This window comes from Nelumbo lutea, chromosome 2 (assembly GCF_056320005.1).
Source record: "Nelumbo lutea isolate HS-2025 chromosome 2, American lotus-T2T, whole genome shotgun sequence".
NCBI classification, from domain to species: domain Eukaryota; kingdom Viridiplantae; phylum Streptophyta; class Magnoliopsida; order Proteales; family Nelumbonaceae; genus Nelumbo; species Nelumbo lutea.
Genome location: NC_142685.1, coordinates 67,156,059 through 67,228,147, shown reverse-complemented (window position 1 = coordinate 67,228,147; position 72,089 = coordinate 67,156,059). Strand labels below are relative to the sequence as shown.

The following is a 72,089-nucleotide window of genomic DNA, read 5'->3' as shown; positions in this document are numbered from 1 at the left end:
GTTTTATCATTTTATTGAACTTACTTTCACAATTCCCCTCTGCTAGTGATATATTAATATATTTCATTTTAAGAAATCAATATTTATGATTCATCACCGCAGATATTGTTAAATAAATATATAATTTACATATTTATAATATTGTAATCGAATCGGATATTTGTCGAATTGAATCATGTTATATCTGAATTTTATTCAATTAATTAATCGGTATGAAAAGCATAGTTGAATTCGATCGTTCATTCAATTCAAATTATCTGAATTTGATCCATTTAATTCGGATCTCGAATTTGAATTCAAATTTTCGAATACCATTTACAAGCTAAATGATTATTGATGGAGGGTGATTTGGCCCGACCTCGTAGCCCAGGTACACGTAGGTGTGACCTAGCTCAAACAGTGACTCAGCATGACAGCACAACAGACAAGAGCACGGCTCAGTGGGGAAGTCCCACCAAGTTCAGCACGGCAACTTGGCAGGTACATTACTCGTCGAAAGCCGCCTCGCCCGCACCTCCTCTTCGGGGTCAAGGGACTTCGGGGGATCCTGAGTTTGGGGCACCTTGACCCCTTTTGAGACCCGAGCTCCTCCCAATGGACCTCGAGCCACTCCCAAGCAAGAATGCACCGATTCTTCTTTGGACGCCCCGAGGCACAAAGACCTCGGGTTGGCTAGCTCGGCATAACCGGTTGCAGGCAGCCCGTCACTTAAGGGACAGCCCAGCTCAAGGCAATTCGCAGGAGAACAGCTCGGTATACCATAGGAGGGCTTCCTGCCCAATCACCATACCTAACAAACCTGCGAATTGCAGGCATGTCCCCTCGCCACGCCTGCCACCTTTAGGAGGCGTCCCACACCTGACAAACACGTACCCTGCACGACGGCCCCGCGCGTTCCACCTCAGTCCTGCCTATAGTGGCTATGGCAGACTAAAGTGGCGGTTATACCTACCCTGTCAAAAGTCAAAGGGCCGGGAGCAATGGAATTCGGCTATAAGGAACTTACCCTCAAGGAACAAGGTATTTGATATCATTAGCACAACCTACACTCTTAGCCTTCGTTCTCTCTTTGCTTCCTGTATGCAATAATAACTTAAGCATCGGAGTGTTCCCACCGGAAAACCCCCCGGGAGTTCTTCTTCCTTCCTCTCGTTTCAGGTACATCTCAGGAGCCACGCGAGCGCTAGCTAGGAGTGACCGGACTGTGCTACATCATTTGGCACCGTTTGTGGGAATCGCTTCAAAAAGCCTTTCTCTCTAAACTTTTTCAGTTCATTCTTCTTCCTTGAAACAATCCAATGCTCATGGCTTCCTCTAGCAACGTCGGACGAAGCACGAAGATAGATAACTCCAGGGAACGTGCCTCTCACAATGGCACCTGTCATCGCCCGACTCCCCGCTACAGTCAGAACGATGTTCATCGAGCCTTCTGTCGTGCCCCCAACGGCCAAACCAAACCAGCTAGAGGAACTGGTGCAGTGCATGAGGGCCATGCAGGATCAAATGCAACAGTTCCAATAGCTTCAACTCTACCAACAACATGTACTGCACTAGGTCTCCTAGTATTAGTATCAGCAGCAGTTCCCCCAACTGCCCCAACCTCAGCTTCAGCAGCCTCAGCTCTCGCCTCAGCGCCTAGCTTCGCAGCAAGCCAAATCTCATCGCTAGAGTGAGCACTCCGGCCGAGGAGAGGCCCCCCAAAATCTCCCAAAAAACCAGGCCTCCCCCCATGGTAGACGGAAGAGACCGGCTACCCCAATCTCACCGCGAGCGGATAGGTCGGGAGGACCCCGGCTCGGTAGGTCTACGTCGCCTCGACAGTTGAAGTTTGGAACCCCGATCCTTGAAAACTGGTTCGAGATCCTAGCAACAGATTCCAAGCAGGATCCTTTTGTTCGTAGCCATCACCAGCGAATCAGGCTACTCCCGGCGCAAACCATTCTGGATAGCGCAGAGGTGAGCAGCACGAGCGTCGAGCCCATCAAGAAGCAGAGACGCCGCCGCCGAGCTCACCGATCTGTCACTCGCGATTTGCCCGAGCTCATGGGCAAAGAAGAGGTAGGCTCGGCCGAAGCCAAAGCTCCCCTCCTCTCGGTTCCGTTCCCCTGTCTTCCGAACTCCTGGTAGTCCCGATGCCCAAGGATTTCAAGCTCCCCCCTCTTGATAAGTATGACGGGTCGGACCCGAATGATCATGTAGACACCTTTCAGTCACAGATACACCTGGCACGAGCCAGCGAGTCGTCACTAGCAAACGGTGCCCGCGAACTGAAGAAAGCATCTTCAACGTAGCACAAAGACAGGGAGAGTCCATCTGGAGCTATATCAAGCGGTTCAACGACACTTGTATGCAGATACCGCGCCTAGACCCCGCCATATGCCTTGCTGCAGTCAAGAAGGGCGTGATGCACAAAGAGTTCAAGTGGCACATGGTCGCCAACCAACCCGCGACCATAACCGAGTTTCTAAAGCTTGCAGATAAGTTCATAGCCACTGAAGAGGAGATCAACTAGAAGGGCGAGGGTGCACTCGAAAAAAGAAAGAGAGAATGAGAGCCTTCCAGTCAAGGGGACACCCGAAGAAAAAGGAAACAGATCAGGGTGCAAAGCCGGGTCAATTGTTCCGAGTTTCTGCACTGGACCGAGCTGATTACACCCCACTGAATGTGAAGCGGGCCGAAATCCTGATGGCGATCAAGGATGCCTCATACGTGAAGTGGCCACCCCGTCTGAGGGGGAATCCCAAAGAAAGAAATAAGAGTTTGTATTGCAATTTTCACAAAGACCACAGTAACAGTACCGAGAGTTGTAAAAACCTCCGCAACGAGATAGAAGAGCTCATCCGTCGCGGATATTTGAGAAACTTTGTACAAATTAATAATAATAGCAATAGCAATAGAACAGGTCGACAAGGAGAGCACGGTAAAGATGCTCCCGAGTCTAGCAGCAGGCCGGTCGAACAACCGCAGAGGCAGCCTCCAGAGGAGAGGCCAGTTCGGGGAACCATCCACATGATAGTGGAAGGTTCAATCATCGCGGGTTGTACCTCAACAGCAGCTCGGACGTCAGTTCATGAGGCCACTCGAGAAGAGCAGAACCCCCCAAAGTGGTCGAAGATGGGAGATCCAATTTTCTTCACAGAAGATGATGCGCGAGGGGTCCACAACCCCCATGATGATGCACTCGTAATAAAGCTAAGAATCGACGACTTCGAGGTCAGGCGCATACTCGTGGACTCAGGCAGCTCAGCCGACATCCTCTTCAAAGCTGCGTTTAACCAGCTTCAGTTGTAGAGAAGCGATCTGAGGCCTACGGACACCCCTTTAGTGGGCTTCAGCTGAGAGGAAGTCCGCCCCCTTGGGAAAATAACGGTACCTGTAGAGATCGACACATGGCCTTGTATGGTCAGATTCGAACACAACTTCCTGGTGGTAGCGACCCCCTCTCTCTACAATGCCATAATAGGTCGACCGATCACCCATGTCCTACGGGCGGTGGTCTCCACTTACCACTTGGCTATGAAGTTCCCAACAGATTTCGGTGTGGGAGTAGCGTGGGGCGACCAACTCGAATCCTGCAAATGCTATGTTGCCGCCCTAAAGGGGAAAACCAAGATGGCCGATGACCTTGAACTAGAACGACCCACGGAGCAAGGCGAAGAGTGAGCCACGCCCACGGAAGAAACAGTCGCGGTCCCGACCTCAACAGCAGACCCAGCTCGGACGCTTCAGATCGGCGCTTCCATCTAGGAGCCCCTACGATCCGAACTGGTGATTTTTTTTACTTCAAAATTTAGATATTTTTGCATGGTCCATGGCAGAAATGCCCGGTATAGACCCCAAACTCATAACTCACAAACTGAACATTGATCCTGTAGTTATGCCCGTTAGACAGAATAAATGCAACCTAGCCCCGGAATGGTGGAAAGCAGTCGATGAGGAAGTTGAGATGCTTCTCGCAGGGGACTTCATAGGAGAAGTCCACTACCCGAGCTGGGTAGCCAACCCCGTCCTGGTAAAGAAGGCCAACGGCAAGTGGCGCATGTGCGTCGATTACACCGACCTGAACCGGGCTTGCCTGAAAGACTTCCTACTCCCCATAATCAACCGTTTGGTGGACGCAACCTCAGGGCATGAGTTGCTAAGTTTCTTAGACGCCTATTCGGGCTATAACCAAATCAAGATGGACCCGACGGACGAAGAAAATACTACCTTCATCACGGAGTTCGGCCTATACTGTTACAAGGTTATGCCCTTTGGGTAAAAAAACGCAGGGGCAACCTTTCAAAGGCTTGTAAATAAATTATTTTCGTTGTTAATCGGAGAAAAGTAGATTGCTATGTAGATGACATGGTCATCAAAACTCAATTCTCACATGAATTAATACAAGACTTGCATTTTGTTTTTGAAATTTTGCGTAAGTTTAACATGAGATTAAATCCGAACAAGTGTGTGTTCGGTGTGACCTCAGGTAAATTCCTGGGATACATCGTTAACCGACGCAACATTGAGGCCAACCCAGATAAGGTTAAGGCCATCTTAGACATGAGATCACCCAGTAAGTTGAAGGAGGTTCAGAGGTTGAATGGCTGCATAGCTGCCCTGAGCCGCTTCTTGTCCAAATCGGCGGACCGTTGTCTGCCGTTCTTTAAGGCAATCAAGAGCAAAGGGTTTGAGTGGACCCGAGACTATTAGCTCACGTTTGACGAGCTAAAAAATTACCTTGCTAGTGTGTCGATCTTAACCCGGCCCGAGGAGGGTGACGTTTTAGAACTGTACCTCTCGGCGAGTGACGAAGTGGTCAGTTCGGTACTAATAAAGGAAGTAGATCGGGTCCAACGACCCCATCTATTATGTTAGTAAAGTATTGTAGGGAGAAGAAACGAGATACCCGAAGATGGAGAAGGTAGCATACGCATTGATAATTGCAGCTCGGAAGCTCTACCCGTACTTCCAAGCTCATACTGTTATCGTCCTTACCGACAAACCTCGGAAGCAAGTCTTGCTTAAGCCCGAGGTCTCTGGTCAGTTGACGAAGTGGGCAATTGAGCTCAGCGAGTACGACCTCCAGTACAAGCCGCGAATTGCCATTAAGGCCCAAGCCTTAGCAGATTTCATAGCCGAATGCACATTCAGCTCCGAAGTTCCCGGTCCGGTTGAGCACGAGGCTCCCACCTCGGGTGAGCCTAAAGCTCCCGGATTGCTTGAGTTCAAACCCCGTGAAGTAGTAGCCAATGTGGCACCTCTCCTAGCTCGGCCAACCGCGAGCTGGGATGAGGAGCCCTGGATCCTTCACGTAGATGGCTCCTCGAACCAATAGGGCAACGGTGCCGGAATAGTTCTGCACGGCCCAAGCGGCATAAAATTGGACTACGCGCAACGCTTCGAGTTCAAGGAATCCAATAATGAAGCAGAATACGAGGCATTGATAGCTGGAATAGCTCTAGCCAGAGAAGAAAAATCCAAGCAGATCGTTATCTGCAGCGACTCCCAGTTTGTGGTCAACTAGGTTACCGGCGAGTATGAAGCTCACGAGCAAACCATGATCGCCTACTTAGCCAAAGTCAGAGAGGCCCTGCTCAACTTCCAGTCACACTTTATCAGACAAATCCATAGGCCAGAGAACGCCGAGGCCAACGCCCTGTCCAAGTTAGCCAGCACTAGCGACATCACCATGAGAGCCATTTACATAGAGGACTTGCGTTGGCCTAGCATTCTCCGAGGGGCAAAGGAGGTCACTCCCATCGTTCAAGCAGAGTCGAGCTGAATTGACCCGCTCGCAAGCTTCTTACTACACGGGACCCTCCCTGCAGACAGCAATGTAGCTAGAAGGGTGCAGCGCCAGGCAGCCAAATATGTCATGATAGACGAACAATAATATCGGAGATCTTACACGCTCCCCTACTTGCGCTACTTGCGACCTACCGAAGCCAAGCTCGTACTCCGCGACATCCATGAGGGTCTGTGCGATGGACACTTGGGGGGTAAGACCCTCGCCCAAAAGACACTTCGACAAGGGTACTATTGGCCAACAATGAAGGCAGACGCTATTGAGCTCGTCAGAAAATGTGACAAATGCCAGAGACATGCCAATATTCACCACCAACCCATTGCCGACTTCAAGTATCTCACCAGCCCGTGGCCCTTTGCATAATGGGGCATCGATCTACTCGGGTCATTCCCGCCAGCAACGGGTGAAAGAAAGTTCTTAGTAGTGGTGGTAGATTATTTTACCAAGTGGGTAGAAGTCGATCCCCTCGTGATGATCACAGCACGAAATGTCCAAAACTTCTTTTGGAAGAACATCGTATGCCGCTTTGGACTACCTCGGGTATTGATTTCCGACAATGGCAAACAGTTCGAGGACATCAACTTTCAAGATTGGTGCCGAGACATGGGGATCCAACATAACTTTACCTCAGTCGTGCACCATCAAGCAAACGGTCAGGCAGAAGTCACGAACAGAGCCATCCTCCACGGACTAAAGGCACGGTTGGACCGAGCTAAAGGATTGTGGGCAAATGAACTACCCAGTGTCATGTGGGCCTACCGGACTACGGAGAAGACCATCATAGGAGAAACACCCTTCAATCTCACCTACGGCACCGAAGTAGTGATCCTGTAGAGATTGAAGTACTTACGCTACGACTAGAAGAATACAGTGATCAGACAAACGAAGAAGAGCTATATACCAACCTCGATCTACTCGATGAAGTAAGGGACCTCGCATACATTAGGACCGCAGCCTACCAGTAGAGAGTAGCTCGGTACTATAACAACAGGGTCAAGAAACAGAACCTCCGCATTGGCGACCTAGTCCTTCGTAAAGTTATGGTACCTGAGCCCGGCGCTGGCAAGCTCGGGTCCAACTGGGAAGGTCCTTACCGAGTGAAACGAGTGCTTGGGGAAGGAGCATACGAGCTTGAGACCCTCGAAGGGAAACAAATACCTCGAGCATGGAATATTGTCAACTTGAGACAATATTATTTATAAGAATCGAGTAGGCCATGAGCCACTCCCCAAGCCTAAGGGCCAAAATACCGAGCTAACATGACATCGACACATAAGATCCAGTCGCCACTTCGGCCTGGGTGAAATCCAAGAGCGAACTACGGATCCCTCCCTAAGCCTAAGGACCACAAGAAGACCCCAGTTGCCACTTTGGCTTGGGTGAAACCTAAGAACAGACTGCGGGTCCCTTCTTAAGCCTAAGGGCCACAATAAAACCCCAATTGCCACTTCGGCATAGCAAACTGACAAAAACCTAGTTATCTCTAACCCTTAAGGGAAAGACAGCTCGGGTATGAACCCTATGGTGTTTATACCCTTGCCACTCTTACTCAGCTCGGTAACTCGATAGTCCGGGGTAACCCGCGCAACCCGAAGTAACACAAATTCACTCAGTCACCCTTACCGCCAACTCGGTGGCTTGACAGCTCGGGTAACCTATACATTAAATTGACCAGCTTGGAGTCCGCTCACACTTAGAAGTATTTTTGCACTCAGAGATACTCGAAAGAAACTATATTTCATTAAAAAGAGAGTTCATGTACAAGAGTTTTTACCCGAGCTCGAAGGCTCAGGATGGTACATTCACAGTTTAGAAAGGGAAAAGATTAAGTTACAAATATAAAGAGCAAACTACTTTGGGGACTCGCCGCCTCTATCAGGGACCCCCTTAGGGACAATGTTTGGACCGGCATCCTCTACTCTATCTTTGGGACCTTCATCCTCCAAATCGGGGTTGTCTTTTGACTGACGCACGATGTCGTCAGTAATCCGCGAAGTAGTGATGGCGCTCATGTCTAGCTTAGGGTAGAGGTGCCTAATCAGCCACCGACTGAGCTTGAAGCCCTTACGGTAGGCCTCCTCATCACATCATCGAATCTCAAAGAGTTGACGTAGTCAATGACGGCTTGGGTCTTGGCCTCCTTAAGAGCACCTTCGAAGATTGCAGTCTTCTCCCTTATGTCCTTCTAGAGGTACCCCACTTCATGCTCCAGCTTCCTCTTTGCCTCCTTGAGGCCTTGCACCTCGAGCTTCAAGGCATCCCGCTCAGCCTTGAGGCTGCTCACCTCGAGCCCTAAGGCCTCCTACCGACCTTAAGGCCGCTCACCTCGGCCCTCAACTTGTCCTTGTCTCGGGGCAGCTCCCCCTGCTCTGCCATTAACATCTCGATGAAGCTCTTTTGAGCCAAGGCGTCACTCTCCAGGCGGTGAACCTGACAACGAGCTGCCCTCAACTCAGTATGGGCTACGTGAGATGACTTCTCAGCCTCCAGAGCCCGCCTCAGGTGCCAATCTGATTGGAGGGTCAAGGCACGAATGGCGGTGTTCACTTGCGAAAGGGAAACCAATCAACAAAAAAAAAGGAAGGAAAAGTAGAAAAAGAAGAGAAACTCACCACCATAGTATGAGTGGCAGCTTAGGCGTCGAGCTGACCAGGAGTGAGTTCGGCCCACTCGTTGACCTCCCCCAGGTATGCAACAAGCGTACTCTTCTTCAGGCTGCACTTGGGGTTCAGGACGGATTAGCTCCCCTGACCCTCTGAGCTGGAAGCCGTCATCTCCATATCGTGAGTGGAGCTCTCGGAGGTCTCGGCGGCATCTTCAGCAGGATGAGCTCCGATAGTAGCGGCGTTAGCGTAAATGATGCTTTCCCTGGCAAGTCGGGTAGGCTTAGCAACAGGCTCGGCAGGCTTAACGGCAGGTTCCGCCATCACCTCAGGCCCCTTGGGCATAACCCCCTCTTCCAAGTCTACAACTGGCATGGCTGCCACCTCGGGCCCCAAGGCATAGGTCTGCGGAAGTCGAGGCTCGGTTGGAGTTGGCGGGGACCTAATGTGCGCCTTCTTTACCACACGTTTCTTCCTCTTCATCTAGTGGAAGAGTTTCTGGTTGTCTATCTTTTCCGCCTCCATGGGACCTGCGGTGAAATACGACATCAGTAACTCGAAGCAAATATATGAACGGAAAAGCTGAAGTGGGAAAAACCTACCCAGACTCAAGCTCGCTCAGACGAGCTTCTCCTTAGAAGTGAAGTCTTTATAATGCAACTCGAGCTTAGCCAGTGACTAGAGCTCCTTCTTGGTCTTCCCATCCAGGATGACACCAGGGTCTTGAACGGCTATCCTCCAATTGGTGGGGAAGGGCCACCCCGTGTTGCTCCGAACTACAAAGTAGTCTCGCTTCCAAGCTGGGACTTTGCTTGGGAGCTTGTGCATGAGTTTAAAACCCGGGCGGGGGGCAGGTAGTAAGACCGCCTATGCCCGGGGAGAGCGCCTAAAGCGCTCTTCTTTATAGCCAAGATCATACTAAGAACATCTAAATCTATGGAAAGGGAACGATCAAAACAAAGAGAAATGAACCCCACCACATTCCGTATGGAGTTCGGGTGGAGTTGGTCCAGGGTAATGCTAAAGTGTATCAACACCTCAACGATTAAAGGGTGAAGTGGAAGTCTGAGCCCGACTATCAGTTGCTCCCTGAAGATCATGATCTCGTTGGGACCGTGCTCCCATGGGAAGTTGTTGGTGGGAAGATTATATGAGTACTCGCTAGGGAGGCAGAACCTCTGTATGAGGTCCTGAAGCCTCTCCGAGGTCATTATGGAAGGCCCGAACTGATCTGGTTCCCAACCTCGGTGGGAGGTCCAGATGACCCGAAGCCACCCATACTTCGGATGGATGGGTAGTAGAGGGGACATCCTGAGCCCAGGTACCTACCTTAGGCTCGTCGATGAGATTGTCTACACTAGACGACATACCAGACTAATAGAAAGAAGCGAACTAGAAGGGAAAAGGAGGCTCGAGAGGACTCACCAAAGAAATACAACCAGACTGGAATAACAGAACGAACTAGAGGACCCAAGCTAAGAAACCCCTAGCGCGAGCTCAAACCTTAACGATGAAGGCTTTGTGGTGAAGAAAATGGCCAAGGAACCCCCTATTTATAGCCGCAATTGCGGGTTCTTTGAGGCGAAAACGATTTAGCGCGTTTTTGACGTCTGCGAAGTCCAAGTCGCGTGAAGTCCGCACGTAACTCGGACATGACCCGAATCTCTTTTCGGTCGAGCCAGGCGCTAGACCGGTATAGCTGGATGGAACGCAGGGCGACGCAGCACAAACACCAATGCCAAATCCACCTAGCGCGTCATGACCTCCTCGCGTTGGGTCACCGCCGCCAGCGCAGGGAGTGGGGGGCAATTGATGGAGGGTGATTTGGCCCAACCTCGTAGCTCAGGTACATGTAGGCGTGACCTAGCTCAAATAGTGACTCAACATGACAACACAACGGACAAGAGCACGGCTCGGTGGGGAAGTCCCACCGAGTTCAGCACGACACCTCGGCAGATACACTACTCGCCAAAAGCCGCCTCACCCGCACCTCCTCCCCGGGGTCAAGGGACTTCGGGGGGTCCCGAGTTCGGGGCACCCTGACCCCTTTTGAGACCCGAGCTCCTCCCAATGGACCTCGGGCCACTCCCAAGCAAGAAAGCATCGATTCTTCTTTGGACGCCCTGAGGCACAAAGACCTCAGGTCGGCTAGCTCAGCATAATCGGCTGCAGGCAGCCCGCCACTTAAGGGATGGCCTAGCTCAAGGCATCCCACACCTTACCGCCATACCTGACAAACCTACGAATTACAGGCATGTCCCCTCGCCATGCCTGCCACCTTTAGGAAGGCATCCCACACCTGACAGACACGTACCCTGCACGACGGCCCCGCGCATGCCACCTCAGTCTTGCCTGTAGTGGCTATGGCAGACTGACAGTGGCGGTTATACCTGCCTTGTTAGAAGTCAGAGGGCCGGGAACAACGGAATTCAGCTATAAGGAACTTACCCTGAAGGAATAAGATATCTAAAATCACTAGCGCAACCTACACTCTTAGCCTTCGTTCTCTCTTTGCTTCCTGTACGCAATAATAACTTAAGCATCGGAGCATTTCCACCGAAAACCCCCCCAGGAGTTATTCCTCCTTCCTCTCATTTCAGGTACATCTCAGAAATCACGGAAATACCAGTTAGGAATGACCGAATTGTGCTACATCAATTATAAAGCATTATCACTAAACAAATACAATGCCGTTTCCCCAAAATACATTCTATATGGCAACATCAATGCCAAACAAAAAGGAGTCGTCATTTCTCATAAATTAGTGCAACAGACCTTCATCTATATAGCACGTTTTCTAAGAAAACGGCTATGAGGCAATGACATCGATGCTAAATAGGAACTATATTTTTTAGTATTTTATATTTTATTTAATTAATATTGAAACCAAGCAATGATTTTATGCACAATAAACATCAATGTTTTACTGATGGGGCGGCATTTTTTCCACGGAACGAAAATAAGGTTTGTTTTGTTTCTTAGTTTTTAAATACGAAGGAGATAAAAACCAAAATAAGTTTAGGGTGAAGTACAGATACACAGGATGCAGAATTCTGAATTCCAGCGTGACATTCCCGTTTCTCCTCCGCCTTAAACGGCAACGCATAACCAGGGCCCCACACGACACGCCATCACTAATTGTACGAAGCTGATAGCTGGCAACCTTAACTGCTCTTCCGTTGAAAATATTTATATGCCCCCAACCCCGAGACAGGTTCTGCTCTTCACACAGGGCGCTTCATACGCGTTTTACACGCACATCTATCGTATTTATAAGTTATTATTTACGAGAAATGTAAGTTATTATTCACGAAAAATGTTCTCAATCCACGGTGGAAGGCGCTCATGTGTGAGAAGTACATCCCGTTCCAGCCCGGTCCCGTGCCCACCTACACCAACTTTCGTTGAAGCGCTCGCATCTCACAACTGTCGAGCTGGATAAACTTTTTAGTGGGTCCCACCGTATTTCAATCCAACGATTCCAAATGTTCCCGTACTACAACGTCTGGCGGCTTGTCAAAATCGAAGAATAGCTGTCCTCTCATTTTCTTTGTTCAAAAAGGTTGACCCATGCGCATCTAATAGCGAGACCAACAACAGGTTCACACGCATATGATAGACCGGTGGATGGACCAGGTTTAACTCGTTTTGTTGAGATTCCGTACGTAGCAGAATTAGTTGCAAACTAGTCGTGTATGATAGGCTACAAAGGCCAATGAAGATTAAAAACGTCAGATTCTCTAATCTTGTAATTGTATGGATAAATGACATGTCTTCTTGTCATTGTATTCCGTAGCCTATTTCTATTTGTATACCTCATCCTCTATCCTCATGTTTGTTTGTGGCAGATCCAGAATCTCTACCCAGTACCCAGACCAGTTACCCGGTTCAACTCGTCCATAAACCAGCTGGTCTTAATTATTATTATTTTTTTATATTATTTTAAGGTGAGTAAAATAGTTTTCACTTTTCAGGCGAACTGGTCTGCAAATTTCGGACAATTATTTTCATCGGCTCAAAGCAATGGAGTCTTGATACCAGAAGAAGAAGAAGAAGAAGAAGAGGAAGAAGAAGAAGAAGGTAGAAATCAGATGGGAGTTCCTCTGCCCATGGAAACCCTTAGCGAACGAGCGGCCTTCATGAGAGAGGCACTCCAGAAGAGCCAGACCATTACAGACAACATGGTCGCTATTCTCGGCTCCTTCGATCACCGTCTCTCTGCTCTAGAGACTGCGATGCGTCCCACTCAGGTATGGATATGTTTCTAGCTTGGATTTGACACCTCTGATGATTTTCATTAGGCCTGGTGTTCTTCACTGAATCACTAATCCCGCAAGCAGAGAAGATCAGGAAATTGCTGAACTGATGGCATGAATCCATTTCTGATTTGATTCTGTTTTTGGTGTTTTTCACCTACCTCTCTCTCTCTCTCTCGTTTGTGTTAATTTCTGTGTGTCGGATTATAGATAAGGACACATTCAATTCGGAGAGCACACGAGAACATCGATAAAACCTTGAAGGCGGCGGAGGTTATATTGTCCCAGTTTGATCTTTGTCGCCAGGTTCGTTACTTCTCGATTCACGTTAAATTTCTTATGCATTTGTTTATTCTTCAATTCATTGAAAAACCACTTGATTTCCATTTTAATTATGTTAGGATGGTCATTTTTTCTCTTAATTCTGGAGAATTTATAAGACTGGTTTTAATTTCAGTAATTTGCTTCTGTCGATATATTATAAAACTGCTACTGTTGGCGAAATATAATTCAAGTAGCTGACTTAAATAGAAGGGATAGTGTGTTGTTGAGTTGAGCTGTAATTTTTGCTTCACTCTTTTGAGCAACCCATGCTGTCACGAAGAAGAAAGAGAGGAAGACAGGTTTTCCTGTTTTTATACTTTCTTTTTTGATTGGCTGATTAGTTCAGTTCCACTTAGTTCTTTCTTTCAAATGGAAGTTTGTTAAGTAGATCCTGGTATTCAGATTAACTGAGAAGTTAAAATAAAAGACGTCTGATTCAGTAAGTATGTCAGTTAGCTAACTCACAGAGCATATGAGTTCTTTCGGAACATTCTATAAATGACATGCCTTTTGTGCACGTAGATGTTTTGGGGACTACTTTTTCTTTCTTTTCAGTATTAGAATTGCATTAAACGGGGGAGGACATGATTTATTTGCACATTTATGACCTGGTCTTTTTTTCTTCTCTATAAGAAGCAGCTTATTGACAAATAAGAAGTTAGGACGGTCTTTGAAACCATATTTCATCGTATTTAGGGGAAAAGCTGGAATATTTTTTAGAGGGGTGGGGGGACTATATATTCCTTACAAAAATTTAAGGGGCCCACTCTATTAGGATATGGGCTCTCTAACCTTAATGGTATTTAAATTCTAAACTGAATTAATTTAGCAATCTGCAACTGATTTTACTTTTTCTTGTCGAATCCTATGGAAAGTGTATTACATACTTGAAGATATGGAGGCATTCCCATGTATGGTTACAGTGCATTGTCAGATAGTTGGATCTGTTACATGGTAGAATGTTAGAAAAAGTTAAAGAAAAAACTGTTTTTCTGATTAAAAGAAATCTCAAATACTAGACAAAAAGATGACTAAAATGGTTTGATGCCAGTTTTTCATATTGTTTATACTCTATTTGAAGTTTCTTGTAATTTTTGAGTGTATAATTATGTCTCTTAGTAAAAGTTAGAGGTTTTTGATTTTTTTTTTATGAATAATGAGTGATTTTATTAAGAATTGGAAATATAAAAGATACACAGAGAAGGTTCCCAAAAAGAGGCACGAGATGCAGCCTCAGATCAAAACAAAGAATTACAGCTTATCCCAAAATATCTGATTCCTATGCACCCCTTGTTTAGCTAGTGAGTCTGCTAACCCATTTGCAAATCTTCTTTCCCATTGGAAATGGACTGATATGCTTATAGTTAGCCATTTTTTTGATCAATAACACTTTCATTAATTCATCAGTAGAAAATTTACAAGTGAAAGACAAACACACTTATCTTCCAAGAGTCACAAAGAATGTTTATAGTTAGCCATCTGAATCTTCTTCTTACTATTTCTCCCTCTGTATCTTCTTTCTTTTCCTTTTTTGATTGTATGTACATCTAGACTGTGGTATGACCCAGTATTCCACTACATTGCATGTTACATGCCTGTCTTTTTGCATGCTGATGTCAAAGATCCTTTCAACATGTAGGCAGAGGCTAAAATACTGAAAGGACCACATGATGACTTGGGAAATTATCTAGGAGCAGTTGATCAACTGAGAAGTAATGTTCATTTCTTCAGCAGCAACAAAAGCTTTAAAAGTAGTGATGCAGTGCTTAACCATGCAAATAATTTGCTTGCTAAGGCTATTCTCAAGCTAGAAGAGGAATTTAAACAGATTTTGGTGTCTTACAGGTGAGTTATTGCATAGATAATTTCTCCTATTTATGCTATGTATATGTGATTTCTAGACATTTAGTGGATATCTTCATCCTTGACATGCTAGTTGTGTTCTGGAACTTGCATATAGTATGCTTCCTTCTCTGGATGATAAATCAAAGTGAAGTGTCATTAAATAAGATAGCACTCCATAGGCACAACAAGATACAAAAAAGAAAAGAAAATACAAAGCTTTAAAAAATATCTCTCTGAATACAACATTGATAAAGTTTTGATGAGATTTTAAAATCTTAAATATCAAATGTAGAGTTTACCTAATTTGAAACATTGCTGATATATTGGCAATGTATTTGAAATAATAGAAAAAAATAGATTCTTGGAATATTTTGTATCACCCTCAGCGAAAAGTGGAGTTTTTTGGAGAAACTTTGCAGGTCTTGCTGATATTATGTACCGTGTTTATAGGTGATGGAAGATTATCTTGAGATATTACTTAAATATTGTGGCAGAAACAAAATTGCTGCAGTGTTGTGATTTCAGGTGGTCATCTATTTTATCACTATCAAATGTGAATGTTTTTAAAAATGTGGTTGCTCACCTAGTGTTTTTCCACTAGGTTGCTGTTGTACTGCAGCCTCTTCTATCAATAAAATTTTTACCTTACCTTCTCAAGAAAAAAAAAAAACTATTTTATCACTATCAAAATTTGCATGCAGGATTAGGAATGTGGTTCATTTTGATATAAACTGTGCCCAGAAACTTAAAATAAAATCCCTATTCTCTTGGATTTGAAACTTTGACTGTAATTGCCAAATTAAGGTCACTTTCATATTATCTTGACATCATCAAAATGCTTCTGATGTGGTTGCAGACTCTCTCTCTCTCTCTCACGTGCGTGCGCATTTTGTAGCGTAGAATGATAATCATCAAAAGTTTTTCCCCGTGACATTGATGACAGATTAATCATCCATTATATTTTTTGACAGAAAAGCTAGTGGGTGCCCCTGTGGCCTACGTGCTTAGAGGCTGACAGGTTCTCATTAGTTCTTATCTAGTCTGGTCATTGTGCAGGGTTGCTTAACTCATATTGGAGCTATCAAACTTAATTTTCATTAGTGTTTCCTGGACACTTGGGAACTGGTGGACGTCCAGGGATTTGGGGGTGGGGACACTTAGGAACTGGTTTTAGGAGAATAAGATTTTTCAACAAGGCTCTCTTGGGTAAATGGTTGTGGAGGCTTGGGTCAAAGAGGGAAAGGGATTCTCTTTGGAGAAGGGTGGTAGTTGGGAAGTATGGGGTGATGAGGTTTGGGTGGGAGTTGAGGGAGGTTTCAAATTCCTATGGGTAAGTGTCTGGAAAGGGAATATGCAGTTTAGTCAGAATTTTAGAGATTTGGTGAGCTTCAAGGTGGGTGATGGGTCAAGGGTAAGATTCTGGGAGGATGAGTGGTATGGGGTAGGGAAATTGTATGAGGTGTGCCCAAGATTATACAGGTTGACAGACCATCATATACCGGTTAATCAATGTTTTAAGGGGTGAACAGGTTGTGTGGAGCCCTAATTTAGAAGGCCCTTGCTGGATAAGGAAATGGAAGTATGCATTCAGCTTCTGGAAAAGTTACAACAATCAGAGGCTTCAGCTTCTTCAAGTCTTTCTATATGGTGGAAAGAATCTAGGAATGGAAAGTTTACAGTAAAGTCTTTATATATGGCTTTAGTTAAAGATCAGTTGTTCTCAGATCGGGTGAAAGCAGTTTGGGGGAACCCAGTGCCACCTAGAGTGGAAACTTTTGCATGGTTGGTAGCTTTGGACAGCATCCTAACTTTGGGCCACTTAAAGAATAGGGGCTTCAACCTGGCAAGCTATTGTTATCTTTGCTTTTCATAAGAAGAGTCTGTTCACCATTTGTTTTACTCATGCAAGGTTGCAAGTTTTTTGTGGAATTTCTACTCGACCCTATTTGGAGCAAGTACCTTTCAGCCAAGGTCATTTGCTGAGCTGTTCTCTTCCTGGCCAAAGATCAATGTGAGTGGAAAAGCGAAAATGGTGTGGAGATGTATCCCTTTGGAATGAGAGGAACAGGAGACTGTTTGAAGACAGTAAAAAAATATAGAGTTGCTGGTGGCTTTAGTTGCACATTTTGTCTCAGATTGGGTTCTGGTGCTCCCTGAGTTTGAACAGATTAGCAGATCTGATTTGGGGGAGAACTTTTGGAATGTTCTTGAATTTCAGAATTGTAATGTGATCAGTTTGTATTGGCGAGGTGCCGTCTTGTCACCTCTTAATTTGTAACCTTTTTCTTATTAATAAAATTTCTTTTTTCTTACTCTTCAAAAGAAAAAGGGATTTGGGGGTGGGGGAGGCCAGTATTATACTCTCTAGTCTGATTGGTTATTAGGACTCTTATCAGAGTTGAGATATGGCTTCATTGTAGGTTCACAGGCTTATGTATTCCATGAGCTTCGGGTGTATCAAAGTGGAGGGTGATTCCCAAATTGTTAATTTAGTGAATGCATGTGATGGATCTAATTATTCATGGATTTTTTTTTGTCATCACATTAGGAGGCCTGAGCTTTGACTTACAGAGAGAACGTACTGTTCAGATGGATTCCAATATTGGCTGGTTTGATGGCTGTAACCATGCCAAGTAGACCTGTTCATGGGCTGGGTAGCCTGACAGGCCGGCCCGATCTAAGTCGGGCTTGGACAAGATTTCAGGCCTGCGGGCTCGGGTTGGGCTTTCTAAAAAAAGCATGGCCTGAGCCCGACTTGATAATGCATTATATTAATAAAAGTATATTTTATATAATAAAAAAACATATATATAATATATTTTTCTTCTCTTTTTTCAAGTAATAATGAGACTTTTCATTATTTTTTTAGGTTTTGAGGTCTTTTAGTATAAATAAAACAACTTTTAATCAAATTAAAAAGGAAAAATCTTTTTTTTTTCCAAATTTCTAGTCGGGCTTGGGCTCGGGCCCAGGCTTCAGGCTTTATAGTCTGGTCGGGTTTGGGCTCAAGACCTAGGCCCAATGGTCGGGCCGGGCTCGGGCTCGGTCCTGAACATTTTCTGTTAATGTAAAGGCAAAGCCCGGCCTGAACCTGGCCCGGCCCGGCCTGAACCTGGCCCGGCCCGGCCCATGAACAGGTCTAGTGCCATGGGGGGGGGATTAGGAGAAGTGATTTGTATAGGGAAGCGCTTATCCTGGGTGGTCTGTAGTGAAAATGCATTTCTATTCTTAGTTTTTTATTGTTTTGTTTTGAGGCAAATTTTGCCCCTTCCCATACAATTTTTGGCAATATGTAGTTGTTTGTTGTCTTATTTTCTTCTCCTTCGATATTGTTCTGTTTTTTTTTTTACTGATAAAGAAGGTTTTCAGAGTACATTTTTCTGTTGCCCTTAAATAAGCAGTTTGTACTTCTGTTTTCAGCAAACCTGTGGAACCCGATCGTCTTTTTGAAGGCCTTCCAAATTCACTGCGACCAGCATCAGGATCACCTGGCCACCAGGCTGATTCTACTTGGAAGAACCCTTCTTCCAACAATCATCATGAGCACCAAAACAAGGGCTTGGAATCTTACACGCCTCCAACTCTCATTCCACCAAGGATTCTGCCATTGCTGCATGATTTAGCTCAACAAATGGTTCAAGCTGGTCACCAACAGCAGTTGCTTATAATTTACAGGTAACAGTTTCATTTGGTGATGCAGATCATTGTTTAGGATGTTCTCAATCTGTTAGTGAGATCTATATCTATATATTAAAATGGATTATGGAATGTGCCAAGTTGGCACTTTCCTGGTTTCAGGTTGTTTTTGAAAGGCACTTTTCTTTTTTTTTTTTTGTTTTTTTGAATTTTTCTAATTTTAAAATTGAACAAAATAACTCAAGTGGCCAATCACCATTTAACTCACCATTATCTCTCCTCATGAACTCTTTCCCCTCTTTCTCATTAGCTAAATAGCTCCTTTAATTATCTGTCAATATTAATTATGCCATTAATTCTCCTTTAATAACTTATGCCACTAATTCTCTTTCCTCTCCATTACTTCATTAAATTCATTAAATTTATCTATATCTATATCCATTTCAATTTAGCTATAATTTTAGATACATTAGATAATATTTACATTAAATTATAATTATTAATAAAAAAATAATTATCTTGAAATGGAGATATTCAATGATTAATTATATTATTAGGTTAAATAATCTACATCTATTGAAAAGATAGTTAATTTTTAAGTTATTTAATCAAGTAATTTGCCTTTTAGAATAAAAATTATTTACTTCACTCAACAAATAAAACCAGTGCTTTAAAAATTGACTTGGAGGCTGAATAGTTTTTGCCTTTAGGTAATAGGTCAATGGTTCAATTGTGCGAATTGGATGAGTCAAATCATGATTCGTATGTTATCCATCTATATATATATATATATATATAATTACATTTTATGTGTGATATAATAATTTTAATTTGTACTTTTTATTTTTGTTTTTAATTTTTTATAAATAAAAGACCAAAAAGTGAAATTTGAGGCCAAAAATTGAGTTTTTCTTTTGTATAGTGGGGTTGCAAAGATTGCGAAAAGTTATCCAAAATAAAAAAAAGATCAACCCATTAGACAATTGACACAAAGTTAAGTCGTCCAGAAGTTTTCAATACATTGTATATTGTAACTCGTGACCCAATGATTGAGTCAAAAAGGTCAATGGTTCAACTGCCTAGGTTGAACAGGTTTTAATCAAATCAATGGTTTTTGACAAAATAGTGGGTTTTAGGAAACCTGGAATTATAAATAGGGTCGAGTTATGATTTGAATGGTTCAATTATCCAAGTCAATGACGGGTTGAAAACATTGAATAAAACATCGTAAAAATAATAAATATTTCATTTGAAAATAATAAATATTAATTAACCATAGTAAAAATAATTTAGTAGCTTACTTAAATAAAATAAAAATAATTAACCATATTAAATGTTATTATTGATAAAATTATTTTTATAATATACTAAAGTAAATTAATTAATAAAAAGTAATAAGATAACTAAAAAAATAATATCCATTTAAAATTAATATAAAACTAATACAAAATTTTCTAACAATTTTTAGTTTATAACTAATTTCTAGTAATTTAAAACCAACTTAAAATTCCATTATAAAATAAAATCTTACTGTAATTAATTAAAGTTAGTAATGATTAATAAAAACAGACATAGTTTAATTAATTTAAATTCCATTTAAAATAGGGAAAATTATAGAAACTTCCTTGGGTTTTCTAACAATCCTATGATTTGAGAGAAGGTACAAATACCTTCCGCCAACATTCCAAACGGAAATTGCTGATGTAATGCACTAATGTGTTAACCTTTACCCTTAACCAACTTTATTCAGATGTAAATTTACCAAAATACCTTGACGTCAATGCCTTAACAACGATAAGGGTATTTTGGTAACTTCAATGTCTTTTTTTTTATTGAAAAGCTAATGGAAAGGAGATATTTGTACTCTTTTCAAAACTATAGGGGAGGTTTTTATTAGGATCAAAACACAAGGGTGGTTTATAGAATTGTTATAAGAGGAGAATACAAAAATAATAACAAACCAATAAAATTTAAAAATAAAAAAAATAGCATTAAGATACAAAAAATAATACAAATGTTTGTAGAGCATAGGAAATTAGCCACTCTCACTAAAGCGCAGCTTGGATTGTGATTGGATAAATTAGACATAACCTAAAGAATAATGCTTGAATTGGACTTAGATGGCTACTGCTTAATTGGAAATGTCAGAGCTCCTCAATTTCCTGACTAGTATTTGTTTAAATTCAAAGAGAACAAATCTAGCTTTCACTGTTGATATAAACTTTGTTATTAAAAAAGCTTTTTTTTTTTTTCAAGATTAATTAGAAAATTGTTAGAGATGGGTAATATGATGCATGTAGGGATTTTGCTGGTTCCATGGGCAGATGAACTTTCAAATGTATAATTTGACAGTGTGCTAAGTTTCTCCCCTTTTAATGGCTGAACATCTATTGTTGGTGAGCTGTTTCCTTTTGTACTTTTGAACCTTCCATTTTCTTCTCTCTCCTATAATATTTTTGTCATCCTCTTTGCTTGGTATTTATAAAAATATTTTATCCTTTTTATTCAAGTTCTTTTCAGTTTAACATATAGTCTCTCGTTGCTGCTACTCAGTCCCTTCTTCTCTCTTTGTGCTTATTTTGGTAGGGGTAAACACTCGTATTCTGTGGAAAGAGGAAGCTTTCCTTGGTAGTGTAGTTTACTTTTGGAGCCATGAGCTGGAATTCTTACATTAGATCCTCTGAGGATCGTAGCATTTCTGATATTGGTTGTAGAGGCTGAAGAAATCTGTTTTGCTGCAAATCTTTTTTTCCCTTAAAACCAAGCCATAATGCAAACCAATTATGCATGTGGTTTGATGTAACCTTGTTTGATATTTTGTTTGTAGGGTTCAGACTTCAGACTGAAGTCATCATCAATGTGTTTGGTTTGCACCATTGTTGTATATAATATATAGAGCGTGCCTTTTCTTCTCACCCACTTGTATGTGTCGTTAGTATATGTGTTGACTTCTACTTTAAGTAAGGTTAACATTAGTACTTTTCTTTTTCTTTCTCAGTAGTAATAGGGGTGTGACCCTAGTGTTTCTCTTAACTATTCTGCTCTGTAACAGCAACCCTGTAATCCTAATGTTATTTATGTATGTGTAACTCATTTTCTTCCTACCATGCTCTAGAGTCTACTTTCTTCATGTTGAAGTTTCAAAACCATGAATTTGGTTTATGCTGGATCAGGAGCAGGCTATTAAGCTATTCCCAATCATAGCTTATAAAAATCTTCTTTTTGGACCATTCATATGGGGTCAACTATGTGGGCAGTTTAAGATAATTTTTTTGATACTTGAAAGAAATTTATTAATCAGCAATGATAAATAGTACAATGTCCCCAAGGAGAGGCATGAGATGTGCAACTTCTCCAATAGTTAAGTACAATTTTCCAATATACTAGAACAAGTTACATTGTAGCACAAAAAAGACCCTCCTTGGAAACCCCCTGTTTGGCCAAAGAATCAGCCATAGCATTAACTGACCTGCTTACCCATTTTTCCTCAACTCTCATATTACTGGTTAACCACTTAACTTTTTTGATGAGGTCTTTGTAGCCCCAAATGGTAGCATTTGGGTTTAGACGCCACCTTGTTACCACCTGAGAGTCCCCTTCAACTAGGAGATGTTCCACCCCAAGCTAGTATTTAGGATTCTTTTGGTTTCTTCCTTGGAGGATAGGAAGAACAACCATCGATCCCCATCCAGCCTTCTCACATCGACTCCTTAGGAGCATCACCACACTTTAGAAGCCCACGCCTAAACTTCCTCTACCTCCAAACCCTTCTAGTTGAACATGCCCATCAGACAAGCATGCAGGACAATTTCTCCTTCACATTACCCCTTCCATTTCTAGAAAAAAGGATTTGTTGTTGGCCTTTGTTATTACTTCCCCACCCCCTGGCCATCTTTGTAGAGTCGAGTTTCCTCCTCCCTTCTGTTTCTCCTCTTTCTTCTGGAAACCTCACCATCTCTAGGGGTTGGACTATTGATGATGCCAGTCTCCTTCTCTCCTTCTTATTGCCTATCGTCAGGCGTTGGCCATAGTGCCATCGTCTGTTGGTTGCTAGTCGTCAGTCGCATGGTCGCTAGTCGTCAGTTGCATGGTCGCCAGTTGTCAGATCAGTGGTAAGTAATATATGGAAATAAGAGGTCATGGATTCAAGTCTTGTCACACTCATTTTTTAGAATTTAAATTACTTAGTGGCCTAGGCGGTTTCATGAAATTGGGGCTGGTTCACCGGCTTTCTGGTTAAATTGGATGGTTAGTCGGTTTTCACTGGATTTTTAGACACTACGGTTCTTGGGGTGTGACTGAACTGGCCAGGTCCCCGGTCATGGTTCAACTGGTTTGATCGGTTGAACTGGTCTGGTTTTCTAAACACTGGTACTAATTTTCTTCTTTTAATGAAATTGGTTCTGTTATTGATTAAAAAAAATATGGTGGCAGCTGGTAAGATTTAGGTGGAACTTGAGGGAGGTTAGTGATAAAACTCAGATTAGATGTTCGTATATGTTCAGATAAGAAGAAAGAGAAGGAAAAGAGAGAGAGAAGGAGAAGGAGAAAGAGAAGAAAAAGGAGAAAAGTCACAGCCGAACTAGAGAGAAAAATCTCAAAACCTCTAGTCGGCCCTTCTTTTATTTATACTCTTCTAAGACATACAAGTATTACCATTGTGCCCTTACTTAAGTGAGGGCTACATTAGCAGAGCAATTCATATATAACTAAACATAAAGGGACTGTACTACCCTTGTATAGCCGACTCTAACACTCCCCCTCAAGCTAGTGAGTATATGTCATATAGTCCTAGCTTGTTACATATGTAGTCCACTCTTCCCCTATTCAACCCTTTGGTAAACATAACTGCCCATTGATTTCCTGTGTTCACATATGCTGTACTTATCACTCCACTAAGCACCTTCTCACGTAAAAAGTGGCAATCCACTTCTATGTGCTTCGTTCTTTCGTGACACACTGGATTAGAGGAGATATGAACTGCAGCTTGGTTATCACAGTATAGCTTCATAGGAGTGTCAATCGAGTATCCCATCTCCTCTAGTAGACGCTTCAACCACACCAGTTTGCATGTTGTGTGAGCCATAGCCCTATATTCAGCCTCTGCACTGCTTCTTGCTACCACTGTCTGCTTCTTACTCTTCCATGTCACTGAGTTCCCACCAAGAAAAGTGCAATACCCTGTAGTGGACCTTCTGTCAGATATGGACCCGACCCAATCAGGATCCGTGTATCCCTCTATCTCAAGATTTCCTCCACTCTTATACAACAAACCACGACCTGGAGCACCCTTCAAATACCTCACAATCCTTAGGACTGCCTCCCAGTGTGGGATTCTCGGATTCTACATAAATTGACTCACTACACTGACCGCAAATGAGATATCAGGTCGAGTGATGGTTAGGTAATTAAGCTTACCCACCAGCCTTCTGTACCTTCCTGGATCCTCAAACTCCTCACCTGTATCACTACCCAATCTAGCATTCAGTTCCATAGGTGTTTCAGTTGGTCTGACACCCAACAACCCTGTTTCCTCTAGCAAATCAAGAACATATTTCCTCTGGCACTGATTAATACCATTCTTGGACCTTGCAACCTCTATCCCTAGGAAGTATCTTAATTTGCCAAGATCCTTTGTCTGGAAGTGATCATGCAAGTAAGTCTTCAACCTGTCAATTCCTGGTCTGTCACTGCCTATGATAACAATGTCATCTACATATACCACTAAGAGAATCTTCCCAGCATTTGATTCATAGCTGAATATGGAATGATCAACCTGACACAGTTTTTTTCCAAATTTCTTCACCACTTCACTAAATCTCCCAAACCATGCACGGGGAGATTGTTTAAGTCCATAAATAGCCTTCTTAAGTCTACAGACCTTCTCACCCTCCCCCTGAGCAACAAACCCTGGTGGTTGCTCCATGTACACCTCCTCAATAAGATCACCATGTAAAAAGGCATTCTTGATGTCAAGTTGAAACAAGGGCCAATCAAACATAGCAGCAAGAAAAATTAGAACACAAACTGACCCAATTTTGGCAACCGGAGAGAAGGTGTCTGTGTAATCAACACCATACTGCTGTGAATAACCTTTGGCAACTAACCGAGCTTTTAACCGTTCAACACTTCCAAAAGGTGACGTTTTTTTCTTTCAGCCACCCCATTTTGTTGAGGGGTGTAGGTACATGAGGTTTGATGGATAATGCCATGTTGTTCCAAATATTCTTGAAAGTGTGTGGAAAAATACTTGTGGCCATTATTAGAATGAAGAATTTTAATATTTACACCAAATTGATTGCGAATTTCAGCATAAAATTTCTAGAAGATAGAAAACAATTCGCTCTTTTTCTTTCATAAGGTAAAGTCATGTCATCCTTGAATAATCATCATCAAAAATTACGAAGTACTTATAACCATTATAAGACACTACTCTGTTTGGAACCCAGATGTCTGAATGGACTAAAGAAAAATGACTCGATGTACGACTATCAACTCTAGGACTAAAGGAGACACGATAATATTTCCCAAACTGACACGACTCACAATTTAAATTAGAAAGACGACGCAACGACGGAACAAGTAACTGAAGAGCTCTAAGAGACAGATGACCAAGTCTGCAGTGCCACTGATGAGGGGAGAGAGATGACTGAAGAGCTGTTGCCGAACCACCTCCATCAAGATAATACAATCCACCAGCTTCATGCCTCCACCAATCTTCATCCCCATCTTGAGATCTTGAAACACACAAGAAGAAGGGTAAAAAGTTATTGAGCAATTAAGAGACTGAGTCAATTTACTAATAGACATCAGGTTAAAGGGACTTGGGAACATATAAAACTGAGGAGAGAGATAATGGGTCAGTGTCAACATTACCAACACCACATATGGCTGATGTAGAGTCATTGGCAAGAGTAATAGATTGGGAAGTAGAGGACGGAGAAATGGATGAAAACACACCTGGAATTCCAGTCATATGATCGGAAGCTCCAGAATTTATAATCCAACGGGAAGATGTGGATACCAGACAAGCCTTACCTGTGTGTGCAAGGGTAGCTGTGTTCTGTTGAGATGTACCCTGAATGAACCGCTCATACTCATCCCGTGAAACACTCATCATCTCCTTTTTGGAAGTATTTGTTGATGTAGTGGGGATCTGATCAGTGACTTGAGATTCTTGCCTTGAGCTACCACCATTTACAGCTGCATGATTCACCCAGGTTGAAGGTGGGCCATGGAGATTGTAGCAAAAGTTGATAATATGTCCCTCCATACCACAATGAGTACACCTTCTCTAAGTATTACCACATCCCCTACCACGGGATCCCCTTGGATCTCGTCCTCCAACACAAACACCACAACGATTATACATTCCACCACCACCACGACCATACATGGGTCCACCACCACTACCACGACCATGCTGATCTCCTCTACCACCACGACCTCCCCCTCTCGTAACTACAAATGCAGACCTATCTGACATAGTGGAAGTCTCTATGGGTCCAATTGAAATCCTCCGAAGACGAGCAAACACTTCCTCAAGAGAGGGAAGAGTAGATCCACCTAATATTTGTGCCCTTATGGGTTCATACTCAAATTTCAGCCCTACTAAAAATCTGATCACATCCAACCGCTCTCTTTGTTGCTGAATTTTGACATCAGGTGTAAGAGGATGATAAACATTCAACTCATTTCGTAAATTTCTCATACTGGCATAATAGTCCTCAAGACTCTGATTCCCTTGTTGCAGATTGAGGTACTCTTGGTACAGTTGGTAAACCCTAGTAGTGTTATCTTGTCCAGAATATAGTTTCCTTGCATGATCCCAGACTTCCTTGGTTGTATCTAAAAACATGAAGTTCACATTAATTTTGGACTCTATGCTGTTTCATAGCCAAGTCATAATTTGAGCATCCTCCTACTCCCATTCATCATATCCCGGAGAATCAATTGAGGGTTTATTTTCCTTCACATGTTTCACTTTCTTTTTGGCTTTCAAGAAAACTTCAACAGACTTGGCCCAAGGGACATAATTCTCACCATTCAGTTTTATAGAGGTCATCTGCACATTCAGATAATCAGAAGGCACCATCACACTTGATTTGTATTCACTGCTGTCTCCCATGACTGCACAAAAAAACAGTGGGAGGTTATACCACTAAATTGTTACTCTATTGCCCTAATAAATCACCACACTCCACACGAATGACTGAACACTACTAGGGTTCCTAGTACCAGGTTTCAGCGGCAACACACAACTATTCACCACTGTTTCAGCAATAATATTCACAACTGTTCACCACTTTTAGCAACAACACTACTGTTGCCGTTTACTGTCAGCACTAGAAACCCTCACAACACACCTCACGAATAATATTTTCAGTTCTGCAACATATAAAAGAAACTTGCTACATACCACAACTTAGTTCGAAGATCATGTACCTGTCGAGTAGAGGGTACCAAGTCTGCACTGTCACCATCACAAAACCAGCCCTCTTCGAATTGCGAGTAGAGGGTTTTCTACCAACCACACAAAACCACAACGACTGCACTCATTGGAGGCATGGAAACCCCCAAAAGGAGAAAACGACCAGTCCTTTTCTTCCTTACTGGAAAACTCTCTAAATATCAACGAGAATTCTGCAAAACCCTAGAGAGGAGTGCGCAGAACAGAGAGAAAAGGAGACAAGTGATCTGAACTGATTATCGTGTCTCTGATACCATGGTAAAACTCAGATTAGATGTTCGTATATGTTTAGATCAGAAGAAAGAGAAGGAAAAGAGAGAGAGAAGGAGAAGGAGAAAGAGAAGAAAAAGAAGGAGAAAAGTCACAGCTGAACTAGAGAGAAAAATCTCAAAACCTCTAGTCGGCCCTTCTTTTATTTATACTCTTCTAAGATATACAAGGATTACCATTGTGCCCTCACTTAAGTGAGGGCCACATCAGCAGAGCAATACATATATAACTAAACATAAAAGGACTGTACTACCCTTGTACAGCTGACTCTAACAGTTAGGAATGTTATATGGTGTGTGTGTCTAGAAGAAAATTATGCATTTCCAGCAGTCTTTTCTAAGGTTACTAAATTTAAAGTGGGAGAGGGATAAAGGGTGTGATTTTGTGAAGATGATTGGAGTAGGGTGGAAGTTTGTGAACTTTGTCCAAGATTATGTAGGCATAGTTCTAAAGAAAGTAGCATTGGTCAATGTTTTGAATTAACTAATTAAGAGGTAATCAGGTGCTTTGTATCCTACTTTTAGAGACCTTTATTGGACTGAGATCTTGAGGAGTACATGTCTGGAAGAAAATTATCCATTACTATTAGTTGACTACTATGGACCCTTTAGGGGTGACGATAATGTGAAAGATTGACACCCTTATCATCTGATCCATATCCCTGTCCAGATGCCATCCTGATGTTAACTCCATCTAATTGAACTTTGGTGTTTCATTGTCACCCTTTAAGAGTGAGGATTGACAGGTATATGAAGAGTTGGCCTGTTGTCATATGACCTAGCCTTGTCAAAGATGATGTCTTAATGTGAACTCCATTAAATTGAACTTTGATGTTTATTTCCGAGGTAGCCGAGAATCTTCAAGTCTTCTGGAGTAAGGGCCCTTGTAGAGAGCTCAAGGGTTCATTTGTTTTATTTACTCTGGTCTTATTGGATAGCTTCTGTAGATATGGGATCTCCTTTTTCATTCAGGATATTTGTCTAGTTCACTTCTTGTGATGTGGAAATTTGATTTGGATGGTGAATAATATTGCCATTGTTTAGATCAGCGTGGGAGATAGAGGTATTTGGAGATTCTACCATTTCATTAGGGAGACTTGACCCCAGTAATCCAATTTGAGCATCTTGTTCCAATGGCTGAAGTTGACCTGTTAGAAAGGTTGGTAACATATTATAGTCTATCTATTCCTGTGTAGGCCTGTAGTGTTTGCTTTTCCTGTATCCCTTCTATTATTGTTGTTGTTGTTGTTGTTATTATTATTATTTTAATCATTTTCTTTCTGTAAGTATTTCTCTTATTCAGAAAAAAAATGTAAATAGATTTTAACTGAGTTTAAAAAAATTACCTCATATCCATTCGCAAAAACTAAAATATGATTTAGCTTCCTAACTTAAACAAAAAATCTAACACAAAAGCTTCCCATATGTTTACATTGGTGTGGGTCCCATTCTTTTAGATAAATTGGGTTTATATTTACAAACATAATCTAATTTAATCTCCTAAATCAAATAAAAAAACTAAGCTAAATTTACCACATGGATAGTGAGTCCCAAAGAGAGTATGTAGGATTAGTTGCCTTGTACTCATTACGGGATGGTCATTAACTAGTTATTGATAAAAGAAATTCTGTTCACCTCTTTTATGCTCTCCTCTTGTATATTTTTTTGATCAATAAAAGAAGATTTTATTCAAGTCAAACTTGAATATTACATCAAGGTGGGAAAGTCCCCCACCCCAAAGCAACTACTTCATAGCTTTGCCCAAAACATTTGATGCCCAACAGCCCCTTGTTTATCTGAAGTATCGACCATCTCTTTTGCTGTTTTTCTCACCCATTTAGAAGTAACATTCAACTCCCTTGCTATACTTTCAATTTCCCGAATTGTGTGCCTATAGATGCATGAGATTTGGGTACTATTGTATGATATTTTTGGACTACCTGGGCTTCTTTCTATGTTGCTAGGTGGTGAGCCATCTCTGTTTACGTATATTTTATGAGACCGATACAAGTATTTATTAAGAATATCGAAGTGACTCATATCTTTCATCTATCTTATATATATATTCGAAGAAATGTTAGAATAGTAATCAATTTCATTGGTATTCAGAGATGCCCGTGCTTCTGTCCTGGAACAAAGCCTTCGGAAACTTGGTGTAGAAAAACTCAGTAAAGATGATGTGCAGAAGATGCAGTGGGAGGTTTTGGAGGCTAAAATTGGGAATTGGATTCATTACATGCGGATAGCTGTAAGTCTTTTTGTTTTATTTTTTGAGAAAAAGTAAAGCATATTTTATAGAGCAGAAAGTGGCAACTGAGTACAGAACCTCAGGAATATAATACTCTGATAGGCTGTACCACCAAATGAGAAACTTTTCCACGATACATACAACAAGAACCACCTGTTGGCCCATTAAAGTTTCTATCATATAGCACTTATGGAAGGAATATCTCTGAACACAGTAGCGGCAGAGAGACAATTATACCATAAAACGACTTTTCTTTACAATTCATCCCCTTGTGGTGATGTATCCTCAAATTTCTCTCCATCCAAGCAGTCCATAAAATTTTTGCGACAGTGGACTTCCAAGCAATTTTCCTGCTCTTTGTTTTTTCCTTCTTTTGGCGCTATATTTCCCACTCCTGTTCAGGCCATCAACAAACAAGCCTCCCAAAATTTACATAATAGTCCTAGGAACTCCCAAAGTTAAGGGTGTTGAGAAAGAAAGACCAAATCTTCATACTGAGGAAGCAGCAAATAAATAGATGGTCCTCCGACTCCCAAACATGATTCAAGTTTGCTAGAACATGCAGCTAAGAGTAGAAGTTTCTATCCCCCTATTGATAAACTTTTCTTTATAAGACATGCATTTATTGCAGAAGCCCAGACCATGAAGGCAATCTTAGAGAGCACCCAAGGGTTCCAGATGATTTTCCAGAAATGGTTTTTTTTTTTTTTATCACTAACAAGTAGATTTCATTAATAATAAAGAAGGTACAGTAGGGAGAGGTAAGCTCTCTTAACTCTTGCGTAGAAAACAATAATAAAACCATACGAATTACAACTGAACCCAAAACAAAGCCACCCTATTCACTCGTTGTTTTGCTAACTCATCAGCAAAGGAATTGGCACTTCATTTGACCCACACCACATTAATTTCAATGCCCTATGTCAGCCATTTGAATTTTTTCTTTTCATTACTGTAGGCCCACAGTCCGCTTTGCTTCTCCTTTAACCAGCTTACTACCAACTTGGAATCCCCTTCTATCATCAGTTTGCTAATGTTCAGCTCCTTAGCTCTTTGCATACCTTGCAAGATTGCCATAATCTCAGCCCTAAGAGAGTCTCCTACTTCCAATTGGTCCTGAGAAGAGAGCAATTACTTTCCCTTTCTCATTTGTTATCAACCCCCAATGCCTGAAGACCCTGGATTTCCAACACTACTTCCATCAACATTCAGCTCATAAAAACCATTGGGAAGAGAGGTCCAAGACAGAGTTAATGTCTCCCTTACTGGGGCAGAACTGGCAACTGTTCTCCAACTTCTTAGCAAGTTATCCATTGTGTAATCTTGGAAAAGTTCCAATGATTTTAGCCAGTGTACTACTCTGGTAAAGGTCAACTTCAATATAGCTTCTTTACTTCCCTCATTGTTTGAAAAAAATCTTGAATTCCTTTCTTCCAATATAGTCCAGCTGATGGCAGCCCTTGCACATCTCCACATTATTTTGCCCCTCTTTTTTGGTGTACTGAAGAAGGTAGAGGCAAACAGGCTTTGCACAATAGGTGACGGAGTCCACCTGCACCCAAACAAAGAAAAAAAAACCATTCCCAAATATCTTTAACAAAATTGTAGGAGATTAATGAGTGATAGCAATTCTCATCATCAGCCTTACAGAGAATACATCAATTAGGGGATAAACAACTGCTAGTTCTTTTCTTTGAACTAAATCACGTGCTGATTTTTTCCAAGAAAACCTCCTAACAAAAACTCCCAACCATTGGTGGTATAGGTTATCCCTCTTTAATAGGGGAAGACAAACTCCCACTACCTTCTAGTTGAGTTAAGGCTTTGAAAAAGGAAGCACAGGTGAACAATCCAAAAGGAGAAAGGGTCCAAATCCTTTTATCAGGCTTAGTGGGATCCAAAATAATACCCATCAAGGATGCCCATTAGAGTCAAATACTTAACTCCATGTCCCTAATAGCCCTTTCTAAAACCCAAATCCCAACCGAACCTTAAAGAAGACTCTCCAAGCTAACCTTGTTCCCAAAATTTAATTCCAATCATTCCTTATCCAAAGCAAGAACAAAGGGAGAATAACTTGAATGGCTTTCCATGGAGAAGCTCTGGTGGTCCTTGCCTAAATTCTGGCATCCCATCCATTGTCCGCAATCCGATGAATGCTCACCACTGCCTTGACCCACAATTTTTCTTCCTCTGCTAGTAGTCTCAACAACCACTTCCCCAACAATGCCAAGTTTTTCTTCTAAACATTCCCAATACCAAGGCCTCCATACTTCCTACTTCTTGTCACCACTTCCCATCTAACCCTATGATCCTTCCTTTCCTCCCCTAGTTCCCAAAGAAAGTCCCTCATTAATTTCTCCAACTTTCTAGCTATCCCTTCTGGCATTTTAAGCACTGACAAGTAGTACACATGCAGATTAGTTAGGGTGGACTGTGGAGCTAATAGAGTGATTCTCCTTCCCAAGAAAAGGTAGTTTTTCTTCCAAGAAGCAAGTCTTTTTTCAAATCTTTCAACCACTAGAGTCCAGAAGCTTCCTTTCCCAGAAGTAGTCCCAAATACATCAATGGCCACTACAAAACTGTATATCCCAAGATAGCTGCACACTCTAAGTTTAAGGCCTCCAAATCCAAGTTAATTCCCACTATACAGCTTTATCTCAAAATTTACCTTCAAATTAGACATTTGCTCAAAGAGTTGTATAGCAACATTCAAACTCCTAATCCACCTCAAGTTACTGCCTTCACAAAAGAGATTTGTATCATCTGAAAATTGTGAGTGAGTGACTGATACCCCTTCCTGCCAATTCTCCAACCTCTTATTAAATTCCTTGAATTTGCTCTAAAGATTAGCGTAGTAAACAGAAAAGGAGAGAGGGGATCCCCTTGCTAATACCCCTTAATGCCGGGAAGAAATCCACTACTGTTCCATTCACTACAGTTGAATGGTGACAGTCCTAAGGCAACCCAATAGCCATCTACACCAAATTTCACCAAACCTGAGGTTATCCATTACCTCCAATGGAAAAGACCAATCCACCAAGTCATAAGCTTTTTCTAGGTCAAGTTTGCAAACCACTTATTTCTGAGAATAACTTCTCCTTTCACCTTGGCGTCCAGCTCTGTACTAATAATCGACTCTTTCCTATAAACTACTGTAAAATCCCTCCTCTTTTCTAACGTCAAATGTTGCTTTCCTGTCTTCAAAGGGCAAAAGGACCGCTGTATTCTGGACCCCCAATTTCTGTGTCACTGTATCAAGTATTTTCCTCCTGTTTTTGACTTCATAGTCAACTTTTAATACCAGTCTCTGTTCCCAAACCCCTCTTTCTTCCTTGATAAACATATTTTGAGCAGGTCTCGAGTTTGCCACTGAGAGACCACACAGTGTAACTATCTTTTCTTTTATGCTGTGTTCTTCCTTGTCTTCTTTGGATTTTGTCCAGAAGAGCTGGAGCAACAGGGGGGCTCTGTTCTCCACTTCCCTTGCCACTAATGCTTCTTAGTTTGGAAGTTAGCCATAGGACCGAGTGAAGGAAATCCTGTAAATTATCCACAACGGAGATCCAACCTATTTTCTCCTTCCCCTTTGGCACACAAACCATTTGCTTCCTGGTTTTTCCATAGTGTTCTATTATGGCCACAAACCATCCCTTTTCATTTTTTCTCAGTTCAGCCTCATAACTCTTCTCCTGCACAACCAGTGAGTTTTTCCACCCAGCTTCCTTGATTGAGTATATCATACCATCAATGAATTCTTTTAATCAAACTGCCACTCCCTCAGGTAGGAAAATAGTATCTCTTCTGTCCTCCCTAATCTTCAGTGCAATCTTTCCATTAATTTTACCTTGTTTGAACAATAGCTTCTTTGCTTCAACCACTGTCTCGAGTCTCAATCTGCTCACTCCTTGGAACTCTTTTCCACCTTTTGCCATTCTTGGACCTCCCTCTCGTTCTATTTGCCATTTTCCAGAAGATTTTTTATTTTACTATATGATTAGTATCATATTCTCTGCTTCTTCAACCATCTGATTGTGCTTGAAACAGGTAAAATTACTATTTGCAGGGGAATGGAAAGTCTGTGATCAGATATTTGAAGGCATTGATTCTCTCAGGGATCATTGCTTTGCTGAAGTTACTGAAAACAGTGTTGCCATGCTTCTAAGTTTTGGAGAGGCTATTGCTAAAAGCAAACGGTCACCGGAGAAGTTGTTTGTACTTTTAGACATGTATGAGATAATGCGAGAACTTCAGTCAGAGGTATGCATCACTAGATTAAATATAACTTTCTGTCAATTTAAGTGAGTTTCTTTTCTTTATTATTCTGGGAAGGTTTTATCGTGTGGTTTTTATTACTTATGGGAGATATGGTTAGATAACTTAGATTCTATCCGAGTCAGTAAGCTTGTTTTTATTGAAAAGTACAAAGTTCTTCAATGTATCAACCCCCCTTGGTTGTCTCCCTTTTTCATAAACTTTTCCTTCTCCTTTCCATTTCCACCTTTATTAAGTTATTTCATTTTTGCATTAACCTTTCTAACCTTTTATTATTTAAGTTCCTCCCTCATCCTATTATTTGTTCCATACTTTCAATTTGTAAGATTCAATCATTGAACCTGGTCTGTTTACTTCATGTTTCTAACATTTCTAATCTTTCAAATACGATGTAGTTGAGAGAAGGGTGACATGTGCAATGCATGTGCCTCTTCCATGCTAATATGTATAAATGGGGAAAATGACATGATATACATGTGTATAAACATGTAAAATGTTCATACATTATATGGATACCATGAAGCAGTGTAGTGGTCCTATCTTCTGAACCATAATTTGTAATTCAATTTTGCATAATCTTTAAACATATCATAAAATAAAAACTTCTAAAGCGGCTTCAGTTTATGGACATGCTTATTAAAAATGTACATGGGTCTTTGCAAGCTGATCGTAGGAGATTCTCAGTTGGTGTTTAGCTGCAAAATAAGGGAATGGCTTTTTGAAATTCACAATGAAATGAAGAAAATTAAATGGCTTTCTAGGGATATGGATGTAACATACCGATGGGTCAAAAGTGCAAGTAACAGTATGAATGATATCTTGGCTAAACAAGGGGTTGGGAGAAAGCAACTGATTTGGGCTAGATTGTAATTTTTGTTTGTGGAGATACGCCATTTTATCTGCAGCTATATTGTAATTTACATTTGCCATTTAATTAATGAAAGTTTCTGTTATTGATAAAAAAATGTACATGGATCTCTCTCCCATCACATAAGAAGTACATGCATTATGTGGACAACATGAAGCAATGAATTAGTTCTATCTATTGAATCATAATTTGCAGCCTGATTTTGCTTAATCTATTACTGTAGATTATGCAGGAAGTGCCACCTTTCTAATTATATGCCCTGGGAATGTAGATTATTAATGAAGGATATGACACTAAACAGAATGGGATGGTGAAACAGGATTTGTGTAGCTGACCCCATATGGTTGGGACAAGGCTTAGATGATGATGATGATCTATCATGGAATTCTGGGGACATGCTACCATCTGTTATGTGTAATCACAATTCCATCTTACCAAAAAATGTATTATTATTATAATGTCTTATGAGGCTTCAGTCAATATTTTATAAGTGAGAACTGAGAAGTGCAACCAAAGCACAAGAGCTTGAGGTGTGCATGCCTGAATGAAGTGAGGCACCAAAGCACAAAAACTCACTTTTTTGGCGTCCTCGTAATGCTTTCTCTTCTTGGTTGCTAGGGGCGGACCCTCTGCCATGGCTTAAAAATCCCCACAATCCCATTTATATCACTTATATTTTGGTTCTCCCATCCATGTTTATCAACTCTTGGCCTCCTAATCAATGTTTATTAGCATTTGGCCACCCCTGCTAAAAAATCCCGGCTCTGTTCCTGTTGGTTGCGGATGTAAAACTTGTTTATCTAGGTTTTTGTCAGTTTAGTGCCAACACATCCCAAGAAATCTTAATAGACTGGCTCACTTTCTTGCCAGTCATGAATGCAGTTTAAAAGGAGTTCAGATGCATCAACTCCCATCTGGTTTGTTTCCTGCTGGTTGTAAGGACTCAAATGTTTCTAACCCCAATCTTTAAACTTTGCTGATTTTAGTGCATGGTGCTTTAGTTTACCAAAAGAACAAAAAGAGACAGTCCATTTTAGTTCTCCATTAAGTCTTAACTTATATTATGATTCATAGAATGCATATTGAAGGAGGTAACAATTAGTAACTAAATTAAGTTGTCTCTCTGGCTTATGAAAGTTGAGGCTTATTTTGTCCCAACTGCTTTGGATGACCATGTACAAATTTTCCTATCATATATTTTATCTTCTCTAGCAATTCTTTTCTTTTTCTTTTTTTTAATAGTGGAGATTAATTTTTTCTTATTTCGGAACTGTTTTTCCTTTGCCAGATAGAGACACTTTTTGAAGGTAAAGCCTGTAGTGAAATGCGAGAATATGCATTAAGCTTGACGAAGAAGCTTGCCCAGACAGCTCAAGAGACATTTGGTGATTTTGAAGAAGCAGTTGAAAAAGATGCAACAAAGACTGCTGTTTTGGATGGAACTGTCCATCCTTTGACGAGCTATGTAATTAACTACGTGAAGTTTCTTTTTGAGTAAGTTCATATTACATACTGTGCATGCAATTGTAGTGTTTGTGGGGAGATTAGGGATGTTGATAGCCAAGTAGGCTTACTTTCTTTGGTCCAGCAGGGATTGAAATTTCCCAAGGGCAGAATTGGAGGCACTAATACGAGGATTAAAGTTGGTACAAATGAATAACTGGAAGGATTGCTTTAGAAGGGGACTGTGAAGTGGTGGTCTCCTGGCTGAGCACAGGAAAGGTGTACCATGGATTTATAGCTTCTCAATTAAGAAGCTCAATCCCTAGGAACAAGCCTGAACAATTTGTTCAGATGGATTCTGAGTAGCACTAATGAGCTGGCTCATGGCCTAGCTAATTCTGGAACCTCGAAGTAATCTTTAGACCAGAGATTCTGGGACTTACAATCACTTGGTAATAGCTGTTTAGTGTCAATAATTAAGTATATTTGGTTAGTTTGATGCTGCTTTTGTGCTGAACGTTCTATCCAATTCTGGACAGCATTTTTTTTTTTTTTTTTGATCAGTGAACAGAGTAATTTCATTAGGTATGAAACAAGAAATTACATAATAGGATTAAGAACAGATTAGAAACAAGGCCACTTATCCAAGGAAACAAATTAACCCAAATCTGCCCAAAAAGATTGATCCCTGTGCACCCCTTGTTTTTCCAAAGTATCCACAAATCCGTTTGCTGTTCTCTTGACCCAGTTGAATCTTGCCTCTAGGTCCTTTGCTAAACTCTTGATTTCTCTGATTAGATGTCTGAACTTCCACACACCCAGGTTGTTGTCATCCATCCAAGAAAATGCTAATTTAGAGTCACTTTCTATTTCCAAATTCTTAAACCCCTGCTGCATTGCTAATTTCAGACCTTGATGTAAGGCTGTTATTTCTGCTCTTACAGAATCCCTTACTTCAGTCGGCCCTGAGAACAAGGTTATAACTTATCCTGCATCGTCCCTAAACACACCTCCAATCCCTGAGACCCCTGGATTTGTCAAAGTAGAACGTTACTCTATTGGGCTGAGGAGGCTTCCAATCCATTACTACTTTCTCCTTCATAGAAGCTGAATTTGCTACTTCAAACCAAGCTGAATTTGTCCTTCATAGAAGCTGAATTCTGGACAGCATAGTTTCCTTTATAATAAATGAAATACATTCTGTTGATTATCAAAAGAAAAAAAAAGCGGTACATACTGTGCATTCTTCGATTCAATATTTCCCTTGGCTAACTACTAGTTATATTTTTGTCGTCTTTTCTAACAATTTTTTAATCTTTCATTTGTTACATATTTGTTTTGAGATATGTCATGGGGGTTGATTTACAAAACATTATCATTATTGCATCTTACCAATTCTCTCTCTCTCTCTCTCTCTCTCTCTCTCTTTTTTTTGTGTATGTTATTGCATGTTTTAGGCTAGTGCAGTCAATATTTAAACGTCTGCCCTATGAATTTGTGCTTCCATGGATGAACATGTTCATGTTTTTCATTGAACTATTTTTCAAAATTTCATTAGCCTTTATGCATGTTGTATTCATGGTGAATAGTTGGTCTAAATATCTTTGACATGGTATAGCTCTGAATATCTTGACAAAATTGGTCTGACAAATGTATTCATGGATCAACAGTTATCAATCAACACTGAAGCAACTTTTCCAGGAGTTTGAAAATGGAGTTGAAACAAATTCTCAGTTGGCATCTGTAACAATGCGGATAATGCAAGCCCTTCAGACAAATTTGGATGGGAAATCTAAACAATATAAAGATCCTGCTTTGACTCATTTGTTTCTCATGAATAATATTCACTACATGGTCAGATCTGTGCGCAGGTCTGGATATCTTCAGCTTATATCATTGAAATATGACAATTTTGTGTACACACTACAACCAAATTCTCTTTGCATGTTTTCAGGTCAGAAGCAAAGGATTTGTTAGGAGACGACTGGGTGCAAAGACAGCGAAGGATTGTTCAGCAGCATGCAAATCAGTATAAGAGGGTTGCCTGGGGAAAGGTTTTGTTCAATTAACTGATTTTGAAGCATCTCTCTGTTGTACTGAAAGATTCTGCATTACTTCTTTATTTTCTTTACATGCCCTTTGGTCTCAGTATCTATGGTTCTATACTTAGATTTTCATCCATCTCTACAGGAAGATTCTTCCTTCATTTCCTCTCTGTTCCTTTCCCTATATTGTGATCGCAATTTATAATTTTGACCAATTGATTTACAGTTGAGCTTTAAGCAAAGTGCTAATGAATCTGCCTTGGCGCTTATTTTTATTGAAAATGTATTAATTATTTTCTTCTTTTTTTTGTTTTTTTTATCAGTAAACATGTATTTTATTAAAACTCAGATTGTAAACAGTTTGTACAACTTGGTGATGGGACTGTTGATCCCCTTTAATCACTCTATTCTATCCCTCATTACGGTGCAGCCCAAAACAATTGCTGTCTCAAAGCTCCCTGTTTTGCTAAACCATCAGCTAGCCCATTGGCACTTCTTCGGACCCATTTAAATTCAGCCTCAACCTCCTTTGCAATCTTCTCCACTTCCCTAATCACATGTTTAAACATCCATGGGGTATGGCTGCTGTTTGCTGCCCATGAAATTACTACTCGAGTCCCCTTCCACTTCAACATGTCTTCGTCCTAGCTGTTTGGCTAGCTTTAACCCTTGTAGTAATGCCAACAGTTCAGCCTTCAGTGAGTTTTGGTGCCAATCGGTCCTGAGAACATACCCAATATCCTCCTTTCAGAATTTCTGAATACTCCTATTTCTGAGATGCTCGGATTTCCAAAGGAGCTCCCATCAAAATTCAGTTTTACTTTATTGCCTTCTGGTGGTTTCCACTCCAGCCTGACTTTATCTCTTACTCTCGATGATGTCTGTTCTTAGAATTTCTGAATACTCCAGCCTTACTTTTTCTTCTCCTCCTGAATGTGTTTGAAGAAAAAGTTTAAGGCGCTGACAAGAAACATGGACCTAAGAATACAATGGGTGGGGAGATCAGCAAATGCTATGGCGGATTGTCTAGCCAAGCAAGGGGCAGCGAGGGGAGTTTTGTATTGGGCACAATTGTAACTTATTTCTTTTGTTTTCTTCTTTAGTGGAGAGATTGCAGCCCGCGCCTCTCCAAGGGCTGCTTGTATGTGCTAACTTTTCCAAATCAATAAAAAGTTCATTTATTTATCAAAAAAAAAAAGTCTGCTCTTTTCCGTGCTTGTGTAATAAAAGTTTCCTTTACCAATGTATTGCATTACATTTGAGGGATTCTGTGAATTACTGTTTTGTGGTGGTCTAGAAATCTAATGAAATTTGTGCTTGTTCATCTTCTATAGCACACAAAAGGCGGTGCAAGCCAGCAACCAATATGAAATGTGCAACCTTACATGGATAGAAGAAAACAGAATTCACTAAATCATTACTTTTGATGAACTCTAGAAGGGTAGAGTTTTAACCATTGAGCACTTGCTGTCCAAAGGTTTGGTGCTGGACAATCATTGTTGCCTAGATTGGAGGAAGAAACTGTACATCCCATGCTGATTCACTGCAAATACAGTTGCAGCATTTGGACCCGTTTTCTGAAGCTATTTGTGAACCAATGGGTTGTACCAGAGGGCCTAAGGACCCGCTTCACTCTCTTCTTCACCTGGACCTTAAAAGGCCTGAGCACTAAAGGAAAAATACTTTGGAAACTGCTGGTCACTCTGGCTAGAACATAACCAAAGAATTTTTGAGGCTAACAGTCCCTTAAGAAGTATTGATAGGAAAGATGGAAAGGCTCCTTATTTTTTGCAGCTAGCAAAAATACATGAGGAGTATATAAGGGGGCCATTACTTGGTATAATGGCAAAGAATCATCTGGGAAAAGGAATTATTATCATAATTTTTCTGCATAATACTATTATGGTATATACCGTGAAAAATCAGAAATATCTTTTTGCTTGAGGGGTCCTCTCCTCCCATTAATACAAGACCATTTTACCTTTAAAAAAAAAAAAAAAAAACTCTAAACACCCATTGCCTATCCTGCCATAACTAAACAAAAAAAAAAAAAAAAACTTAGAAAATAGAAAAGATTCAAATCCTAGAACAGATTGACACCTTATGACCTACTTTGGCCATAACTCTATTAAGACATGTTGGACTTACAAAATCTTGGTCTTGTTGAATGGATAGAGATATGGCCAAAGTTTTTCAAAATGTTAGTTAATGTTTGTATGATTATTAAGGGAAAACAAGGAAGAAGAGAAGAGAAAGAAAGGAAAACATGAATTGGAGAAGAAGTATGTGTTAGGGCACTCAGTTCCTATAAATATAAATTAGAGGTTCTTTAGGACCAGAAATAACATTTCTCAATATTATTGATATCATCATCAACTAAGCCTTGCCCCAACCAGATGGGGGACGTGCTTCCTATTTGGCCATTCCATTCTGTTCAGTGTCATTTCCATTGTTAAATATTTTTTTGGTAGAATAATCCATTGTTAAACTATGGGCCCATACATATTTTCTCACTAATTAAGGCCATGTCCTTTTTTATCTGCCCCTAGCTCTTCTAGCCCCTGCAACTTGTAACAGTTCTCTCAAAGCTATCCAATATCAATTATCTACAATATATATTGTATCTGTTTATTTATTCATTTACTTTCACAAATTTTGGTGGTTACTTATTAATGTCTGTTGATGTCCAGGAAAAGAAGATTTTTTTGGGGTTCACAGTCATGGACTTTTGAAATGAATTGATAAGGCTTGCATTAATATAAGGGTCTTTTGCCTGCAGATTCTACAGTGCCTTTCTGTTCAGGGTCTGACTTCATCTGGTGGTGGTAGTAATAGTGCTATGGGTGGCGATGGAGGAAACAGCAGTGGGGTTTCAAGAGCAGTGGTGAAAGACAGGTAAAATATACGCTCTGTTAGGCTTTCCCAGCTTTTTCTTTATAGATTCTAAACTGAACAGCAATGCTTTATGATATCAGGTTAAAGACTTTCAATGTGCAGTTTGAGGAGCTTCATCAGAGACAATCCCAGTGGGCAGTGCCTGACAGTGAACTGAGGGAGTCATTAAGGCTTGCAGTTGCGGAAGTCCTCTTGCCCGCCTACAGATCTTTTATTAAACGTTTTGGGTGTGTGCTCGTAAACTTTAGCCTTATTCTTTATTTCTTTCCTTCCATCTTCCTTTTGATTCTGAGATGAACTCCTGATGCCGTACAGCCCTTTGGTTGAGAATGGGAAGAACCCCCAAAAGTATGTAAGATATTCTCCTGAGGATCTTGATCGGATGCTGAATGAATTTTTTGAAGGGAGGATCTTGAATGAACAGAAGCGGTAGATTTTGTTAAGTAGAAAAAACCCTCTGCTTTGTACGTGGTTAGAAATGTATGTGTATTTTCATAGATTGTGATTTGTTTTGCATTAGGAATAATAAGAAAAATAGTGTCGCTTTGGAGCAATACGTCTAGTTCTTCATGGTGCTTGTATTCAACATGCTCCTTTCCTGGTTCTTCTCTGAGTTGTTATAAATAATTTCAAGCGTCTTATAGTCCTCTTTTTCTTCCTCTCAGCTCAAAAGCTTCATGACGAACCTTAAGATTGATTAAGCAACTCCAAAAGGTCACAAGTCCCACTAATTGCCTATTTGCCAAAAGCCTAAAATTGCTAACTTGTGCTTCTGGTCTTATCTCAGCATAGAGTGTTAGAGAATAAAAACTCATTCAGGAACCTCACGTGAAAGCTTGTCGGGCTTGAAGTGTGGACAAGCACAGCCTCACCCATACCTTATACTGAAATTAGTTAATTATAATGGGGTGGCCAAGATCTAGACCACCGGGTCAAACAGTCTTTTATATCATCCAAGGAAACATTTCTGAATAGGATTTTATTCTCTAACACTGATACCCAAGAAAACATTCAACAAAACTTAAAAAGCCGTCAGGTGAAGTCCCCTGAATAGGTTTTTATTCTCTAACACTATGTGTCTCTGACCACTGCTTAGGTCTCAACTTTGGCCTTGTTAGAATCAAATCAGCTAAAAGTTGCGTGGAAGATGAAATGGAAGGTCCACTTAATTTGCTAGGGAAAGAGAAATGGCAATCCCTGAGTATACTTTCCTATCATCGGTCGGTGGAAAACATGCCACGTAACCCATATTATCAGAAGATTAAACATTCTTTCAAACATGGGTGGCGTGGCTTTGTTATCTACTGTCATGACTCAGGAGGCTTTTCCTCCTATATATGAAAGAGCCAAAGTTTTCTTTATAACCCCAGATGCCTTTCTTTCTTTCTTCCACCTCTAAGTATCCGTACGTTGGATGGATCTGTGTATCTCTACGCTTTCTTGTTTAAGAGCATTATCTTTCTTCTGGGGGGATTTACTTGGGGAGTTCTCAACTTGCCCCGTTTGCTCTGTTCATTCATTTTCTCATTTAATTTAAACGTAAGGGCATCAGTACGGTCTTTTCAATTGCTCTGGAATTGGAATGATTCCTTTCTGCCTTTGTCCACAGATATTAAAAAACAATTCCATTAGACAATGCTCGTTCTAGCTATCTGTGTCCTGGAAATTCAAATTCCAGGATGTTTCCTGAGATGCAGCTGTTGGCTGTTGCATAAATAAATAATTATTAAAATAGCCCTTGCTATAAATGTATATATAGTCAAAAGCCTACCTGATGCCTTCTACGAAATAATATTTTTTGCTAAGACGGATCATGTTTCTTAATTCTCTGCCATATTACCAACTAGTTAATGATCCATGGTACGGGGTAACTAACTATATATGCATATATATAGATGCATATATATATAGGCAATTTCTATGATGCCGGAAGGGTATGATACCGGAAGAAATTTGGTCATTTCGAACCGCTGTGTGAATTTTGATAAATACTAGTGGATTGGTGACCACTTCTATGATAAGGATTAATTGGTTATCAATTTTTTAGGGGACACGAAAGAAAAATGTATGCGAACATGGTGAGTTTGGGTCTGTTGAAAGCAAAACAGCATACAATGAGATGTTTCCATGCTTTGTTAAATTCATGGAGATGTTTCTGTCTTCTTGATGTGTAGCTGGATACCATGCTCTCAATGTGTTTACGCGCCTTTTACTTTCAATAGATCTGGACTCAATTTTTAGGTATCATAATACATGATGCGGCTCTCTCTCCATATATATATATATATATATATAATTCGAAAAAGATTATAAAATCAATTCACGTTTGAGTTCAAGGATATGTTCTCTCTTCTTTCTTTAGTTTTCCCTTTTATTTTTTTTTCCTATCACATGACTAATCACTTGAAGACACCTCTCTCTTTAACTTTTCAATTCCTAAAACTCCTCTCACTTTTTTTTCCACTTCAAAATTGCTTTTTTTTCTTAAAATTCTCTCCCCTATCTCTCCTATTTGACTCTATAAACCTATTCTCTTACAATGGATTTTTCTACTTCTTTATTTTCGTAATTTTGTTACTCATATCCTCATTAAGAAGGCTTCTACTTCAAATATATGACTAGCCTCTAACTCAAAAATAATAAAATGGGAATAGATAAATTTTTACACAAGAAAATAAAATATATGTTAGGTGGAGTTCCTCTCACTCTAGCTCTCAAATCGTGTTGTTTCCTAATTCAAGCTAAGAGGTTATTTAATATCTTCAAATAGCAAATCAAATCTAATTTTAGTTTTCTGACTCAAATAAAGACCTAACATAAAGTCTTTCATTATGTTATATTAATTTATGTACAAATCAATACATTCTAGATCAAATAAATAGATTCAACCTAAATGCTTCAAAAACTTATGCCCTTAGTCAGTGTCAAACAAAGTACCTATATACACATTTCCCATATGGAATATGGGGCTATTTACTTGTATATACATTAGAGATAAAGTGGCATGAACTCTCCAGCTTTCCTAAATGGACATGGACATGTTAGAATCCAAGCCGCACGGGTTCTTGGAAAGCTCATTTGATGGTATTCATCAAAATTCACGGGATTGCTTTTATTGGTCAAAGTTCATTTGGTATCATGCCTTTCTGGTATCATAGATTTTTCAGAAAGTATGGATAGGCCCAGTGCAAATTTCTGAATTCCACTGTAGAGCTATAAACATTCAAAATGTCAAAAACCTTTACTTTATACACTAATGCCTGTCCATGAATTAACATCAATTCCAAGCTAGCACCTACCCCAACTATACTTTAGGTCTAGAAATCCTGACCTTGAGCCCAACCATCATTCTCCTTAGATTTTTCCTTTTCTTTTTATTGATGTGACAATTTCAAAAACAAATAAAAAAAATAAAAAATATTCATGTCCCCCTTAATTACAAATCAAATTTAATTTAATTTCTTAGCTCGAATTAGAAAACCCAAATACAGAGACTATTCTATATGTAACCTTAGTATTAGTAAAACTAAAACCTCACATCAGTATGGGTCCCATTCTTTTAAATTGGGTTGTCGTTTGTCAATTACAAATCAAACTTAATCTGATTTCTTAAACGAAATAAATAACCAACCTAACCTTATTACCACGTGGAAACGGTTTGCAAGCAAAGTACGTAAGCATTGGTAAACCTCATAGTTGCACAGCATTTGTTTATTATTTTTTTCAGTTGTTTGATTTATGATTTGTTTTTGGAACTTTCGATAAGTAAATGTTTGAATAGTTTGTGTCCATTACTCATTCATTCATGGAATCCACTTGTTGGTGGGCCCGATCCTTCTATGTTTGAATAGTTCATGCCCATAAAATAATCATTTTTCGGTGGGCCCAATCCTTCATATATAAAAACGGTGGCATGTTATGGACCAACCCGCAATAAGGCATGTTGTTATCCGACCAAAGCACTGGAAAGAATTTAGCTGTCTACTTTGGACAGCCTCTGATGCCTAAAGGACTCTCCCTACTTGATATACATGAATAAGCCTCTGCTGCCTAAAGGACTCTCCCTACGTGATATACGTGAATTTCATGTTGTAAGACTTGAACCGGATTAAAAACCAGAATGCCCCATGGGTCCTGGTTTTACTGGTTAATTGGGCGATTTTGTTCGTTTAGCCCGTAAAAACCCGCTGAGGATTTATTGTTTCATACCTGGTCGCAGGATTTGTGTCCAATCAAATGTATTTTACACTTAATATTTTATATTTAGGATTTAAGGTTAGGGTTTAAAGATTTAGGGATTTAGAGTTTAGGGGCATGGTTCAAAGCATCGACAGAGACGTACTGAAAACTAGAAATACATAGAATCAATTTTTTTTTTTTTTTAATTTTGGTTTTTGGAGAGTTAAAAAGGATTTTTTTTAATTAAAAAGGGGTGGGTTTCAGGACCCAAAAGATATGATATGATATGCCCTGCCCGACACGGGATATATCATATCGATTTTTTGAACCATGTTTAGGGGTTTAAGTTTTCGGATTAGGGTTTAAGATTTAACATTTAGGTCCTATTCATTTGCCAATATTTAATCCGGGGGGGGGGGTAATTTGGTTAAATGGGCAATTGACCATAATCTCCGTGTTCGTATACCATTATATTAGATTCCACAGCGAATCAAGATATTGAAGAGTTTTATAATTGATACTCTTTTGGAAGGTGGGTAAATAACTTACCTGCTTACTAATAGGAGTTCAAATCAGTGAGACCGGATTTGCTCTTCACATGCACATCTTATTAGGAATGTCTCCTGTATTTATTAATTATTATTTAGGGGAAATGTTCCCAATACATGGTGGATATGCATGTGAAGAGTAGATTCCGTCTCCAAATCAACCCCCCACAATGTCCCACAGCACATCCCTGCCGTGCATTGGGAACATTTCCCAATGATGACATCATCATTTCTGATATTATTATTGTGAGATGTTCCTAAACATTGTAAAGGTATACGGTGGGACGCTGTGCGAGGCTGATTTGATCTCTATTAATAGAATGCTCTCCTTACTGCCTCTCATGTGTTTTGTACAAGAATGCTGAAACCTTACGCTGGGTAAGTAAAATCTAGGAAAACTTGTTCAAATAAATCCAAATAAGTAAAAACAAACATATACGAAAATCAAGAGATGGTCAGACGCTTTCATCCAACCATGGTAGGAGCAAATATGTGCTCTGCCAAAGTGTCATTTAATCGGATTACAGTCCAATTGTCCGGTCTGAACCAAGTCTTCCAACCCTGCAACATGAGTTGGAATCTGCTACCAATAATACACGTTCCAACCGCTACCAACTTCCTTAAACACCACATATCTCATCATAAGATTGAGATCAACCATAAAAGTGAGATCCGCCATGAATGAAATGTGCAGTATCAGTTTATATTGATAGGGGGTTGAGACGTGTTTTGTTGGGAGGAGATCCGACTCCTGCAACACTATTAAAATAGTGAAGTGAAGTGGAGATCGGCTTCCACCAGGACAAACTTGTGCCGACACTGTTCTAACAGCCTTTTTTCTAACCTTGCTCGAACGGGCTTTGCCCTCACTGAAGCCGAACTTAGAGTTGAAGTGGAGGCTACGACCAACGCGTCACGTGGAATGAGTCATTTTAGATAGCAGAGGCTGTCCAACGTGGACAGCCAAATTCATCTTGGATCCTTCTCCCCACTCTGAATGTGGAAGACAAAACCACAAACAATCATCTCGACTCTCTATATATTCTCCTGGACTTCATTCGCAACACACCCAAACATCAAACACTTTTCCTTCTTCCTCTCCAATAGAAATGGCTCCGGCAGACGACAATCAAATCAAACACTCAAAAGGGTACCTGCAGCTATACCCAATCTCCTCCAATGGCTACCCTTACGCTGCACCACCCTTAGCCTCCTACTATAACCCACAGCCACAACCGTATCATCCACCATCCCACGATAACTGCTGCATCTCCTGCCTCCGCTGCTCGTTTATCCTGCTGTGTTCCGTCGTCTTCGCTATGCTTCTTTTCAGCTACATCACCTGGCTCGTCTTCCAGCCGGAGCTCCCCGAGTTCAGAATAGACTCCTTCTCTGTACCCACCTTCAAGATCTCCAACTCGGAACTCACTGCAAAATGGGAGGTCGCCATGAGCTCAAACAACCCGAACAAGAACATGGCTTTGATGTATGACGGCTTGAACACCGGCTTGATGTACGGGAGCAGCATCCTAACCAGCGTTTTGCTCACGCCTTTCTACTTGGAGAAGATGAATCACACGGCGTTGCAGGCGAAGATGGTTGTGTATTCGGAGAACATGAAAGGATTCCTGGCCGAGAAAATGGCCATGGATCGGAGCCGTGGGTTCATGAATTTCAATCTGAAGATGACCGCCATGGCCACGTTCATGGCTGGATCTTGGATGTCAAAAACTAGAGCTGTTACTGTTTACTGCGAGAATTTGAATGTTGAATTCTCGGCTACCACAGGAATGGGGACGTTAATGGGGGGTCCCAGGCATTGCTTGGTTCATCTATGATGAGAACCACCTTAATTTTTCTTCTCCATTCTTCTTATTCTTCCTCTTTTTCTTGCTTGCTTCTCTGTGAAAGATGGTGGTGCAAATGCTTAATTGCTGATTTCGTAAGTAGAAAAATACTTTTTTTTTGTTAGTTTAATTTTCCCTGATTAACTATATCGCGTGGAGGATGACAATTAAGGCATAAATAAATGGGTTATTCCCTCTTCTCATTTTCTTTAATATATTTTATGATGTACATTTCTAAGAAATTTAAAACAAGGTTGATATATGGCATTTTATGTATAAAGCCCATAATTACTTTGGCTTTGATGTTAAATATTAAAGTAAAATTTGGTTAACTTATATCTTTATCTTTTAGTTTTTAACAAAAACAAAGCATAAAAGGTCTGATACAAGCAATTTGGCTGTTAAAAGTAAATATATCAACATCATGCAATTTACCTAACTGAGCTATAGAATGGGCAGCCCTATTACAAGAGCGAGGATTACAATTGATAAACTTGAGACATTCAAAACAAGGTTTAAGAGTTAGAATCTCATTGACCATACTATTAATAACCCAAGGAAGTTTTGGTGAACCAAAGTTTAAAAAGTTCATAATATTCTTTGCATCAGAAAAAACTAAGACTTTCTTCCAGTTCTCCTTCCTCGTTAGCTAATTACAGAGCTTTGAGGATCGCCAGAAGTTTAGCTTTCACAACATCTCCAAAAGGATTATTTTTCCCACCTAAAGGACCTGGAATTATTGTAAATACAAAGACCAAATGATTGAGCAACTTCCTTACAAACCCCACCATCACACTTTATGATTATACATGTTTATGGATCGGGTAGCCCAACGGGCCGGCATGGCTCAATCAGTTCTAAGTCAAGTTTGGACATTATTTTAGGCCCGCGGGCTTAAGAATAAAACATCAGGCCCGACCTTGTTTTGGGCTGGGCTAAGACTTTCTCAAAAAAGTTTGTCCCATGCCTTGACTTGATAATATATAGGGTAAATTTCTTAAACCATCTTTATAAAATAGCTAATTGATTAACTCTATCCTTATTGTTTGAAAATTGATTAAATTGACTAAGTGTACCCTTAACCGTTAAATATGGACGAAAAAGGTAAAATGTCCATTATACCCCTATGCGAAATTATATTTATATCCTTGTTTTTAACTTAACTCAATCCCTCTCAGACAGGCTACCATCGCCATTGTCATTGACGGCGGTCGCTGCAAATGCAGAACAGCGGAACTTGACTCCAGCCAACGAAGAATGACACTGGAACTACCACGAACTTCAGTCGAAGGTCGGTGAGTTTTTTCTCCTCTATTCTTCGTTCAAAGTCATTTCTTCCTCTATATCTAGTATCTCCCTCTCTCTCTCTCTCTAAAACGTCAAATAGGAGAAATCTTCTCCTTTTTTAAAGTCGCAAGTCCCAGATCTACAAATCTGGGAAGGGAATGGAGGAAGAAGAAATCTGATGCATGGCAGCTACTGAGTCCGCATTTATGCTTGGAATTTGATGTTGCTGAGCACCTATTCCATGACTGTCACGATTATTATTGTTTGGGTTCTTTGCATCTCCCAAAGGACCCAACCCACTTACTATCCCTTGTCTGTTCCATTACCACTCATTCGCTGCCGATGCTGCTACTATGGGCGGTGGTCGCGGCAGTCGGTAATTGGATGCGATCTTATCTATTCAATAAAATAAACAATATAAGTAAGAAACATATCAAACAAAACACATATATAGATCTAAATTTGAAAAAACAAAGGAAGAAAGCATGGGGACGAACCTGCAAATGAACATCGTGCAGGGAATCTGGGCCGACAACTAAAAAAGCTGCTTGAGGCTTTTCTTTGAGGCCATCACACAAACAACAACCTGGTTTGGTGTAGAGAACGAGCTTCCTTGAGGGAGATCGATTCCGATCGGAGGAACGGTGCTGGAACCACCATGGTAGTAGCTGTGGCTACCACCTCTGGCTCTTCTTTACTATATTCCTAAGATTTCTTCTTCTTGTTGCCGCTGTTGGTGTTATTATTGTTCATTCTTTCCTTAACCGATGAAGTCTTTTGCATTTTCGATTTCGCCGCTTCACCAACATTTTCCTGGCAATTTCTAGTTGGAATGAGCTTTTTGGCAAGATCCTAGAGAAGCTCTCCGGATTGTAGGGGCTGTCAGTCCAAAGGAAAGGGATGAGGGTAATATTGGGTTTTAAAATTTTTAAAAATCACATAGTGTCACATGTGTATGGATTTTAACAGAAAATAAACGGATGCTAGTGACAGGGGTAGTGCTAGTCAATTGTCAGAAATAATAAGGGTACATTTAGTCAATTTTCAAACGCTAAGGATAGAGTTAGTTAATTAGCTAAATCATAAGGGTAGTTTAAGAAATTTACCCTAATATATATTATATAATAAAAATATACATACATACATACATAAATATATATATATATATATATATATATATATATATATATATATATATATATATATATATATATATATACAATATTTTTTCTTTGTTTCTCTTTTCTTTTTTTTTTCTCTTTTTTCAATTAATAGTGGGATCTTTTATTATTTTTTATTTTGAGGGTTTTTAATATAAATAAAACACTTTAAATAAAAAATAAAAAAGATTATATTTTCAAATTTTTGTTCGAGCTCGGGTTCGGACCTGAATGTAATTTTGTTGATAAATAGACAAAGCTTGGCCCACACTAACCATGAACATGTCTATTTTTGATAGCACCAAACAAATTCAACATAAGCAAATAGTCATCATTAGGCCTGCATGACAAAGCCTTAGTCGATTGCTCTTGAATATCAAAATTTAAGGCATTAGTGTCCATAAAAGTCCTCTTAACATATTCCACAACCCAATGAACAGATTTCACTTCATCACTGAATTGCACAATTCTTAGCATTGCCAAATGAAATAAAAAACAATAGCAATCCAGGTTAAGCAAATGTTGGCACCGTCTTTACTACTCACAGGAGGAGCATTCAAGATGAACAATAGAAAATCAACAAAAGAGGAAAAACTAGAGACATTTATTCCGAAACCCCATGGGGAAGAAAATAACACTACCTTAGTAAATGGATAAAAATAGAACAGATGAAGAAGAGATCCCTCCTTGAAAACTACAACAAAGAATATACATGGTCCACATTCATACCAAAATTGAGCCCAAATTTCCTACTCACTTTTTCTATCCACTCTCTACCCGCTCTAAATTGCAACCACACATCTCTCAATTCATAATAGAGATGTGTGGCTTCAATTCACGGTGGGTAGGAAAAGCGAGTAGGAAATCCCTAGTGACCAAAATCAGCTAATTTGAATTGTATCTCCTCTATCCTCACACTAGAATCCAACCACAAATTATAGTAAAAATTTTTAACAGTAAATTCCCCTTGGGAGAGCCCAACCATAGAAACTTTTCATAGACATTTTTGCTAAAAATGTGTTTTAAGAATTGCTTGGACATAAACTGACACAAACAATTGATTTAACTTTTCTATATTTTATGAAATTGAATTGTCCATTAGGTCCTTTAACTTGCTAATTACATTGATCATACTTATTCCTATTCATGATTCAAATCCATAGTCTACCTATAGAATACCGGATTGACTCCATTGGGCGCAAGGTGGCTAGTAAGGTGGGGGATCTTGTTCGAGGTGTAAATGTTGATCACACATGATTGTGGATGAGCCATCTTTTTTGAATTCAAATCAGTCCCCTATAACGTTCCATAGCACATTCCCGCTGTGTATTGAAAACATCTCCCGATGATGACATCATTATTTCTAGTATTATCACTCTCAATACAGGGCAGGAATGTGCTATGGGACGTTGTGGGGGGCAATCTTGTGAGGGGTATGGTTTGGTCTCATCTTTTTTTATTGTGTGGTAGATTTGAGGAAGCTAAGCCTTTATGAAGAAGAGTTCCTTTGTTGAGAAGACAATTTGAGCGACAATAAAATAGGAAAAACTTGATATTTTTTTTGTTTTTATTGTGGGTGTATGGGACACATGATGACTATTATTGGGAGTGACAGTGATAGTGTGAATTTGGGTGGGGTGGGGGAGGGGCTTGGGGATTCGTGCAAACAGTAGAGGTGCTGGTAGCAGCAATGGTGTAAATTAAGGATGGTCATAGTGGAGGATTTGAGAGTGGAGAGGGTTGTCAGAGTGACTCAAGGGGAGTGAAACTAGCAAGGTAGCTAAGAAGAAGACTGATGATGATGGTTTGTTTCAAACTTGGATGCCCCAATGTTCAGAATTATAGGGGATGATGGTGGAGATGGGTGATCTGTGCTAGAGGAAGGAATGATGGTATGTGACGTCAGTTACAAAAATGACTCAACCTGTTATAAATTCTGTAATGGTGGGTTTAGTGATACTGGGGTGGTTAAAGGGGCTCAGTGATGAGATGGAATCTGAGTGGATTTTCACCCGTAAAAGACAAGCAAAAGAATATGTTAGAAAGATTCAATTGGGGTTGGGGAGTTATTGAATTCTATAGATTTTGGTGTACAAGGGGTAGAGTCTTAATTGGACGGAGCTGGGTTTTCAGTGGTTGTCCCTCTCTACAACCCTAAAAATCGCCAGTTGGAATTGTAGGGGGGTGGGAGGTCCTCCTATAGTCCAGGAACTAGGTCAACTCTCCCACACACAAAGACCTGATGTAATTTTTCTTTTTATTAGAGACTAAGGCAAAGGAGATAAGGGTAAAGATAGTGATGAAAAGGATTGGTTTTTGGCATAATAAGGTGATGGAGGCTGAAGGGTGGGTTAGTCTTATAGCTAGCTTAGAGAGAGGGATTAGACATTGAAGTCTTATTTGCCTACAAAAATTTAGTAGCAGCCATGGCGAAAGGATATCCGAATATACAAGAATGGTTACTCACCTATGTGTATGGGGATCCACAAAAACACTAACGTGCTGAACTTTGGAATTTGTGTGTGGTTGCAAATCATACTGGTCCTTGGTTGTGGTGATTTTAATGATATAGTACATGAAGCTGAGAAAGAAGTTACAAGGATTAGGGGGTCATCTAGTGTGAGTCTGTTTCAAAGAGTAACTGGTGCTTATGGGTTGATAGATATGGGATGTAGACATTTAGTGGGCTATGGTTTACATGGTCGAATAAGAGGTTAGGTTTGGCCAATGTAAGAGAGAGGCTTGAATAATGTTGGTCAATGGTGAATGGAGATTGTTGTTTCCTCATGCTACCGTCCAACATCTAACTATATTTTGTTCAGACCACAATCCTATTTTTATCAATTTAGTCGGTGATAAGGGTGTTAGGAGAAAAAGATTCAAATTTGAAATGATGTGGATGTTGTCAGAGTCTGATCTAAGTCTGTAAACCCCAAAAAAGGGAGAGATATCAACAGATTTGTGGGTGTGTCCAATAAAGAGATTGACACCCTAAGAAAGATATTTATATTAAACTATCAAAGAACAAAATTTTCTTTAGTGTACAAGATAAAATAAAATACAAGAGGTAAAAATACAAAAATAGCCTCCTCAGCTCCTCGACTAACTCTCTTTATCTCTACACTCCCCCTCAAACTAATGCCTAGGAATCGACATTAGTTTGTCCATAAGGAATAAGTGTCGTGCTTGTGACATAGCGTTTGTCAAGAGATTAGCAAGTTGAAACCCAGAGGATACGTGGGAAAGAGAAACAATACCAACTTGAGGAAGATCGCGAATGAAGTGGCAATCAACTTCAATGTGTTTTGTGCACTCATGAAAAACAGGATTGTGAGTAATTTTGATTACACTAGCATCGCCCGCAAAGTGGGGAATTAATGGTGGTGACTCCTGTAGTATGTTTTGTAGAAGAGCTCTAAGCCATATAATTTCATTACATATTGAAGACATGGCTCTATATTCAGCTTTAGTGGAAGATTTTGAAACTGTATATTGTTTCTTATACTTCTAGGAAATAAGAAGAGTTACCAAAAAAGACACACTAGCATGTAGTGGATCATTGAGTGTTTGGACAACTAGCCCAATCATCATCGACTAGGCAATAAGGCTAGTGGATGGAGAGGAGGAGAAGTGTAATCCATGAGATAAGGTTCCCCTTAGATACCTAATAATTCAATGGACTATAGATCTGTGGCTATCTGAATTGCATATGATATATCTGGTCAAGTCATTGTAAGATATATTAAGCTGCCTACCAATTGCCGGTAAAGCGTAGGATATTCAAGAGGGGAACCATCATCCTTGCTTAGTTTCAAATTAACATCTAAGAGAATATCAACAATCTTATAGAGTCACCGAGATTAGCCATTTTGACAAGATCCATTGTATACTTATGCTGATTAACAAAATAACCATGGGAATTATGACTGACCTCAAGTCCCAAGAAGTAAGTTAAAGGGCCCAAATCCTTCATCTTAAAGGAGTCACTAAAGAGTCATTTCAGATCAATTATCCCTTCTACATCATTCCCTGTAATGATTATATCATCAACATATAGGAGAAGAAGAGTTACACATTGATTCCAATGTAAGGTGAGTGAATGATCAGAAGAGCTTTGGATAAATTTAGCATCAGTGATTATAGATATGAATCTCTCAAACTAGGCCCTAGGTGCTTGTTTCAGGCCATACAAAGACTTCTTGAGACAACAAACAAGCTGAGGGTCTGTAGTAGAAGTTTGACCATAGTCATGTTGGCCACAAGAGCAAATGTCTTCTCATAATTTATCCCATATTCATGCTTATAGCCTTGAGCAACAAGTCTAGCCTTATACCTATCTAGACTTCCATCTAACTTCAATTTTACTGAGTAAACTCGGTGGCTCCCAATGAGAGAGGCTTTAGGAGGAGCTTTAACCAAATCCAGGTGCCATTCTCAAGAAGGGCTTGGATCTCAGAGTCCATGGCGTATTTCCAATGTGGAATTGTTAAAACTTGTTCATAAGTCTTGGGAATATCTGTGGTGGATAAAATAACAGAAAATGAACTATGGTCTGGAGAATAACTATAGCGGTAAAGAGGGCAAAAAATTTTAGAAAAGCAACACAAAGTGGGTGCAATGGGTTCAGGTGGTGGATTAAGAGAACTTATAGAAATTGATGGTATAATTGGATCAATAGCTGATGTTGGAGAAGATAGAAGGGGCATAGGAGCTGATGTAGACTTTTGTCTTCTAAAGTAGGTCTGGGGTTGTTGCATGGGTGATGTCGAAGCATTTGAAAGATTTGTCGAGTCAGAGTTGCGCAACAAAGAAACATAAGGAGTAGGAAATTTAACAATATGCTCAAAGAAAGATATATGCTCAAGAAGGATGATATTACGAGAAATCCTAATATGACGAGCTTTGGGATTATAACAAATGAACCCCTTGTGATCAGGACTATACCCCACAAAGGCACATAATGCTGCCTATGCAATCAACTTGGTATGCTCATGGGGTGGAAGAGGAACGAAGAAAACACAACCAAAAAATTTGAGCAAGGATCGGTTTAGAGGTTTGTGAAAATGGATTGAAAGGGAGATCATGAAGTGTTATTCAAAACAGATGATGAAAGAAGATTTATTAGATACACAACAATGTTGGCTGCCTCAACCCAAAACTAAGAAGGAATATAAGAATCCTACAAAAGGGTTTGGACTACACTCAAGATGTATCTATTCTTTTTTTTTTTTTTTTTTTGCTATTCCATTTAGTTGAGGAATACTAGGACATGATTTTTGGGATTGGATTCCCTGTTGTTTCAAATAAGCCTGAAAATCCCCATCAAAGTACTTTCCCCCTTAATTAGATCATATGACACATTTTTTCTTTAAATTGGGTGTCAACATAAGCTTGAAATAATTTGAATGTATGATAAACTTTAGATTTCTTGTAGAGAAAATAAATTCAAGTGAAACGAGTGTAGTCATCAATGAAAGTAACAAAATATTTAGATCTTAGTCTAGAAGTAGCTGGAGACAACTAAACATCATTATGTATTAAATAAAAAGGAAATGTTGCATGTTCAAAATGAGAAGAAAAGGGTAAAATATGAATTTTGCTCAAACAAGTAATTCAAGATTTATTAACATTCTTAAAGGAAATAGTAGAACTCGATAAACTACCAGAAGCAAATAGATAATCAAGTTTCTTAGAAAAATGATGACTGAGGCCTCTATGCTAAAAGTTCTAGTCATTATTACAACTAAAAGATTCAAAACTAGATGTAGTAGAGAGCAAACAAGAAGTAGAAATTGAATTAGCTTTCTTCTTCTTAAACTTTAGAGCAAACAATTGACCTAATCTATGCCCCTTCCCCTTCACCTTCCCAATTTGTTGGTTTTGTATTAAACAACCACTAGAGGAAAGCAAGACAATGTTACCACATTTTGCAAGTTGACCAATAAAAATCAAATTAGTGGTTAATTTGGGTGCAAATAAGGTCTTGGGTAGGTGAAAGTAAGATGACTTAGAGGTATAACTGTAAATCATCACAACCAAGTATATATAGTTTATCACAATTTGCAGTGACAATATGTTTATTAGAAAGATGGGGTTTAGGAGACTGACTAATGGAGGTCCCTATCATGTGATTAGATGTACCAAAATCTATAATCTAAATGTGGTTTGATGAAGGATAGAAGGTAGAAGACTTACCAGACATGCCAATAGCTAAGAAAGCGAAAGAGGTAGCCAAGGACATGAGCTAGCAAATCCGTTCTTCATAAATACCACAAGAGGTATCACTTTCTAAAGCCACTGAAGTAATGGTAGATGAGGCATTTGAGTTCTCTATGGATGTCTCGTAGGCTTTATAAGACCCTTTTCTTCTGATTAGATCCATTTTCTTTTAGTGGTCGAGTCGGACATTCTATAATGATATGCCCCTATTGCTTGTAATAAGTGTAGGTATTCTTCTTCTTACTGTGTGGGACATGTTTGAACTCTTTGCATTCATAGCACTACATTAAGGAGAGTTTCTTCTTCCCTTTTGATTTAGTTGCTAGGAAAACAACATCAATATTGGAGTCTTTCCTCCCATCAAGTGTGGTCTGTGTGGAAAATTTGGTTTCAGCTCTCAAAATTTCTTCAAGAATAGTATCTAAATTAGGAAGTGTTCCTCAACTCAAGATATTAGATCTGACAACTTCAAACTCAGGTCTAAGATGCATTAGGAAATGCATAACCTTCCTTTTATCAAAGTGTTCCTTCATATACTTCACGCAACAATCCGACGGATCATTTCCTAGGTATACTAACTCATATTCACTCCAAAGATTAATAAACCTTGCATAGTATTCTTGGACTTTTCTCTCTCTCTGATAGTATGGGAAGATATCAACCTCTATCCGGTACTGTCTAGAGGTGTTTGATTGCTGATATACCTTATTGAGATACTCATACATCTCATAAGCTATTATATAACCTCTCATAGGAATGGTAGTATCAACCTCAACCGGTCCAAGAATCCATGATGTAATCTTTGCATTATCAATTTTCCACTAATCTAAAGCCTTAATGTCTGAGTCATTTGGTTTAGGTGTAGTTCCATCGAGATAGCCCCAAAGACCCTTGCCTCAATATGAAACTAGAAGTTAAACTTTCATAAGGCATAGTTTGATCCATTAAATTTAACAAGGACATTTATTCTTTCTGAAGCCATTAGCATAAAAAATTGTTGATTTCCAAGACTAATATCAAAAATCAAAGAAGAGATGATGATGGGAAGGTACCTTACTACCTTTCACTCAGATGTCCAAAAAAGGAAACTATTACAGTATGCTGAACCAAGAGAAGAATAAAACCCTTCTTAAACCAAACCGATTTCAACCAGGCTGAAGAGGATCACAAGAACTTCTCTAAGAGACATAGATCTTGAGTTTTAACCAAATCGAAAAAAAGAAGTAAAACTAGTGGCACAAACTTTTAGATTTCAGACCTGTCAAGGTCTGATTGAAACAACCTTGTGAGAGAATATTTTAGGGCACTAAAGAATTCCCAAGTATTGTTAGGAAGACCCGTAGATGCCAAAAGATTCAAAAGACAGAAGAAAACTCAATAGACTAGTTCGTGACCTACTCTGATATACCATGTTAGAGTCTAATCTAAATCTATAAACCCAAAAAAAAGGAAAGACAATGGCATATTTATGGGTGTGTACAATAGAGAGATCGACACCCTAAGAAAGATATTTATATTAAACTGTAAAAGGACCAAATTGTCTTTAGTTTACAAGAGAAGAAAGTGTACAAGATAAAATAAAATACAGCAAGAAGTAAAAATACAAAAATAGCCTCCTCAACTCCTTGACTAACTCTCTTTATCTCTACAGACACAACATGAAGGCTTTGATGGAATTGTAAGGAATAGTGAGATGGAATGAAGCATTTCATGAAGTAATAGTTTAGTGGGCCAATAGGTTTGCTATAAGATAAGAAAGGTGAGAATTGCTTTAAGTAAGTGGAATCATTCTGATTTTGGAAATGTTTTTCAATAAATAAACAAAAATAAAAAGAGCTAGCGGAGTTTCAGTATAAATTCCTACATCAAAGGTGTTACAAAGAGAGAATTAGCAAGGGAGATGGATGAGTTACTAGAAAGGGAGGAGATTTTTTGGAGGCAAAGGTCAAGGGAGTCTTGGTTGAGATTTGGAGACAGAAATACAAAGTATTTCCATCTATCTACAATCATCAATAGAAGGAGATTAGCTTTAGATAGGTTGAAGAAAAGGGATGGTAGTTGGATGGAGAATGAAGAAGAAATACATAATATTTTTGTCCAATATTTTAGAGATGTTTTCACAACCTTTAATCTGGTCCCGTCCCTTGCTGTCAGAGAATTATTAAGGCCTTAACTTACAGTGGAAGATAATGTGGAATTATGTATAACTCCCACGAATGAAGAGATACGGAATGTGGTGTTTCATTTAGGTCCCCTCAAAGCTCTTGGACTTGATGGTATGTTTGCTCTTTTTTTTCAAAAAACTTGAAACATTATTGGTAATGATATTGTTATGTTGATGCAATCCTTATTTAATGGTGAAAATATAGACAAAGATATTAAATTTACTAATATTGTTCTAATTTCAAAGGTTAAATCCTGAGTTAGTTCATTAGTTTAGTCCTATTAGCCTCTGTAATATTGTTTATAAAATATTTTCAAAACTTCTAGCTTATAGACTTAGGGTGATACTTGATAAAATTATATCATCGCGGCAATATGCTTTTGTACCAGCTACTAGGTAGACAAATCGATGACAATATCATCATTGGTCATGAAGTTGTTCATTATATGAAGAGGAAGAAAGGAGGATAGGGGGTGTTTGCTCTAAAGGTTGACATGGCAAAGGCATATGATAAAATGGAGTGGAATTTCTTATTGAAAGTGAAGGAATGTTTAGGATTTGATCAAAAGTGGATACAATTGATGAGGATGTGCATCTTAACTACAAGTTTAGCGGTTCTGGTGAATGGAGAGGATACATTAAGGTTTTCATCTACTAGGGGCCTCTAGCAAGGTGACCCTCTTTCCCATGCCTTTTCTTTGTATGTATGAATGTTCATTCCTTAATGATAGACCAAGCAATAGTGAATGAAAAACTGCATGGGGATAGAATAGGGAGAGGGTGTCTAGTGGTGTTTCATCTTTTGTTTATAGATGATATGCTGATATTTGGGAGGGCTTCTCTTGTAGAGGTGAATGAGGTGGTTAGGATACTAGGTGAGTTTGAGAGTTGCTTGAGCCAAGAAGTAGGGAAGTTAGGTATATTCTCTAGTAAAAATTGACCACATAGACAAGGAAAAATAATCTCCCGTAGATTAAGTGTAGTGAGAATGGAAAGGAATGAAAGGTATTTAGGAATGCCTTTATTCATTGGAAGAAGGAAGACAAATGTTTATAAAGATGTTGAGAGAGTAAGATTATGCCTATCTCACAGATGGGTAGAATGGTTCTAATTAATAGTGTCATCTGCTATCCCATCATACACAATGTTAGTTCACTCTTAATTTGCTTGTTCACACTTGTGACCAGATTGAAAATATTATGAATACATTCTTCTAGAATGGAAAGCCTATGTTGTAAGCCTAAAGCTGAAGGAGGTTTGAGGATAAGGAGAATTAAAACAACCAATGATGCTTTTGTCACCAAAATTGGTTGGCATTTATTGATTGAAAAGGAGTCATTTTGGAGAAATCTACTAATGCATAAATATATTAAACATTCTGATTTCCTATCAACAAAAGTTAGTAGCACTTGCTCTCTGATTTGGAAGGGTCTTTGCAAAGTTAGAGGGATTTTGAGAAGTAGTTGTTGCAAGAGGGTGGGTAATGGGAGAAGTATCAAAATATGGGGGGATCCGTGGATTCCAGATATTGAGGGTTTTGTGTTGCAAAATCCACTTGTTGTTTTAGAGAAAATGTTTATTTTGTTATTGATTTAATGTTGGACACTTGACAATGAAATGCTTAACCACTTACCTCAATTTGTATGCCAGAGGAGCAACATGCCATTGGGAGAATTGGTTTACTTGCTCAAGTGATTGAAAAGGTGGTTAGTTATGGGTTCACTCCAATGATGGAAATTTATTAACTATTAAGCCTATTTATGAGAAATTAATGATGGGTAGAGCATAAGTGTCACGGGGCTAGTCGACGAGGCCCTATGCAGTACTTGTTTGTGTTGAGGAAGCCTACGAAACAAAGCAACAAGAAATAAAAGGCAACAATGATGGCACACAAATTAGTCAAAAGGTTGTTTGTATTGCATAAATTGATGGCAAGCACAAGCACACGGTTTAGTGTCGAATGGATCTCATGCTTAACCTCTACATGTCCTTGATTCACTCAACTACCTAACTCCTCTTAAAGAATAAGTTAAGCTTTTGGGGGAGTGACATAAGAAAACATAAAAATGGTGAAAAATCATACTGCATAATTATAACAATGTCGTGGGCATTCCCTTCATACAAAATACAAGTATTGCCCCACCCAAGACACACTTGATGGCGAGACGAAAATCTCCCTTGTGACAGTCTCCCCCTCTCAATTCAGTCTTCATCCTTGAAGATTATTCTACTTGTTTCCTAAATCCATTGTTTGTGAAGGATGATTCTTCAGCTGCTTCGCAAACTTTGTTTCTTCCAAGGCCCTGATATAAGGTTGGGTGGATGGATTGGATGTGCTCTTGATGATGGGGGAACTTATGGCTAGTTCATAAGTTATGTCCCTTCTTGGTTGCTTCAAGGTAGGATTTTGGGTGGTCTGCTTTGGTGATTGGAGAAGAAGTTAAGGCCAGGGTCGGGTCAAAATGATGGTTTGGATGCTTGGGGCAATGGTGCCCATGAATGTTTTCCCGAAGGGACTTCCTCACAGGGCTACTAGGTGTGTTGGGTCGAGGCCCGGTCAGGTTATGGTCCCTATTTTGGGTGGTTGACACTCACTCTCCCATGTTGGGTTGGTTGTAGATGGGTCAGTTGCTGGGGATGGCCTTGGGTCTTCTTGATGCCTTCCTCACCATGTAGTTGTTGCATTGATGCTGGTGTTGGAATGGCTATGGTGGAGACTACTAAATGATGATTTCCTGATTCATCCTTGTGATGGTGTCAAATGATGGAGTGGGGGTCTTCTTTGTTGCTGGCGTGGCATCAATGTTGATGGTGTCTTTTTCCCAAGTATCTTTATTGTAATTGTCACTGGAATCATGCAAGGTGAGTGCTTGTCTAGGATGAGGAGTCTATCAATATATGGCATTAATGTTGCTTTCTCTAGTGTTAGGAACTCCATCCTGAGGACAACTTGAAAATCATCTAGGGGTTTCACAGATAAGTTGATTCTCCATTCCAAGGTCCTACTTGGAGCTCTACTCCAAAAGCTAGGCCTTCTATTGCTTTGGTGCCAGAGTTGACCACTTTGATCCACCTTGCTTGCTTGGATGTAGCCAAGTTAAGTTGCTTGGCCTCAATGAGTGAAATGAAATTGTATGTTGCTCCCATGTCTATTAGGGCTTATGTTGGCCTCCCGTCAAGGGTAATGTCAACATATTTGAGCCCCTTGTGGGCTTTGTTGGGCCGCTTGGATGTTGCTTCTTTCTTTACCTTGGCATTGAGTAGTTGGAGGGCACCAATCTTCAATGCATGAGTAGGCCTATCCTCGTCACTTTGTTCATCATCAATGAGCTTGGCGATGAGGGCATTAAGTTTCTTCCTTGTAGGGCTGTCACTTTTCTAGTGCATCTCATTGTAAATGAAGCATGGTTGTGATGGGGTGGCCGACCTCTTGTACTTGTAAGTGTTGTGGTCTCCTTATAACTTTTCCCCTTTGTGATACTCGGTTGGCTTGTTGTAGTGGGGCTACTTCTCTTGTGAGGGACTTGATTGTCATTCTCCCCCACTCAAATCATGGCATGCGAGCTTTCCAGCATTTCATCATCTGATATTCTCATGTCAATGAGTTGTTCGGCTATGGCTATGGTTGATGCAAGATCTTGAACATTTCGTTGTTGAAGCTCTACTTTCGCCCATGGTTGTAGAACATCCATGAAGTTAAAGAGTAAGTCCTTCTCTGACATTTCAGTGATCTTGTGCGTGAGAGTAGAAAACACCTTGACGTACTCATGGAGTGAGTTCTTGTGTAGGAGTCCTTTCAACTTCCTGTGGGCTAGGTATTCTATGTTCTTCATGTAGAACTGCCTCTTTAGTTCTCTTTTGAACTCGACCCAAGTATCAATTGTACACATGCCATGTTCAATATCTTTGCATCTCTTGTCCCACCACAACATAGCAATGCTAGATAAATACATTGACACAATGTGAATTTTGGTCCTTTCACCAAATGATCCATCTGCCACAAGAAGTTGTCAAGCTCATGCGCATAATGTGTTCCTAAATAGGGAGTTGGCTCCTTGATCTTGATGTGGGTAGGAATGGGTGTCGTTGCGGATATCGCCAAATTGGCGACTACTCTACTTAAGATGTTACATTGCCCCCCTAATTTCATATAGTTGGGCCTGCATGTTGGTTGAGGTGCACATGGCTGACTTCATGGTCGCCCATTCTTCCTTCCTTGCCTCGAGTTGGACTTGAACGGACAAGAATGTAGATATGCTTCTCTTCCACCTTGCCCATTCGTCTTTGATTTCTTCGAGCTGCGCTTAAAATTTGTCAAGCACGTCTTGAATGTGCGATTGGGATGAGCTTGCTTCTTGTTGATGCAAGGTGCTCAAGACCTTCTTGAGGATTCCATTCATTACATTCCACACTTCCTCTAAGGCACCATTCAAGTGCCCCTCCAACTCCACCACCATGGATTCAACTGTCTCCGTGGTGAGGTGGAGCTCCTCCACTTGATCGCGTGTCTCACCCAATGTTATATTACAACGTAGCATATGGGTGTCAATGTTGGAAAGCCTATCCGTGGACTTCTCACGCTTGGATTTTGATGCCCGGCCCTTTTGGGCCTTGTCCTTGCTAGGGTCATCTTCAGGTGCATCACTGGCTTCGTGGGTGGGGAAGAGTCCCTATCGTATCTCTTCCTCAAGCTCCTGAGTGTTCTTCATGGGGTCGCTACCGTCAAGGATCATGTGCTTGGTTCGCAATGTGTAGTGAGCTTCTACTCTGATACCAACTGTCACGGGGTTAGTCGATAGGCCCCGTGTGACACTTGTTTGTGTCAAGAAAGCCTATGATACAAAGAAACAAGCAATAAAGTCCAAAATGATGGCATACAAATTAGTCAAAAGGTTCTTTGTATTGCATAAATTGGTGGCAAGCACAAGCACACTGTTTAGTGTCAAGGGGATCTCGTGCTTAATCTTTAGACACCCTTGATTCACTCGACTACCTACCTTCCCTCAAAGAGTAAGTTAAGATTTTGGGAGAATAATATAAGAAAACATCAAAATGGTGAAAAATCCTACTACATAATTACAATAATGCCATGGGCATTCCTTTCATACAAAATACATGTATTACCCCACTTAAGACACAGTTGATGGCATTGTGATGACACATTGCGGGCAAGGTGATAGCACGATGAAGAACTCCCTTATGACACAAAGGCACCACAATGTAGTTTGGTGGAGATCAAATTCTGGAAGATAAACATCTATCCCCAAATGAAGCTATTTATTTGGAAGTTAGTACATGGTTTGGTATTCACGAAGAATAGATGAGGGGGGGCATGTAGATAGGAAACATCTGTTGTGTTGTGTGGGGAGGAGGATCAATTTGTGGAGCATTTGTTTAGGTGGAGTAATTTTTCCAAGGCAGTGTGGTTTGGAAGTGTTAGGTGGAGGTTAGAAGGCCTTCAAGAAGATATATATGGTGGCACAATGGCTTCAACAAACTATTCAACAATTAAATATTCATGATGGTTATTCTATTATTTTTGTATTGCAGAGATGCAACATGTTGTGGGTGCTTTGATTAACAAGGAATGAAATATTGTTTAATGGTGGGCGTCCTTTACCAAATATTGTGATCGAGAAGGTTCAAAGGTTTGGGAGGGAACTAGAAGTCTTGCAAGATAATTTATGGGATGAGCATCAACTACAAATTGTAGAGGAAGGGCAAGATACATAATTGTATGATTGTATTTATCATCTTTTAATGAAGTAGTTTTCCTTTTGTAGAAAAAGATCACCCATATTTGAAAACAAAATCTAAAGAGATTTACAAGTACATTTCCAAAGATTAGAAGCTAATTTAGGACACATGAGGAATGATCTCATTATTGGTGAGATATTTACTTTTTTGATAACTTCACCCACAAAGCATTAGGTTCTACAATAAACCTCTAGGCTAATTAAAAGTATGATTTCTTAAAACCCAAATCACCTTACTCTGGGAGAAGATAACTTATCCTAGCTAACCCACCTCATGACATACAATATGTAGGGATTGTTTGTAGCATTGATTGAACCAAAGTCCTCCTGCCTATATATGAAACACAAGAATCCTTCGACACTGTATTAGTCTTCCCTATAATTTATATATCTAGCACAAATTCTAAGGTTCATGCTTTCTCTTTCTCCATAGTAGAGGGACTCCAAGATATTTATAATTTGAATGAAGAGGGTAAATTTTCATTTGTAGTCTTAGCATTCTTTGCTCCTTAATAGGAGTATTCGACTAAACTAGAGACTAGACTTTTGAAAATTAATTTATTGCCCAAATATAGTTTGAAATTTATTCTTTTTGTTTGTTGTAGTTATCTATACTACTTTAAAAAGCACAAATGGCCTCAAGAATATTTCTAAAATTTTATAAGGACAAAATTTACCCCTCTGTATTTAAATTTATTGATAAAAAAATGAGGGCAAATAGGATAATTGGTTCTTGATATTAAATGAGTTGAAAAGAGGTAATGATATTCAATGCATTCAATCCTCTCTCATTAAATCCAACATTTAACTTGCATTCATGTTCATTGAATCATACATTTAAGTCATTTTTGTTTCTTCACATCATTAAGTTCTATTAATTAAATCCATACTTTTAATAAATTAATAATTTCAGTAACATAAAGCTTATACTTTTAAAATCTACCTAGCAAAAATAGTGTTTTCATCTAAGTGGTGATAAGAAATTAAATCATTTTGGGGTCAAATGGGTTAATCCATATTGCCACGATTAAATAATAAAACTAAAAAATAGATAAAATGAAAAAATTGGAAACATTTTTAACATAATATTAAACAATAATAAGTATGATAAATAAAAAATGTTTTTATAAGTGATGGAAATGGAATGTAAAATTTAAAACCAATTAGAAATAAAATATTTTCCTATTCTCTCTCATTAATCCTATATTTAAAATATATTTTTCTCATCATTAAATTCTTGTAATTAAATCTACAATATTAATATAAATAGTATAAAAATAAATATTTTGAAAAGTAATTTGAAAACAAAACCATTTTCTTCCCTCCCGGTGGTGGGTAAGCAATTTGACCATTTGGGGCCAAATAGATTAATAAATAATACTATAATTAAATAATAAAAATTAAAATAAATAACTATGAAATGTAAGAAGTATTTTTATTAATGATGAAATTTGAATGCCAAATTCAAAATCTATCTAGAAATGAAATGATGCCATAGTCAAATAATAAAATTTTTAATAATAGAAAATAAAAATAATCACAAAAATAAAAAAAAAAGATAGAGAAATTTGGGGCACACATCTAATGTCATATATTTATAAAAAATAAAATATTGGCTACATCTCTAATATTGTCATTATATAAAAAATAAAATATCAATGATGGAAATGTAGTACAAAATTTAATGTCAACCTAGAGATCAAACAATTTTTATTTTTAGATGGTGGGTTAGAGGTTTGAGTCAAGTGATACCATAGACAAACAAAAATTTTGTGATAAGTAAAAAATATTTTATATAATGTAAATGAAATATATAAGTTAAAGGGAAAACTATAGTCAAAGTCGGTTGTACATTTAAAATTAGGTTGCAGGTTGGTTCAGAAACCAACAAAACTTTGACAACTGGCTCTACATTTCAAATTATAAAAACCCCCGCCAAGTCATCAAAGACTTATGTAGTTGTTGCCAATATGAGACTCTTAGTTCATGTTGGACGCAACAAAAAACTATACCTAAAATAGGTTTTCAATTTCTCCCCCACTCCCTTCGTCTCTTGATCTCCCTCCTTCTCTTTCAGTTTCATAGTCATCTCTCGATCTCCCGCTACCTTTATCTCTCCCACTCTCTTAGCTTATTTGGTCTATAACCAAATCAAAACCTCTCCCTCTCTCCCTTTTTCTCTCTCTTTCTATTGTTCTCCCTCAATCTTTTTCTCATTTTTCTCCCTTACTCTCCCTCTCAGTCAATATCTTCTTATCCCTCAATTTCTATTGTTTTCGAGTTGGTATAAATTTTATAGCCAAGAGCTTCTTGTGAATTTTTATCAAATTGGTGTAATAATTTTTGAACCATACCAAGTTGGTCTCATGTTCTTTTACATTATCTAATTAATACCATATAAGGTGTAAGAAAATAAAAAATAAAGAGAGAGAGGGAGTGGGAGAGAAGCTGAGGGAGAGCGATAGAAATTAAGGGAGAATGAAAGATCGACCGAGAAAGAGAATGAGAGAGATTGAGGGAGAACGATAGGTAGAGAGAGAATGAGAGAAATTGATATAGAGAACGTAAATACAGAAACCAAAAAACATTTATATTTATTTTCAAATTACATAGTCGTTGAGCAAATGAAAATGACTGTAAGTGAGAGAGTGTGAGGGAGAGAGAGAGAGAGAGAGAGAGAGAGAGAGAGAGAGAGAGAGAGAGAGAGTAAAAACCCTTTTTTATTTTCCAATCACCCAGCATTAAAGGGAAATTTTAGCATAAGTTTTTTGTTGTGTCCAACATGGATTAAGAGTCCCCATGTTGACAACAACCACATAAGCCTCCAATGACATGGCGAGAGTTTTTATAATTTGAAATGTAGAGTTGGTTGTTAGAGTTTTGTTGGTTTATAGACTAATTTGTAGCATAATTTTAAATGCATAGCCGGCTCCGACTATTATTTATTTAATTTAAAACTATTCAAAAAACAAAACTATTTTCTTATCTAGATGGTGGGTCAACGATCCAACTTTTCAAAGAAATCCATGTTGTCATAATTGAATAATAAATATTTAAGTTTGTTTTTAATAATATTGTTACTATTGTAAATTTTCAATTTTATTTTAATTATGATATACCTAAAATTCAAGTAATTAATATGATTTTTTTTCCCACATACAACACACGTGCTTAATTAATTGTATCTAGAAGTATTGAAATCAATAACCATTTTTATTTAGATTGGTATTTTCTTGAATAATACCAAATACGTGAATGAAACTCGGAAGACTTATTTTTGGTTAAACAAAAAAAATTACTTAATAACTTAATTAACTTAAATGTAATAACTTAATTTATTGTACAATACTCAATTATTCATATGGTATATGGGTGTGATTATTTTTTTCTTCCTAAGGCTACTACACCGGTGTCAGTTAAGTTAAACCATATTCTTTGGAGGCACCAAATCATTTTATTATAATTAGTAATTTATAAATTCATTAATAAAATAAAAAATTAAGTAACAAAAACTTTATCACATATTACATTAACAAAATCACACTGTTACAATACTTTCCCAATTCATTTGGATCAATTAGGCAATTAACTAGTCTCCAACTCTCCATCTTATTGAATGGTGGTCCTGCCTTTCCAAATGTGGGACAAGTGACACGCTATGGCCTATGGGCCCCAGCCAGGTAAGCAAGTCTTGTCTCTTCTGTTTCAACACTCATCTCATCCTTTTCCTTTTTTCTGACACTCATGGGCCAACTCCATTCAATTATTCCAAATCCAGGGACACAACACCCCCCAACAGAAAAAAAAGAAAAAAAAATCTAGGAAATCAGGAGTACAAGAATTAGGTCCATTTGAAATAAATTAAAAATTAAATTGAAAAAAGTTTTCCAGCAAAATGGCTGAAGAGTATAGCTTCAATTAAACGTTGCAAAGGTACTTCATTCAATTTTCTGATTTTATTTTTTGTCTGCAAATGGCAACGGTCGATATCCCCTCCACTGAAATTCCACGTGGATGAAATTGGATTGGATTCTTTGTAGCAGTACATAATGTAACGTCCTCCTCTTCAATTCATTTAAAATTGGGGCAACTTTAATTCAATGACCCCCCTAATTGCTATACAAATTTGTTAAGAAGCGGATTAGGATATTTCTCTTGATCTTAATAAATTGGATCGGATTGGAAAGGTTGGGGATCGAATTCGAATATTGACTCTGCTATAACCGGATCCAATCTATTAATTATAAAATATTATATATTATATATTATTTATATAATTATATAATACATATTTTATATTTTAATATATTATTATATTATATAAATAATATAATATTATACAATATAAATATAATTCTAATCGAATCGGATTCAAATCGGATATCCAATAGTACATTCTAATTCGAATTCGAATCATGCTTGTAAAAATCTGACGTATCGGATTCGAATCCGACTCGTTTGCAGCCCTAGATATAAAGCCAGTTCCATAAAAATACAATGGACAAATAGACATGGTCAAACCCGACCCAGGTAGGACAATCAAGATCTTGCTCTGTTTTCTGAAGACGAATGTAGATCAGAAATAGAGGTCCGAGACCATGGGGTCAATGTGATAGGGTCCAGTCATTTTAGGTCTATCGGGTTGGCCCAGATAATTGACAGATCTAACTCTACGTAAGCAAATCGGTCACTGACTCAGTACTATACACGTAATACCGTCCAATCGTAATCTCGGGTTTGGCACGAAGATTGAAGAATCTGAGACCACTGAAATAATAACCAGACCAGAGTCTTTCCTCCCACGCTCCTCCCAAGTTTCCTTGTAATTACTAGTCAGCAGGAATCTCTTCACGCGTTTCCACTCTTCTCCTCCTAACTTTCGGTTCCCATCTCTCTCTCTCTCTCTCTTTCTTTCGCTCACTCGGTCGCTCGATCGATCGACTTCACTTCGACAATGGAAGATCGGAGCAAACCTGCAACAGGCTACCCAACAGGGTACAACCAGGCGCAACCCAGCTACGACCCCAATGGCTACCCCCCGGCGCAGTCTAGCTACTCCGCCACAACCACTGCCACCGGCACTGGCTACCCATATGCCGCGCCACCGCCCGCAGTCTACTACAACCCCAACCCTTACTCTACACCCTTCTACGACCAGCGGCGCACTACCTTCCTCCGCCGCCTCATCTCCCTAATGGTCGTCGTATTCCTCATCATGGCTGGCATTACTTTTATCATGTGGCTCATTATCCGTCCCCATCTACCCGAGTTCCGGCTCAACTCTGCCTCTGTTTCCTCCTTCAATGTCAACGCTACTCAAGTCACAGGCGACTGGAACCTCGACTTCACCGTTAGGAATCCTAATAAGAAGATGAGCGTTTACTATGACCACATCGAATCAACATTTTATTACCGTGGGGCGCAATTATCCGATACGTTTGTTGCGCCTTTCTCCCAGGGTAAGAAGAACGAGACCACGATGCAGGTGAAGTTTGCGGCCGCGTCCCAGTATGTACCCGAATCTTCTGCCAAAGCCTTGGCTTCTGATCGGTCGAGCGGGGAGGTGAGTTTCAATGTCAGAATTTGGGCTTGGGTTTGGTTTAAGTGCGGGGGCTGGCGGACGAGAATGCACTATCTAAGAGTCTTCTGTGACAACGTGAAGATCGGATTTTCGTCCAACAGAGGGGTTGGGGTTTTGTCTGGTGGACCAACGAACTGCAAGGTTTATCTGTGAGTAACATGGGTTTTCCTCTTTCTTGATCTTCTCCACACTCAATTCATTCTTGGAGATGTTCTAAATATCTAATTGGTTGTGGGTGGATCGATGGTAGCGCTGTAATTTCCTGATAAGTGATGTGGTATTTTTTCTTTTCTTTTCCCAGCCAAATTTGTGGCTACATGATGATATGCATGATTTTAGGGTTATATGGATTTGATATCTAATGAATTTCTGTATATGTTCTGTGGCATACTATAATGTGTTCTTGGTCTCTCTTTTCTTTAAAAGGGTCTCTAAAGGTTAGCTTATTTGCGACTTTCTTTTATTTATTCTGTCATTTTTGCTGGGTTAATAGCTTTGAAGCAAATAAGCAATCTTGATTCGCAGAGCTTGTGAAAAGTTTTGTGAGAGCAGTCTTTGCTTCAATTTCAGCTAGATTCAGTTAATCAACTATACTGCATTAGTGTTCCTATTTTGGTAAAATGGGACTTAAAAGTCTTTCAAAAGATAACTTCAGTCGTTTTGGGCCCATTTGGAGATATCTTTGTTGGTGGTACGAGGAGTTGCATTGGAGAATTGAATTGGTCAGGTTCTGGGTCATTAAGATCTATCTTTCCTCTTCTGCTTGGCGGTCATAAAATAATGGAAACTTATAAGCTATATCTGTGGCTCCAACGATAGCCAGTTCATTATTTTTGTTCGCTTCATGAAACATCTTTCTATCCTTTGAGGTATTGTTTTATCACAGCTATATCATTGAGAATCATTGAATTTCTCCATTTCTCTTTGAACATAATGAACTACTGAAGTTCTCCAAGCCATGGAAGAGCTGAGAGGGAATAGAACCCTAATGTCTGATGGTTTCACAGAGGACTTCTGTAAGAAGTGCCATTGAAGATTTGATTATAAAAAGGTAAGCTCTTCAGCCTATCTGGATCACTGATTTCATTGCACTTATCTGAAAAAAAAAGAATATTTCATGGATTTAAGGCCAAGCAACATTATTAGAAGTATATGTACAGATTCAATGCTGCAGTGCTATTTTCAAGGATGAAGACACTCATAGCCCATGGTCACAATTTAGTGCCGAAATCTCTTTTTAGTATCATTTATTTTTAGACAGGCAAATTCTTGATGTGTTGTGGGACTAACTTCTCTTGTACTTATCTGATTTAGAACTTCCTAGTTCCTGCTTTTATATCAAATTGATATAAGATGGACCTAAACTTGGAAAAAGAGAAGAAGAGTAATGTAGGAATCAAACTCTAGGCTTCTCTAGGAGTCAATCAGTCAACACTTAGTGATAGCTTCTTGAAGGAATCAACACCATAAAAAAATTTGATATTAACACCAAAGAAAACTAAGCCAAAGGCAAAACTTCATTCCAGATTCTCATCTTCCTCTTTTATAGCAATGATATAGACCTTGGATGGACTGAATTTTTCTAATCACACATTTGTAGTTGGACTGGCATAAAAACTGATCAGAACTAAAAACGTTTGAAAATCGCTTTCTTGACAAATTACAACTTTTCACAAATTTCTAATAAGGTAGCAACTTCCGAAACAACTACCAACCAAAGTAAATCCTAAAGCTGCTAAAACTCTAATTCAAAACTCAAAATAACAAAAGAGAAAAAATCTTGTCATAGATTTCTGGGCTACCTGTAAATTGGCCATAATTTGCTCAATTAATCAGTTCATGTCCAAATTCTATGATCTTGGACTTGTAATAATCAAATAAGCCTTCTAATGAGTAATGACATCGAGATCAAGCCAATTGAGTGAGTTTTGACACTTCCAATTCTATCTGCATGTAGAGTGAAGAATGAAAGATTATATCCTTTGTGTCCCTCATCGTGAGTCTAGTCATTTTGTATAATTTTTGGACTCTAGACTGTGAAATGAGAACGGTTTTATGTGGAAAATTGACATGGTGAGGGTTTATGCCCCAATACCTTAATTATCAATTTGAGGTTTTTGTTTTAAATGGAAATGGTACATTAAATTCTGCATCTGTCTCCTTTTTCTCCATTTTGTTGAATGGCTTCTCAATGAGTTCTTTAGAAACTTTAGAGGCATGAGATAGGAATACTTATGCTTCACAATCTTTACTAATCTTTTTTACTGAATTACCTTTAGAATAGCATGAGGGGGAGAGTTCACACTTTTTTCGGTTGTATTTGAAGGTTCACCATACTTTCGGTTCAATTTGTAGATAATTTGGGTCTTTTGTGAAGTGGTTC

The 72,089-nt window shown here is 39.4% G+C and overlaps 3 protein-coding genes across 3 annotated transcripts; all 3 read left to right on the top strand.

Annotated features, from left to right (window-relative positions):
* Positions 1-11,988: 11,988 nt before the first annotated feature.
* LOC148871329 (exocyst complex component EXO70A1-like) lies at positions 11,989-41,612 on the top strand. The gene is made up of 13 exons (XM_088969975.1): positions 11,989-12,027; positions 12,366-12,641; positions 12,858-12,953; positions 14,611-14,816; positions 18,237-18,491; positions 29,301-29,439; positions 33,487-33,699; positions 35,871-36,076; positions 37,696-37,896; positions 37,980-38,079; positions 40,850-40,965; positions 41,046-41,192; positions 41,281-41,612. The coding sequence occupies exons 1-13, from the start codon at positions 12,004-12,006 to the stop codon at positions 41,396-41,398; spliced, it is 2,097 nt and encodes a 698-aa protein (XP_088826101.1). The 5' UTR covers positions 11,989-12,003; the 3' UTR covers positions 41,399-41,612.
* Positions 41,613-46,801: 5,189 nt separating this feature from the next.
* Positions 46,802-47,530, top strand: LOC148871328 (NDR1/HIN1-like protein 10). Its single transcript, XM_088970026.1, has one exon. The coding sequence runs from the start codon at positions 46,802-46,804 to the stop codon at positions 47,528-47,530; it is 729 nt and encodes a 242-aa protein (XP_088826152.1).
* A 21,367-nt stretch (positions 47,531-68,897) lies between these two features.
* Positions 68,898-70,094, top strand: LOC148871327 (NDR1/HIN1-like protein 10). The gene has a single exon (XM_088971565.1). It carries the CDS (start codon positions 69,080-69,082, stop codon positions 69,857-69,859), a length of 780 nt encoding a protein of 259 aa, XP_088827691.1. The 5' UTR covers positions 68,898-69,079; the 3' UTR covers positions 69,860-70,094.
* The last annotated feature ends 1,995 nt before the right edge of the window (positions 70,095-72,089 follow it).

What these genes read in the sequence shown, in the direction of transcription:
- LOC148871329 (XM_088969975.1), top strand. Translation starts at nt 12,004, where the DNA reads ATGATAGACCGGTGGATGGACCAG. An exon ending in AGAGGGTTGCCTGGGGAAAG is followed by an intron (nt 38,080 to 40,849) that starts GTTTTGTTCAAT and finishes TTTTGCCTGCAG; the next exon opens with ATTCTACAGTGCCTTTCTGT. An exon ending in AGAGCAGTGGTGAAAGACAG is followed by an intron (nt 40,966 to 41,045) that starts GTAAAATATACG and finishes TTATGATATCAG; the next exon opens with GTTAAAGACTTTCAATGTGC.
- LOC148871328 (XM_088970026.1), top strand. Translation starts at nt 46,802, where the DNA reads ATGGCTCCGGCAGACGACAATCAAATCAAACACTCAAAAGGGTACCTG.
- LOC148871327 (XM_088971565.1), top strand. Translation starts at nt 69,080, where the DNA reads ATGGAAGATCGGAGCAAACCTGCAACAGGCTACCCAACAGGGTACAAC.